Source organism: Furipterus horrens, unplaced genomic scaffold, assembly GCF_987537825.1.
Source record: "Furipterus horrens unplaced genomic scaffold, mFurHor1.1.pri manual_scaffold_2, whole genome shotgun sequence".
NCBI lineage: Eukaryota > Metazoa > Chordata > Mammalia > Chiroptera > Furipteridae > Furipterus > Furipterus horrens.
The window spans coordinates 79,192,373-79,264,461 of NW_028327172.1; positions in this window are offsets into that span (position 1 = coordinate 79,192,373).

A 72,089-nucleotide genomic window follows, 5' to 3' on the forward strand; every position below is an offset into this window, starting at 1 on the left:
CATAGGTCTAGAGAAGTTTGCCCAAGGTTACTGCAAAGTGTTAGAGAAGGGTAAAAGCATTCCTGAATGAATAACAAATTCCAAGGAGTGACCAAAAGAAGAAACCTACCCAGCAACAAAAAAAGATTGTCTGTTTACTAGAATATGGCATAAAATATCATGCCCTCTATACTTACTACACAAACATCGTAACTTAATGTTCTGATGTATAGGTATTCTGTACATATCCAAACTGTACATATCTTTAGTTGAAGCAAAATTAAATTTGCTTACACACCACTGAAGATGACAAGATGCACCTTTGCCTCAGAGAACCAGTTGAAAACTATGGCTCTTCTCTGCCAGGTTCTCTACCTTAGAACTGGCATCTGGTTCCACTTAGTCCTGGCATGCTACCAGGCTTCAAACTCAAGGAGCTTATTTCCATTCCAAGACTGCTTCGCTAGACTTAGAATTTCCTCTGAGCTGGGCACTCTTTCCCTTAAGCTCCCTAACAATTCTGTCATACCAGCCAAGAGACTTGTGTTCATGATTACTGTCTTTCTGAGCAGCTACAGCCACAAGGAACAACACAGCCATTCTTTCCAGTGATTTCCTTGGTCGGTGCATTATTCTTCCTTGTAATTAGAAAGGTTATTGCTGTTATTTCTCATGTTCTGTAAGAATATTCACTGCTATCCCTGAATTATAATTAGTTTTTGAAAAGAGCATTATAAGCAGTTTCCTGCAGACTTGCAAGGGAACTGCAATGCACCAAGTGAATGAGTTTCAGCTCTGATAGATTTCCTTTGGCTAAGTAGGGGTTCATGCCAGGTTATAGCTCAAGAATTGCAAGAATGTGTCAGAATTCCACTTCAGTCCTACCTGAGCATGGTAATAGCAGAGGTGATTGATAGTTTGACCTGTGAAGCAGCTTAGCACTGTGTCATGAAACATGTTCAAGAAGCCATCTAACAATGCTAAGTAACCTTGTGACTTTGTGTTCTCTTTGTGTTCTGAGCACCTGAATGGCCTCGTAAATCAGACGTGCTTATTTCCAATAGCTCCTAGCAAAGGAAAAAAAAAAAATAAAGAAAAGGACATTCAGAGTGTGTCTGGGTAAGGCTGTCCTACAAGTATCTTAGAAGAGTACCAGTGTCTTTCTGAAACGTATCCACTCATATGTACAGACCACCAACATATAAAATGAAGACTAGGACATTTTCTTTTATTTTTTCTGATCAAGATGGGCTTTCTATTTCAGTGTGATCCATCGCCTCCATTCTGTTGTGATTAAATGCAGCAAAATATAAAGATTTCTTCTTTTTCTCCTCCACCTCCTCCTCCCTCTCCTCCCTCTCCTCGCCCTCCTCCCCCTCCTCCTCTCCACCTCCTTCTCCTCCTCTCCCTTCCCTTCTCTCCCCTCCTCCTCTTCTTCTTCTTCTTCTTCTTCTTTCTTCTTCTTCTCTTCTTTCTTCAGTTACCCCTGCTATCTCAGCAGTGTGGCCTGTGTGTGCTGGGTACTCAAGCCAGTGAGGCAACACCCTTGACAATAACCCAAAAAGGCACATGGTGTAATCACCCTAGCATGAGGCTAGGCCACAGCTGGATGATTCTGCCATGGTTGACATGTGTATGAAATGTCAGCCAGCCATCATTTAAATGGAGTTTGACTGACTGACAAGCTAAAAATCCTTTAGGACAAAGTGCAGTTTACAATAAGGTTAGTATCTGATTATAGTTATACTTTATTGGCCCATCAAATGCAATGCCACTAATGCAGATGTTTAACTCAGGAAAACCTTGAAGAGCCTCTCTCCTCTCTATTGATGTCAATTTAAATCTATTAAAGTAATGGAACCTGACCGAGCCTTCTACCTGGGATACCCCTCATTTGTTCTCCTTTGAGCATGCAAATGACCACACCCATGGATCCCTTAGGGACCTATTTTCAAACTTTTAAATCTTAATTTATCTGCTATACTTTCCTGAATATGTAACATCTTAAGAAGTTCAAATTTTCTTTCTTTGTAGCTTGTTTTTACTTGTATCAATGTACATAGTATTTTCAAGAGAAATTGTATAGCAATGTTGTTTTAATAAGGTCATGTATAGGAAAAACATATATATAAATATATGCATGTATGTTATATATGTTATACACGTGCACTTACAAAAAAACATTTAACTTAAAAAGATATTACAGCTTACTGATTCTGTTCATTTGGCCACTGTAATTTAAGAATGGTAATAGCATGTTGAATTAGCTGCTTGGAAAGTGCTTGTACTATGTCTATGTTATAAGAAAAGTCAGTCAGCTCTGGCTGCTCTGGCTCAGTGGATTGAGCATCAGCCTATGAGCCAAGTGTCGCTGGTTCAATTCCCAGTCAGGGCACATGACTAGGTTGCATGTCAGTTCCCCAGTTGGGGGCGCGAGTGAAAAGCAACCACACAGTGATGTTTCTCTCCCTCTCTTTCTCTTTTCCCCTCTCTCTAAATATAAAATAAGCAAACAAACAAATAAATAATTAAATTAATTTTTTTTAAAAAAGAAAAGTTAGTCAATTTAGAAACAAAACATATATATTACAGCTAGTTATTTTTACTGTGTAGAACAAAAGATGTTTGATTACATTTTTCACATTTCAATTAAAAATGCAATATCTTAAAGTAACAAAATAAAATTAGGTCTGGGGCTCAATAAACCTAGCTAAGGAAAATACAAGTCCCCTGTAGGCCCACACAAAAAGACAGGTGATATGCCATGTAATTGTTCCCCAGCTTGTTAACATATCCCTCTGAAAAATTTGTATCCCAGAAAGACTGAAAAAAAGACAAAGGATTAATTTTTTAAGGACAATTAGGACAGATATGTTTCTTTATATGGAGGGAGAAAGTGAGGTTGGAGGATATTTTTTAATTGCCTTATTATATCTATTTGTTTTTTCATTTACTTCATAATTATTTGTTGAGCCATATGCTAGGCACTATGGAATGCAGAAATAGACAAGAAAGTGTCTCTGATGTCAAGGAATCACAAGCACATTGTGTACACAACTAGCAGTGAACTAGATGGAAATATACAGAAGAGTGCCACCGCACAAGGAACTCACTGTCAGAGGGCACTGGCGTGAACCATAGGAAATATAGAAGGCCAGAGAAAGCCCAGATTGATGGGGAATGGAGCAGTGAAAAGATTTGATTGGGAGATGCGTCTTGATCTGGAGTTTGAAAAGCAGGCATCATTTAAACAGAGAAGAGAGGGAAGGTCATTTGAAGCAGAGAGAAGGCAACAGTAAGGACACAGCTGAGGATGAACGTTGTTTGGAGAACAAGAAGGAGATTAATGTGGTTGGAATATCAGGTGGAATATCATACAAGGTTAAATAAGCAAAATGGTACAAAAAAGATGTGCTTAGGCATTGAAACTTGGTCATAGGCAATAGGGAACTACTTAGCTTTAATCCAAATGGAAACTTTATAAATGCTTGATATTTTTTACTATTTTGTGAAAATGACATTTTTTAAAATTTCTAAGTAATGGCTTCAAACTAAAATAGAGAAAGCATTAAAAATTAAATTAATGATATTTACTTTGCTATGAAAAATGTGAGGAGTAAAATGTCTGACAACAATGGCTAAAGAAACGTAGATCTTAAAGAAAGTCCCTCTCTTTCATGTTCATTCATTCCTGTCTTTATAAATAGGTGAGCACAATACAACCAGAGAATAATTATATATAATTATATGCTTCTGTAGAAATACTGTAGAGTGTCATTTGATTAAATTCCCGCCCACCACAACCCCCCCCTCTTATAATGACTTCAGGGATCCTCTGTACTGGTGCTTTTCAGTACAAAAAGAAACCACTCCCCACTTTTCTAATAATGACTTCAGGGAACCTCTGTACTGGTGCTTTTCAGTTCAAAAAAGAAAGAGAAATGAAAAATCAGGGGTTGAACAAAAAAGATTTGAACTTCTTAGGTACTCCAGGCAAGTCCAAGAAAGTGAGTTTGAGCACTTTATTACAAAGACTGACAATGCAATTTTTTTGGAGTGAGGTATCTTGGGATTGAGGAAGGGCAGCTTTCTGATGGCTAGAAAAATATTCAATTTTTACTAATTTATTGTGTTTATGATTTAATCCTGATAGTTTGCACAAGCTATTTGGCTTAATCAATAAAAGTTTCATTAAGCTCAACTTGTAGAATTTTGCCTTGTTTGTTTGTTGATAGTAATGATATTATCAGTAATAATTGTAGTAATAATAATTATTGTTTTAGTATTCATATTAATAATATTTAATAACAATACTAGTATGAGAATTTTTTTTCTTGAAAGCTTAGCACATTCCATCTACTACAAGCACTTTATACGCATTATCTCATTTAACCCTCACAACCACCTGAGTTACTGTTTCATTTCACAAATAGAGTAACTGAAGTTTAGAGAATATGCAAGTCAACACTGTGCACACTAGATTAGGGCTGTAAATATAACCATATAAAATAATTGTAATTCTCAATGGAAAACTTACTATTATTCTGTGACCTTAAAAAATTTTTCCTCAAAACATGAAGAACTCTATTTTAAATACAATATATAAAAATTAATAACTGTCATAAATACATAAGAAAATGAAAAAGAGTAAAACTAAAATTTATTTAATACACTGCAATTTAAGAAAATTAAAGTGTTTTGTTTTATTTTATTTTTTATTGTTTTTCTATTATAGTTGTTGCATTTTCTCCCCCATTGCTCTACCCAACCCCACACACCCCTTCTCCCACATTCATCCCCACCCTGTTGTCCATGTCCATGGGTCATTCATACTACTTCCTTGACTAAACCCTTACCCTTCTTTCCCCCATTTTCCCCCTCCCCACTCCCCCTGGTCACTGTCAATCTGTTCCTTATTTACATGCCTCTGGTTCTATTTTGCTCACTTGTTTGTGTTGTTCATTAGTTGCCTGTATTAGGTGATATTATATGGTATTTGTCTTTTACTGCCTCGCTTATTTCACTAAGCATAATACTCTCCAATTCTATCCATGTTGTTGTAAATGGTAGGAGTTCCTTCTTTCTTTCTGCTGCATAGTATTCTATTGTATAAATGTACCAGAGTGTTTTGATCCACTCATGTACAGATGGGCACTTAGGCAGTTTCCAGCACTTGGCTATTGTAAATAATTCTGCTATGAACATAGGGGTGCATAGGTTCTTTTGAATTGATGTTTCAGGATTCTTTGGGTATAATCCTAACAATGGAATCACTGGGTCAAATGGTGTTGGGAGAGCTGGAGATGGACATGCAAAAATAGAAACTAGAACACAAACTTACAACATACATACACCACAATAAACTCAAGATGGGTAAAAGACTTAAATGTAAGCCATGACATCATAAAAATCATAGAGGAAAATATAGGCAGTAAAATATCAGATATCCCATGTAGCAATATTTTTGCCAATATATCTCCTAGGGCAAGAGATATAAAGAAAAGAATAAACAAATGGGACTACATCAAACTAAAGAGTTTCTGCTCAGCAGAAGAAAATGTCAGCAAGATGAAAAGGGAACCAACCGTATGGGAGAACATATTTGCCAATGATACCTCAGACAAGGTTTCGATCTCCAAAATATGTAAAGAACTCATACAACTTAACACCAAGAAAACAGACAACCTAATTAAAAAATGGGCAAAGGACCTGAACAAACACTTTTCCAAGGAGGACATACAGAGAGCCCATCGGCATATGAAAGAATGCTTAACATCACTAGTCATCAGAGAGATGCAAATTAAAAACACAATAAGATACCACTTCACACCGGTCAGAATGGCCATCATCAACAAATCAACAAAGAACAAGTGCTGTTGAGGATGTGGAGAAAAGGGAACCCTAGTGTACTGTTGGTGGGAATGCAGACTGGTGCAGACACCATGGAAAACAGTATGGAATTTTCTCAAAACTCTAAAGTGTTTTATTTTTTCAAAATAAAGTCTCAAGAGTAGTTTGAACATTGTGCTTACCTACTTCCCATCATTTAACTTATGTTCAGAGCATTTTTTATACACCTTGTAAATTGTCACACTATTTTCTATGTTTGAATGAATGTTCAACATTTCATCCTTTGTTCTTTTGTTATGAAATAGCTCTGAGAGTTATTTTAATATAAAGCTTGTTGCTGACATCACTTCCTCTGGGACACCACATTCTTTTTGTCATAACCACTTTCTTTATTTCTGTCCATACATTCACTTTCACTAAGTTCCTCAGGCTGCATGTCTGTAGTCTCTCAAATAGTGGTAGTGGCGGTATTTCCAGATCGGCTGTTTCTTCCATATCTCCATTTATGCCCACTTTTGTTTCTTGGCTGCACTTTTATCTTTGTTGGTCAGTGTTCTCTCTTGATTATTCATTTTTGTAAAAGTCATCTTAGTATATCTCTGGTACACAAAAAGGCAGCACAACAACATACTTTGCTAACTTTGTGTTAATTGAGTAATAAATGTGTCTTAGTGACCAAACACCCACCAGCTTTGAAAGAAGTGACATGATTGGTCCCTGTACATTATACCCAGCTGTTATTTACATTGTGATTTGTGGACTGAGAAGTTAGGATTGAAGTTTGTAAGTCACCCCATTACTAAAGTGAACATACTGAGGTAACTTAAATTTGAACAGTATTGTTTAAGTGACTATATTGTAGTAACTTAAATTCTTGCAATCAGAACTGTGCAAAGTAAGGACTTTCTGCAATTGCTTAAGTTGATACAGCTGGTGATGACAAGGCCAAGGCTTGAATTCAAATCTGTGGAGCCATTAAGGCCATGCATGCTTTGACTAATGCCTTGTCATTGATTTAGAAACTTATGTCTCCTCAGAGAGAGAGAGAGTCAGACTTAATTTTTCTGGAGAAGGCATGGGTGAAGGAGAAATGAAAGGAGGGAAATTAGAGGAAGAAAGAAGAGACATTGAAGAAGATGAAAGGGAAAAGAGTGAAGGGGAGGGAAAGAGAGACAGTGGGAATGAAGGAAAAGAGAGAGAAAGAGAAAGCAAGCCAAAGAGCTTGCGTGAGGAAGAGAGCAAACAGAAGAGGCAAGAGAAAATTACAGTGGCAAAAAGAAAAAAAGAAAGAATTCCCCCTGATATCAGGAACTAGACAAGGCTGTCCACTCTCTCCACTCCTATTCAATATAGTGTTGGAAGTCCTAACCACAGCAATCAGACAAGAAAAAGAAATAAAAGGCATCCAAATTGGGAAAGAAGAAGTAAAACTATCATTATATGCAGAAGACATGATAGTATACCTAGAAAACCCTATAAACTCCACTAAAAGACTACTCGATATAATAAGTGAATTTGGCAAAATAGCAGGGTACAAAATAAATATACAGAAATCTAAGGTATTTCTGTACACCAACAATAATATATCAGAGACGGAGACAAAAAAAGAAAATACCATTTGCTATAGCAACAAGAAAAATAATGTACCTAGGAATAAACTTAACCAAAGAGATAAAAGACCTGTACTCTGAAAATTATGTAACATTGAAGAAAGAAATTAAGGAAAATACAAATAAATGGAAGCAAATGCCATGTTCTTGGATGGGAAGAATCAACATCATCAAAATGGCCATACTACCCAAAGCAATTTACAGATTCAATGCAATCCCTATTAAAATACCAATGACATTTTTCACAGGCCTAGAACAAATACTCCAAAAATTCATATGGAACCAAAAAAGACCCTGAATAGCAAAAGCAATCTTGAGACAGAAGAACACAGCAGGAGGAATCACAACACCAGACATCAAACAATACTACAGATCCACTGTCATCAAAACAGTTTGGTACTGGCATAAGAACAGACATATGGATCAGTAGAACAGAATAGAGAGCCCAGAAGTAAACCCAGGCCTCTATGGTCAACTAATATTTCATAAAGGAGGAAGGAACATAAAATGGAGTGAGAAGAGCCTCTTTAACAAATGGTGCTAGGAAAACTGCACAGGGACGTGCAAAAAAATGAAACTAGACCACCAACTTACACCACACATGAGAATAAACTCAAGATGGATCAAAGACTTAAATGTAAGCCATGACACCATTAAAGTCCTAGAGGAAAACGTAGGCAGGAAAATTTCAGATATCCCACATAACAATATTTTCATGGATACATCTCCTAAGGCAAGAGAAATAAAGAAAAAAAATTATCAAATGGGGCTACATCAAACTAAAGAGTTTCTGCTCATCAAAAGAAAACATCAGCAAGATGAAAAGGAAACCAACCACATGGGAAAACATATTTGCCAATGACATCACAGACTTGGGACTGATCTCCAAAATATATAAAGAGCTTATACGACTCAACATCAAGAAAACAAACAACCCAATTAAAAAATGGGCAAAGGACCTGAACAAACACTTCTCCAAAGAGGACATACAGAGAGCCCATAGACACATGAAAAAATTCTCAACATCATTGGCCATCAGGGAGATGCAAATAAAAACCACAATGAGATACCATTTTACACCTGTCAGAATGGCCATCACCAGCAAATCAACAAACAACAAGTGCTGGAGAGGATGTGGAGAAACAGGAACCCTACTGCACTGTTGGTGGGAATGCAGACTGGTGCAGCCACTATGGAAAACAGTATGGAGTTACCTCAAAAAACTAAAAATGGAACTGCCTTTTCAACCAGTGATTCCACTGCTAGGATTATACCCCAAAATCCTAAAACCCTAATTCAAAAGAACTTATGCACCCCTATGTTCATAGCAGCACTGTTTACAATAGCTAAGTGCTGGAAACAGCCTAAATGACCATGTTTAGATGAGTGCATCAAAAAACTGTGGTACATTTCAACAATGGAATACTATGCAGCAGAGAGAAAGAAGGAACTCCTGCCATTTGCAACAACATGGATGGAACTAGAGGGAATTATGCTTAGTGAAATAAGCCAGGCAAAGAAAGAAAAATACCATATGATATCATCTAATACAGGAAATTAAAGAACACCATAAACAAATGAACTAAATAGGACAAGGAGCAGAATAGCAGTCAATGGGGGGGGGGAGAAGGGGGATATGTAAGGGAAGGGTTTCGTCAAGGAACATGTATAAATGACTCATGGACATGGACAACAGGGAGGGATATGATTGTGGGAGAAGGGGTGGGTGGGGTGGGGGAGAGCAATGGGGGAAAAATGGGAAAACTGTAATTGAAACACAAAAAAATAAAAGACAAAAAAAAATCAAAAGAAAGAAAGAAAGAAAGAAATAGGTATGAGGAGAGAACAGAGTTCAGTTTCCTAGCATATTGACTCAGTGATCAGTGTGAAATACCAGAAATTTGTTAATTTATAAACTCTTCCCTGCCCTCTTTTCTTGCCTAAACTCAGAGTTCTTAATGATTAAAATAGTGCTATTTTTATTTTTCATTTCCTTGTGGCTAGAAACCTGCCTGACTCAGCAATGCATAGTATTGAATAAGTTTCAAAATTACAATACTGCTAACAAGTCATCTGATATTAATCTTGTGGTATTTAATAATTGATGTAAGAATAAAAGTACATAATATAAAATAACATCTCTTTTATCAAAATAAATTTTACATTATTAAAGAGGCAAATATAAAATTCTAATCAAAGAAAACTAGCAGACTATAGGATTAAGAAAATTATATCTAGCTTTAGAGAAATGACAGTTATAAATGAGAAATAGTCAACAGATTCAATTGCATAAATATTTAAAGTTCAGTACAATAAAAAAGTTAACATAACTAAAATACAGAAGAAAAAATAGACTAAGAAAATATATGCAGCAAACAGGAAGGCTCATAAAAATTGACAAGAAAATCATCCAGACCCAAAGGGTAAATAAACAAATGAAAAGGCATTTCACACAAGAAGAAACACAATTGAAAACAAACATTTAGACTTCCGGCCAAGATGGAGGCTTAGATGGACGCGCTAGGTCTCCCTCTACAACTAGAGAGGAATACAACTACTTCAAAACAAAGGATAACTAGAAATTCCAGAAAATAAAACTACACAGAAGCCCAACATATGAAGTTATAAACCAGCGGCGCCCTTTGGGCAGGTAAAAGCGAAAGGGGGCGGAGCTGTTTGCGGTCGCACCTGGGACAGCGGCGGGGAGAACAACCCCGGCTGCAGTCGAACCCCTGGCAGCTCGCGACCCCAACGCTGGGGAAAGCAGCCACCACATCGCCTTGAACGGTGAGGACCAGGGGGGCGGGGGGACGGATCCCGGTCTCCTAGCGGAATAACTGTGTGAATCCATCTTGGACCCCCGCCCCCAAAGAAAGCGCCACAGGGCTGCGAAATAGGTCGCGGACAGGCGCCGGTCGCTGGGTTGTGACGACTACACAGGCACTGCCCCCTTTAGCCGGCCCAAGAAAACAAAACGCATCTGTCAAAATGAGGCAGACAACTATAGAAATCCCGGTGGCACAGCTCACCAGGCAACAGATGGAGAACCTGACAGATGAACAGATAAGAAACCTGTCAGATGCTCAGTTCTGGGCCATTGTTATCAGGTGGCTTACAGAATTCACAAAAGATCTGGAAAAAGATGAGAAAGAAGTGAAAAACACTCATAATGAAAGGAACAAAACCACATAGGAGACAGATGGTGAGGAAAAAAAATCCAGAGTTCATTTCAACAAACTGGAATATGGAGAAGGAACAAGAAGTCAACCAATGCAGGGAGAGGAAATGGGAAGCAACGATGAGAGGATCAGAAACCTCTGGGACAGCTATAAAAGGCCCAACATAAGAATCATTGGTTTGCCAGAGAGCGAGGAAGATGAACTAGAACTTGAAAAATTGAGTGAAAATATAATAAAGGAGAACTTCCCAGACTTGGGGAAGGAAATAAACTTACAGGTCCAGGAAGCACAGAGAGTTCCAAAAAAACTGGACCCAGGGAGAACCACTCCAAGACACATTATAATCAAAATGTCAAAAATTAAAGATAAAGAGAGAATCTTAAAAGCAGCAAGAGAGGAGAAAAGAATTATGTACAAAGGGGTCCCAATTAGACTATCAGCTGACTTCTCAAGGGAGACCCTGCAGGCAAGAAGGGACTGGCAAGAAATATTCAAAGTAATGAAAATCCAAAACCTACAACCACGAATACTCTATCCAGCGAAATTGTCATTCAGAATAGAAGGGCAGAGAAAGTGTTTCCAGGACAAAATAAAACTGAAAGAGTTCATTAGATCCAAACCACTGTTATATGAGATGTTAAAGGGACTGGTTTAGAAAAAGGAGGATCAAGACAATGAAATCTAAAATGAAAACTGCATCACAAGAAACAACAGAAGCTAAGGAATTGAAACAAAGGCAAACTAAACAGGCAACGAGAGTGGAAAAAGAACTATAGGTACGGAGAACATATTGGGGGGAGGTCAACAGGGAGGGGGAATGGGGAGAGGGAGGGAGATGATATAGGAATTAAGGAGCATGGTAGGAGGGAATGGAATAGACAGAGAGAGGTTGAGAAGAACTGTATGCACAACTAATGGACATGATCTAAAAGGGGGGGACAACTGGAGGGAGGGGGGCCACCGGGTGGAGGGGAGCAGAGGGAAGGGAAATTGGCACAAATGTAATATTATAATCAATAAAACACATAAAAAATAAATAAATAAATAAATAAAATAAAATAAAATTAAAAAAAAAGAAAACAAACATTTAGAAAAATAGTCCCTGAAACTACCAAAAATACAGATAGAGAGTATTGTTTTTCATATGCTACAATAACTTAAAGTGAAAATCTATAATCTTAATCAAAATATTTTAAAATTAGTGTCTGACATATCAATAAGGGTGATTTAAATTTGTTCAAGCAACTGAAAAAGTTATTTTGAAACGTATTTTATGAGATTTTTAAAAATTCTTACAATTAGACCCAGTAAAATTACTCATAGGAGTAATGAGTAATGTTAAGAATGAAGTATATGAAAAACACATGGGCATGACTATTATGAAAATGAAAGTGGCAACTACAGAACTGCATGAAATATTATGCAGCCATTAAAATATTAATATAAAAACAAAAATGTTTGACAAAAGACAAACAAAATATAATATTTTGTGAATGCCATTCTAAATATGTATTCCAAATATATATGACATTCTAAATCCAGACAGCAATATGGCAAAATGAGAGCAGTGGATTGGAAGGTGGTCAATAGAATTTAGGTTTCTTAAATTCCCATAATTTTAATAATTATTTTTTATAATGCATTACAAAATGGTATATTTTGACATTATACATCTTAGTGAGATCAATTTCTCCAGAAGCTGAAAACCTTTTATTCAGTTACAGGGACCACAGAAATGATCAAGCAAAAAATATTTCTCAAGGTAAAAGTGTAGCCAAAGAGTACAATCCATAATAAAAGTTCTCTTTTCCTATGCCTTATCACAATAATCTGAATATAGAAGGGCAAGGACCTAAATTATACCCCAGAAAAATAAGCTTCCGAGTAGGACACAATATTAAAAATGCTCCCCAAAACATTCCTTTTAATGACCATATTTTAGCCATTTGAAACCCTTACTCCATGTCTTTCATCAGTGAGTTATCATTTCAAACAGATATTTTTCACTTTGCCTCAAATTAAACAATTGCTAACAACCAATCAAACTAGTTCCTCTAGATAATTATATAAGTACCAAGTAAAAATGGTTATATGGCTTGATGATGCAATGCCCAAATCACCCACTTGCTGGCTTAGTAATTAATGGAAATGAAATGAATGGAACTACCACATAAAAATATTTTGAGACACGTTATGCTAGTAATCAATTGTTTTATTATCCCCCGTGCCTTAGAGCTTCGTCTTATTAATACCAATATATTTTCATCAGTTGAATCAATAAGGATGTGTTATAATGAATGTTTCATGATCAGTTTTGAGGATAATAGAAAAACTGACAGACTAAAAAATGATTGCAGTTTCCTTCTGCTCTTATCTAAGTCATTATGGTAGCTGCAGGGTTGTTACCCAGGCAGCTCATCCCTCCTTCCACAGCTTTGTAGGCAGGCTGTCCCAGGACAGTTGCTGCAGGATGACAGACCAGACAAGCTCTTCTGGGGTTGGAAGGCTGAGCCCACTCAGGCAGTCCCTGGAAAGAAGCATCTTGGCCACAGACAAAGGAGGCTCTGAAGGCCATTCTTCCTGTCCTGTGGAGGAGAAGACAATGTCTCCTTTCTACAGCAAGAGATGGAGCTCTTCTCTCCTCTGCCAGGGGAAGTGGCTCAGAGGCAAGTACAGCCAAGCACAAGAAGGCCTGGCTTTTGAGCTGTCCAGCTGGAAAAACAGAAAACTGCTGTGCAATGTCGTGAATGCCATGATAAGAAGGATTGTAAAGGGTGTTTCATGACCCCATAAAAGCAGTACCTATCCCTGTCCTAGAGAAGGTTTTCCAAAAAATAAAAAATAAATTGAGATATTAAAAATGAAGAGTTAGCCAGAAGAAAGGAGGAAGGGAAGGTACAAAAAGGTGAAACTGGGATGGGCTAGGGGAAGAGGAGAGGGTTTCAACAAAAGCACTGAAAAGGAATCTCCAGTTACATAGGATGAAAACCAAAACAGTATGTCCTAGAAACAAAATTAAAAATGTATTTCTGAAAGGAGGGAATTTATCAATTGTGTCATGTCTCTAAGATGGGGATCGAGAATTCAACATTGGATTTCACAACATGAAAGTTTTGGTGATCTTTGCAATTGTCGTAACGTAGGGGAGGTGGTAAAAGCTTGACTAGAGTAGAAAAATGAGATAAAAGTAAATAGACACAGAGAATATAGACAGCTTGATGAGAATTTTTGCAACAAAGAAGGGCAGAGAAATAAAGTGATAGCTAGAGGGGAGCGTTTGGTAAAATATGCTCTTTAAGACAAAATATAAAATATTTCATTGTTGACTAGAAAAAATAAGTAGTCAAGGGAAACTGATTGTTCAAGAGATGGGGAGATTTGAGGAAGCAAAGCATTTGAAAAGATGAGAGGGGATGGGATCTGGGGCCCAAGAAGACATGACCCCCAATGAGAGAAAGGCTTCTCCTACAGTATCTGGAGAAAAGAAGGCACAGGCTGTGGTGGTGGGTGGAGCAGCACTGTGAGTACAAGGGGAAGCAGTTTAGTTGGGCTGGAGACTGGAGGACAGTTGTCAGATGAATGAACGATGCTTTCAGTTAATCAATTCAAAATGAGTTGTGTAACATTGATCCTACAAGGATCATGACTTGGATTTGAAAGAACTTCTTAAGACGAATTTCCCAGTGTGCTTCATGCCAAAGGAGCAGACATGGAAAAACCACACAGCCTCCCCACATGCCTACTTTATTTATTTTTATTTTTTTATTGTAAAGAAACACAAGAAAAATATATATTTCTCTTTCTTCATCCAACATGTCTACTATAAATAATGATAATAACGCATAATACGTGAGATGAGTTAGGCATTACTCTACCCATTTTGCATGTATTAGTCCATTTAATCTTCTCAAGAAATCTAAGAGGTTAATAGTGTTATTCTCATTTTGTAAATGAGAAACTGAGATACAAAGAGGTGAAATAACTTGCCTAAGGGCACACAGCTAGCAAATGACAGAGCTGGTATTTCAACCAGAGGATTCTGGAGCAAGATCCCATGTTGTCAATCGTTTGCTATACAGCCTTTCTGATCAAGAACCATTTCCAAGTGTAAGTTCTGTTAAATTTCATTTTTAAAATCATGCTCCTTAGCAGTAATTCCTTCATGGCGTGACTGCACAAGTTTTGTGCTGAGAGTGTGACTGGGAGATGGGCAAGTGAGGGCTGGCCCAGGTGATTAAACTGTAAATGGCACAGTGCGGCCTCCCCAGGTCTGGTAAAGAGGTGCTGATAGAGCCAGCCTGTGGCCCAGCTCTGTGAGAGTCCATGCTCTGATCGAGGCCTCACAGACTCCCCTGGTGTCTCCTTGAACCACTACACTGTCTGAAGCATACTGCATAACCCAGAATAGGGGCTCACTCCCCAAGCTTCTCACAATCAATTGTCAAAGCATCCGACTGGCAACTGGGTGTAGAAGGCAAACATGAGTGGAACATAAACAGCTGACTCACTCAATTTTCCATGTGCCCCTTTATGCTGCCCAGACTTCCATACAGTTAAGACGAAACCACATGCTGAGTTGTGGACAATGGACTATAAGTATAAATGACAGTGGCAGATGTCACTCTCAGCCCAAGGCAATTAAGAGTCATCCTGCCTTCTCCATCACTCCCTTTTCCTGCCTCAGCCACCACAGAGATCCCCTGTTTTGGATGACATAGCTACGGGATGGAGGGAGGTGACCCAACCCACATCAGATTTTATGTGAATAAGAATTACATCTTATGATGTAAGCTACTAAGTTTGGGAGGATTGTCTGTTGAAGCAGTTATCACTAATTACCTTGATTAATAAAGTGGGCAAGTGGTTCTTTATCTACAACAATGTTCCCCGGGAGCCAAGTTGCTGCCTCTCACAGAGCATTTGATGAGAACTAAGGCCAAGCCCCAGAAGACTCTCAGGCAGACCGCCAGAGTGGCAGAAACAAGAAAGAGCATTTGTTTAAAGCTATTTTGTTCAAATAAACAGAAATTATCTCAAGGTAATTTAGTAAAAGGGGAAGTTATTTTAAAGACAATATTTTTCAGGACCCTCTAAAGACAAAATGACATGTATCTGGACTAGACAGGGACACATTGAAATTTAAAAGTCAGAGAAGCCACTGTGTTTTCAAGAATCCTGTGGGTTCCTCATTCTCTTCTTTTCCCTGGTTCTCTTTCTCCTGTCTTAGTCTGGTTTAATCTGCTTTACATGACCCCTCTTGGAGATACCAATCCTGACTTTACCTGGTTCTTCGTGAGTGTTTGCCATGATACAACTGGCTCAATCTTGGTACTGTAATTCCAGATCCCTCTAAAAGAGAATCACATTGATTTATCCAACCTACCTGTGGTTTCCCCTGAAGGTAGGTGTCAATGATCTGCACCCAGTTTAGTTAGACCTGGCCAGAAGCATGCATCTCATACCTCAGAAGTGGCTGTGGGTGGCAACACTCTGAAATAGAGACTGGACAGAGATCTTAAAAAGGGGTTTATCCCAGAAGGAAGATTCTGTGGGAGCTTAAGGTAGTATTGCTAAAATACTTAAGAGGCTAAGGAAGGCAATATGAATTATAGGGGGAAAAAAGACCAAGTACAAGTAGAAAAAATAAAGACATCAGGCCAGAAGGAGGAATGAATGCAGAAGTGAGCCCCAGGATGAAGTGAGCTGGATTTACAAGGCAAGCCCTCTGCAGATAGTGCCAACCTATCAGGGACACTAAAGCACCATTGAAATATATTGGAAATATGGGACCAGTTAATTCAGGCTCCCACACATGGCATCCCACATAACCAGAGAAATATAAATTGGTTCCTCTGCTGCTGATCTAGGCAGTGTCCTAGAATGAAGTTTAAAAAAAAAAAAAAATCTCCAGGGCATACATGTCTCTGCTGAGCCTTTTTGCAAGTTACATAGAGCAGCTATACCTCAAACCAGCCCACTGAAAGCTGCCTGCAATCGACCCTCAGAATCAGCAACATCTGAAAACTGCATCATACATGATATAGAACAATTTAGCAAAAACAAATGGTTTATTTTTGTACACATTTTAAATCCTTGAGTATGTCTTCCAAGGAAGGCACATCTGCTTCAGGAAATCACAAATAAGAGCTGAAAAAAAAACAGAACTATAGAAAAATGATTTTATATAATTGTTTTTCACAACATTTGACTCTGTTTATGCTAGGGAAAATGATTTAGTAAGTGAATTTATTTCAGGATAAAATATATGTTAATAGAAAATCAGTTTATCCTCACCTCTGTTAAATGTTTAGAGAATATTAGTTTGAAAGGGTGCCAAATTATTAGTCTGTCTGGATATGGATCTTGGCCCAGCTCTGGCTTGGGCTGTGAAAAATCAGGAAATAAGTTCTCTGTAATTATGCAGATGGTGATGCAAAACAAGACTCACCCAGGAAAACGCTAAGAAAAAGGCTAGCTTATAATTGCTAAGCTGTGTCATATAAAATGTCAACCCCTAGCTTGCCCAGAAGACCCCTGTAGAGGAAAAGGGGCACAGTTATTGAGAAATGCTTTTGCACAATGAATTTAATCCTGGAGTCACACTCAATTTAGGTTTAAAGACAATTTTTATGAATGAAAAAAAAATACCAATTGAAGACACTGTGACATACTTTATCTTTATTCTCATATCTTCCCATGGTAAACACAGACCCCAAAACTTCTACACACTATATGAATAAATTAGCTTCCACAGACATTTAAGACATGTTCCTTATCAATATAATACATTTAAAATTTCCCCTTCTTTTTCTTTCTTTTTGGAATCTTCTATACCTCCTACTTGGTGTTATCTTGATGCAGTAAATATGAACTTCAACTTGATGAATATTTGTTTAATTAAATTTAACTATTTATGAAGAAGCTACTATGTGCAAGACAGTGCATTCAGTATTATGACATTGCAACATTGAACAAGAGTTTAGCATCTAATAAAGAATATCACCTCTCAAGCATGCTTAGGAGGAGGACCAGGAGGAGCCATGACTTGAAAGTACATGAATGCACACACTGGGCGAGACCCATCTTCAGACTCTGGAGAAAATCCAGTGCAAGAAGAAGAAAACAGTACCCAAAGAAAGGCACTGGACAGCTGATGCTGGGCAGGTCAGCCCCAGGCTTAGGAAGGGCCATGGAATAACAAGTGTCCAGCAAGACAGAGGGAAAGGAACACAGAGGAATTTCAGAGCAGGTGAAGGCCATACACTGGGAAAAACCAGAGGCAGGGGCTGGGAATTGGAGCCTGACCCTCTGGGCAGAGGCCTACAATAACTACAGGCAGAGATGCTCTGGGTTGTAGGGCATCCATGTGCTAACCAGAGGGCACAGTGTCCAAAGAAATCCAGGAAGCCTGGGACAGAATTTTGGAGAATGTTTTTGTGTAGGAAGTATAAGAACAAAGAAGTTATAATGAAGAGACAGTGAGTAAGATCTCGGTATATTGCACTGTCGCAGAAACCACCACAGGAGAGAGTTTTAGGGAAGAGAGATTGGTCGCCAGAATGGACTGGGAGATCAGGCAGAGAAAGAATAAGTGGGTACCCATTAGGGAGTTGTCAGAGACCTAGAAAGCACAGGTGAGGGTTGGCTGAAACATTTGCCCAAGCAGTTCTCTCTTCCTCTGCTTGACAACCCTAGTAGGTTTACATCAAGGGCATCTTCATAGTAAATGCCACAGTCATATACAATGAATCATGTTTTCTTCTTGAGAGTCAGCTCACATGACTCCCAAATGCTATGAATGTAAGTCATTTTTAATTTCAACAGAAACTGGAGCTTGTTTTCAAACAGAATGGGATTTTTTTTTTCTAACTTTGCTATTACAAGAGCTCAAAGTCATTCACTGAATTTAATTCTTTACTATAATCAATTATTTTATGACAAGGTGCTGTCTAAATTTCCACTTGGAGCAACTATAGGAGTAAAGCTTTAAAAACTGCTACAGAGTCCATAGGGGCCTGTGAGCATGTAACAGAACCCACGGGCTGTTTACTTAGGGGCCTGATTGCTCACCACCAGAATTATAACTCCCAATACCAGAGTTTAGTGAAAAGAAAAAGAATTGTTTATTTGCACATAGTTCTGCCTCCCCCTCCCAGACCTGGCCAGTCTTAGGAAAGTCAGAAACACCATTTCCCTACTTCCTAGGCACAGTTCAGCTTTACCAGTAGCTGCCAATCACTCAGTTCTGATTGGGGAGGTCCTTTCTGTGCTGTGGTGCCCTCCAGCTCTCAATGCAGAACCGCCTGGGTTCTCAGCCTCCTTGTAAACTGCCTTCTTCCTGCAAACCACGTGATAAGAGCCTCTTCTTCTCAAACCGCATGGCAAGAGCCTCTTAAAGCAGCCTGGAGGCCCCCTCCTCCAAGTCACATGGAGGGAGCGCACAAGCTAAAATGTCTGCAGCTGCTTATATATCTCTGACCGTGTCCTCTGCCGCAGTGGATGTTGCAAACAGTTCTGACCATTCACAGAACCCTATGCAGGCTCTGTAGGCTCCTTTCTTACCATCCCACAGTCCAAGACCCTTCCCATCCTCCTGAGCCTTGGAAGTTTCAAAGGGGATCTTTGTGCAACAAAATTTCCAGCCACCAGCTCCAGGCATGCAAAGGCATCCTGAAAGCTGCTTTCTTTTCCCTATCTCTTAGCCGCAAACTCTGGGGTTTGTTTTTGGACTCCTCTGTTTCTGTAACAAGCAGTCAGAGACCGGGCAGTGGGCTGACCCACATGGTGGCACAGCTGGGTTGCTATTCAGTCTCAGTTTATAGCCCCTGTAGACAGGGCTCAGGGACCGCTTGTGGGTAAAAAATGGGGGACAGAGAGCTCAGCAAAGTCTCAGGACACATCCACATGATAGAGAGTGAACATATCCTTCCTTGGGCCTTTTGGTGTGAGATTCTAAGATATTTTTTAAAAGAGCCAATCCTTTCAAAATCACACTTTTTACCATACCTATGGGTTTGGTGTTATTGTTTTTTTTTTTTTTAAGTTAGAAATTCTGAGTTTAAAACCTAGCCCCATTACTTTCTAGCTATATGATTTTAGGCAAATCTATTAATCTCTTCTGCAAGCCTCAGTTTCCTAATCTATAAACAGGGATAAATAAATCTTATCCCAAAGGTAGGGCTTATAGCTCCTGCATATAAAATATCTGGCAAAAGCAGATTCTCAATAAATGCAAGTAGTACCATTATTATTAACAAGCAGACCTCCATCACTTCAGCCTTTGTAAATACACTATTTCAATAAAGGAAAGCATTACAGTCTGGTAGAAATGGGGGACTTAATTCTCAGCTGTTTGGTGCATTTCCTGAAAAAAAAAAGCAGTGAAGTAAGTGGAGGAAGAGACTGAGTGCTGGGCTTACAGCACCAGTTACAGAAAATGCCAAGGAAAGATCATAGTTCAGGGACCCACTATTTTCAGTTCCAGAAGTGCTAAATCTGAGTGTCGGTCTTTGGATACATCCTTTTGCACACATCCTTCCTAGGGGATTGAAAAAAGAAGGAGGAGGAGGAAGGGAGGGAGAAGAAGAAAAGAAGAAGAAGGGGAAGGGGAAGATGAAGGAGGAGGAGAAGGAGGGAAGGAGAAGGAGGAGAAGGAGGGAAGGAGAAGAAGGAGAAGGAAGGAGGAAGAACAAAGGCCTTGAACTACTAAACCATTAAAGGAAGCTGCAGAGAAAGATGAATTGTACATAAACTAAAGAAAGTTGAAATTAAAGGAGCTGAAATATGAAATTCAACCAACAGAAAGGAGAATAAAATCTCCAAACAGCTTTCAGGGTTGAACATGTGCAGTCACTAAGACATGAATTATGTTGTACATGTTCTGCTTTTCTAGGTAAAGTATGGGCTTCAGGGGCATAGCTTGCTAAAAAAGTGAGAGAAAATTATGGTTTTAAAAAGCTGATCATGCACCCAGTCTGTTAATATTTACTCCAAGATTTTATATATAACCATTTGAGAACCATTAGTATTTTTCACTATAAATGCCTGAGTGGATGCGCTGTCTCCTGGCTTTGGAGGCTAGAGAGCCAGTTTCAATTACCCCAGGCTAGCATGGGAGCCAAGGTGGAGAGCAGCAGTCAGCTGAATTTAAAAAGTCTAGTTTCAAATTTATAATCCCTTCAGTCTTAAGGGATGTTGGCTAAAATTTGCCAGTGAAGGGTGAATCTGAGAAGAGAAAAAGGGTAAGAGAAAGGGAAAGTGAGAAAGAGAATACAGATGACATTAATCAAGTGGTTTGGTTGCAAGTGAAAAAGCCTATTTGGGGTGGATTAAACCAAAAAAAAAAAAAAAAAAGCATGAGAATTACTAGGGGAATCTAAGCACAGCCCAAGGAATAACCACTCCAGAGACACAATACCTCAGGTACAGGTACACCTTTCAGCTGGACAGCACCCACTCTCAGTGCCCAGTGTCTGCATATTTTAGTTTTGACCAGGCAAGGTCAGGTCAAGTGTTGATTGGCCTTGGGAGTGGGATTAGGGAGCAGGTACACTGAGGGTAAGCAGTTTCCAGAGAACAGGGGTCAAATTGCTACCCAATATTTGTCATCCATATGTAAGAATGTAAAAAGAGATGAGTCAGAGAAAGAGAAATCCTCCATTGACACATCTTCAAAACTGATGATACTTATGGCATGAACTTTTTAATCTGAAATGGCATTCAAGAGACAAGCAAGGTGGTAAGGACCCGAATGTCATCAACACATGAGTGCATGAACAGGATGTGATATATAGAAATAATGGGATGTTATTCAGCCTTAAAAAGAAAGAAAATTCTGACACATATTACAACATGGATGAACCTTGCAAACATTATGGTTAGTGAAAGAAGACAGACACAAAAGGACAAATACTATCTGATTCCAATTTTGTGTGGTACCTAGAGTAGTCAGATTCATATAGAGAGAGCAAAATGGTACTTACCATGGGCTAAGGACAAGGGAAGAATGAGGAGTTAATATTTCATGGGTATACATTTTCAGTTGAGAAGATAAAAAGTTCTGGAGTTCGCTGGTGGTGATGGTTGCGTAACAATGTGAATATACTTTATGCCACTGAACTGCATATATATATATATATATATATATATATGTATGAAATGGTAAATTGTGTGTTATATGTATTTTGCCACAATAAGAGACAAAAAAAAAAAAAAAAAAAAAAACCAATATGTATGCTATGGCAAAGGGAGGTGTCAAATACAGAGAAAACAAATCTGCATTTGTATATCTGAAATATTTCCTAAGAACTTTTTCTGTGATGAGCAGGCAAGTGTTCTTCCTAAACCTACAGAAACCTGCTCTGTTTAAACCCAAGCACCAATTACTTAGGGTTTACATATGCCATTCATTTCCTTGTGTTCGTGTTATCTTCGGTCCCTTAAAGAGTCCAGAAGACACCCCACAAGAGCCAGCACCAGCACTTGAGTTTTTGTGACACAGAAAGTCCCAGAGCTAGATAACTAAGTAAAACCATTTCCCCTTTTCCTTCTTCTCCCTGTCACAGTTCTGATGAATCAGAAGTCACAGAGCATTGAGAATGGGGGCAGGACAGGTTTCTAAAGACTGGTCAGGTCTGATCCAGAAGGACAAGGCTTCGGATTGTATAGGGACTGATGTTTTGTTGTAAGATTGGACTGGACTTCTTAAAATAAGACTGTTTAAATGCAAGACAAGAATAGCTAAAAAATTTGCCTGAATCATTGAGGAGTGAAAAAGGGTGTGTCAGCAGACCAGATTCGAATGGCAATGTTGACAAAGAATAAAGTTACCTCCTACTTGCACCCTACTAAATTCAGCTTGCTTAATAGATGACTTTAGTTTACATTTCATCTTTACAGAAATCCTAAAGACATACATTTTTCATATGAGAAAACCAAGGTTCAAAGAAGTAAATTAATTTACCTAAGGTCCCTGTAGCAAGTTAAAGGGCCAGTGTCTAAATACTATATATTTCCCATTATGCTATGCTATCTATATTAAGATACTCATGTGTAAAATACTCCTTAGAAGCCAGTATATGAGCCTGCAATGGACAAGAAAGCCATGCTATTTTCTTTTGGTCTGGGAAGGAAGGCTGGCAGTGACTCTGGGCAACCTAGTACTTGCTACAAAGGCGATGTTTGGTCTTCAAAATAAGGCATCCTTTTTTTTCTGGAATGGGGGCTCTGAGAGGCTATCGGTATTAAGCAGAGGTTCCAGTTGCACTACAAGTGTTTATGAGGTTTATCTGTGATTTCTTTCCTCATTTAATGGGTGAGTCGAATAATGGTTGGTGCTTTGCAAGCTTGTATGGCTAGAGTGATGGATGGCCTAAAAAACTGGAGGTCTGCTCCATCCATTTATTAACTCTGAACTACATATTTTTCAGGCTCAACTCCAAACTTAGGTATTTTAAATAGATAACAGATTCCCCTTGTTCTCTACACTGCCATATTTATAGTTCTCACCTCCGAAATCTTCACTTTTCCCTCTTTTGGTGTCAATGATAGCTCTATCCTTCCCAGATAATTATTATGGAAGGGAGGGGATGGTAAATAAGGCCATTATGACTTTTTTGTCCTTCAACTGCTTTCTCTGCCATGCAATGAAGTAGAATCCCATCCACCAAATCTCTTGTTAAATTTAGAGCTCTTAAAGCCTATGTTTCCAAACAGCCTATAGGTGTTTCTTCCCTCCATGCATTGTTACCTAACTTGGGTCAGTTCTATTTCCTTTCCCTAAATGGCTAGTAAAAGATCCAAGAAGCAAGAAGTTTTCAAAAGACAAGCTCCTTCCTTGCTTTGTGTGAGCTATACTTAGCTCTCAGTACTTTGCCAAAGGTCAACCTCAGGAATTCATGTCTTCCAGTCCTGTTACAACTGAGACCAGTGGTTCTTGATCTTGACTGCACACTAGAATCACCTGGGGAAATGCTAAAGCATAGTGGATGTCACCCCAAATTTACTGAAACAAAATCTCTGGATAAGTTACTAGTGCATTAGCATAGTGTAAGCCTCCCCAGTGCTTCTAATATACTGCAAACCACTTTTCAAGGATGTGGCTGCTCAAAGTGCACTTAGAGACCAGTGCTGGTCAGTGAACTTGTTACCCATTTGAGATAAGGTAAGATTATACCAGCATCAAGCATGACAATTCACACTTTGGTTCAGATAACATTTTCTTTGTAGCAAGACTACCTCAATCAAAGAAGCAGTTCATTGACATCTCCTGGCGAAAGCTTCTCATCTTGTCACTCATCTGAACAAAGAATTTGAAGGCTGGTTTCTTTTAGTAGGGCAATATTAGGCCTTTTATAGTATATCCAAAAGTCTTTGGAATTTTTCCTCTTCTGTAGTTTCTTTGAGCCTATAACACTTATTGTTATAGTTCTGAGTACTATATATCAAGTAGGTTATCAATGTCCACTGAACTGTCTAGCATCAGTTTAGTAGGTTTTAACTTCTGCCATTTAATACATATGGCTGTCAGATTATTACAATGTACATCTTACCAGAATGCTGGGCTTCTGGAGGCACTGTGAGTGGTGAAAGGCTTTAAAGTGGTGAAGACCCCAGAGATTCCAGTTCAAAGGCTTAGGTGGGTCTGTCCTCTCCTCCCCTCTCTCAGCCTCTCTAGTTCTCTCACTTCTTTTCTCTTCTAATCATGGATGGTTTAGGAGTATACAAGAAAATCACTGACAAATACAGAAAAATATGGGGAATTTCAAGCCAAGTCCTTCTTCTAAACCCCAAAACTAGAACCACTATTCTAAAAGATGTTCTTTCTGCTGGATCTTTAAAGCATTGTTGTGATGAAGGGGGTGTGTTTCAGATGTTCCAGGTAAGGCTACAAATATTCCTAGAACATTTTAAACCTAGTACTGTAAAACACCAGTTTAAGTTAAAAAGAGAGAGTAAAGTACTCTAGGAATTGAATTCAAGATAAGCATTTTGTAGGGAAAGGAGAGAGTGCTTAGAGTCATTTAAGAGGCCTCTAGAAGGCATCTTGAGAAAAGGAACTTTGCATTTGGAACAAAACCTCATTTTATGTCCTGGATCTCTATCTTTATATTCATTAAACAGTGTTTCTTAACATATCCATACCTTAGTGTCCACATTTGCAAAAAGATCACAGTAGTTGCCACCAGATTTTAAGTTTAAATGTGATAATGTATGTAAAAGCACTTAGCACAGCATTTGACACCAAGTTATTATTCATTCATTCACTCATTCATTCATTCAACAAATATTTATTGTTAGGCACTATGCAAGGCACCAAGCAGTATGCCCTCATTGAGTTTAGAGCGAGATGGCAGAGACAGAGAAGAATCATAGGCATAAATGTATAAATAAATATGTACTTACAAATGGAAACAAATAGTATGAGCAAGCATAACAAATACCTTATCTTGTTCGGGATGTTAAAAGGAACATTCCTAAAGATGTAATGTTTGAGCCAAGCTGGGAAGAAATCAACTTGGTGAGAGGTGAAGGAGGGGATATGGTTATAGAACAAAGGATAAGATAAGAATAAGATTCCCTCTTATAAGAGAATCTTTTACTTATGGTGGTAACTCGATTTAAATTAGCCTAAATGAAAAAATAATATACCGACTCATGTAAACAGGTAGCCCAAGATCTGACAGTGATTTCTAGCACCGTCTCGAATAAATGTTTCCATTCATCTGTCTCTTTGTCTCATCTCTTGACTCGCTTTTCCCCCTCATTAGCTTTATTCCCAGCACACTTTCTTTACATAGTAGAAAAGACCAAGCCTAGAGGGAAATTTCAGAGCTCTTATTTCAGAAGATGAGAGGTCCTTTATCTCCTAGGAGTCATATTAATTGCCAAAATAGGGCTCTCACTGACTCATACTTAGAATATAATGCCCAACACTGAACTAATCACTGGAGTACTCTGATGAGTCAGGTTGGGTCACATGTTCCACATGAGTAGGGATGGAGCTAAGTTACAGATAACCCACCAGCTTGTAAAGAGGGTTTTCTGACAGTAAAGAGGGGATGCAGGAGGGTGTAACAGATATCCACTGCAGGTAGATTTATGGCATGCTTAATGTTTTGGTCTTTACCATAAGAGCAATGGGAAAAAATTTAAGGATTTTAAACAGTAAGATGAAATGATCAGATCACACAAATCTAGTTAAGCTCTAGACTAGAGATGATGCTAGCTTGGACTAGGGTGGTGAAAACATAGCTATAACTAAGGCAATAGGATAAAAATAGTTAGAGGGTAAAACCAATGGTAGTTGAAGATCAATTGGGAGTAGGAAAGTAAAAGAGAAGGAAAAGAGAACCAGCTTCTGAGGAAGACCATGACTGTGATCTTGACTATGTTGATTTTGGGGTACCTTGGAGGCATCCAAGTGGAAATGATGAATAAGAAGTAGTATATATATGTGTAGAGTTCTTAGAAGCTATATAGGATGAAGATATAATTTTTGAAGACAGTGATAAGTTGCTGCTATTGAAATCCATGAGTATAGATGAGATTGATTAGCATGATAAGAGGCCTATACTGAGTCTAGAGGAAATGCAGTGCAATAAATAAATGTTTACATGGCTTGGGATAGGGTTAGACTGATTCTACTCATTTACTCAGATTCCCATTTTCTACTTCTTTTTTTTAAAGTATATTTTATTGATTATACTGTTAAAGTTGTCCCAATTTTTTCCCTTTTGCTCCCTCCTGCCCAGTACCCCGCCTTCCCTCCAGCAATATCACTCCCTTTAGTTCATGTTCATGGGTCATGCATATAAGTTCTTTGGTTTCACCCTTTCCTATATTATTCTTAACTTCCCCATGTCTATTTTGTACCAACAGATTATGCTTCTTAGTCCACGCACCATTTCCTTATCTCTCCCCCTTCCCTCTCCCAGCTGATAACCCTCCAAATGATCCCCCTACCTATGATTCTGTTCCTATTCTGGTTTGCTTAGTTGGATTTTGTTCTTAATTTTTAGATTCAGTTGTTGATAGTTGTGAGTTTGTTGTCATTTTAATGTTCATAATTTGATCTTTTTCTTAGGTAAGTCTCTTTGACATTTCATATAATAATAGCTTGGTGATGATGAGCTCCTTTAGCTTTATCTTGTCTGGGAAGTATTTTATCTGCCCTTCCATTCCAAATGATAGCTTTGCTGGATAGAGTAATCTTGGTTGTAAGTCCTTGCTTTTCATCACCTTGAATACTTCTTGCCAGTTCCTTCTTGCCTGCAAAGCCTCCCCTGAGAAATCAGCTGATAATCCCATAGGCACCCTCCTGCAGGCAACTCTCTCCTTTTCTCCTGCTACCTTTAAGATTCTCTCTTTATCATTCACCATTGGCATTTAAATTATGATATGTCTTAGTGTGGTCCTTTTGAGTCTAGCTTGTTTGGGACTCTCTGTGCTTCCTGAACTTGTATGTCTATTTCTCTCACCAAACTTGGGGAGTTTTCCTTCATTATTTTCTCACATAAATTATCAATTTCTTGCTCTTCCTCTTCTCCTTCTGGCACCCTTATGGTTGGATGTTGGCACGTTTAAAGCTGTCCCAGAGGTTCCCAAGCCTCTCCTCATTTTTTTCAATTCTTGTTTCCTCATTCTGTACTGCTTGATTGTTGTTTTCTTCTTTATATTCTAATTCACTTATTTGAACCCCGGTTTCCTTCCTTTCACCATTGGTTTTGTGTAGATTTTCCTGTTTAATTTAGCATAGCCTTAATTTCTTCCCTTATGCATTTGCCATACTTAAGCATATCTGTAAGGCCTGTGAGCATCTTTATTACCAGTGTTTTGAACTCTACATCTGTTAGGTTGGCTATCTCCTCATCTGTTAGGTTGGCTATCTCCTCATTGCTTAGTTCTCCCACTGGAACCTTGATCGATTCCCTCTTTTGGGCCATACTTCTCTGTCTCCTCATTCTGACAGGCTCGTGTGTTTCTTTGCCTCCATGTCTTAGGAAGAGCTGTTGTACCTGTTCCATTGTAAGTGGTGGAGCCTTAAGTATTCATCATAGAGGGCAACTTGGTTCACCACATTGTGGAGCTATGTGTGGGGGAGGGGTCTGAGAGGGAACAATGCCACTTGCTCAGCATTTGCCCCTTTTCCGGGCACTTTTCCCACTTCCATATGGTCCTGGCACCTCTCTAGCTATTACCCTGGCTGTCGTTCCCAGGGTGGGTGGGTCCGTGAACGTTCTTGTATTGTGGGGGCCCTTCAAACAAGCGGACTCTGCTGAGAGATCAGCTGTTTCTTCCTCTGCCCTAACCTCCACTTGTTTCCACAGTCAGAAGCAATGAGGCTTTATTTTCCCTGGTGCTGGGACCGTGAGCTGCGTGATCTGGTCCGGTGCTGGGAGCACTCCCCAGGTGTCCTTCCTGACTTTTTAAAAGGTATGACTGTGCTTTCCAAGAGCTTGCTACTGCCACCGCTGCTGCCACCACCACACCACATCCTCTCTACCCCGGCTCCGCCCCTCCTACCTGTCTGGATGAGTATTTCTCCTTTATTTCTTTGTTTGTTGGACTTCCATGCAGCTTGATTTTCTGTAACTTCTGGTTTTCTCCAGTTTTGAGATAGTTATATTCCTTCTTAGTTGTGGAGGGAGACACAGCGTGTCTGTCTAGGCCTCCATCTTGGCCAGGAATACCCAAGATCCATTTCCTACTTCTTAGAGTCACAACTCCATTTAGTTCTATAGACTCACCCATAGCATGTTTCCTAATTTGATCCTTTTAATGGAAATACTTTCACTGGTTATTTTAAATTGCTACATGAACAACAAATTACAAACACAATATACACATATAGAGGTTATTATTGTAATCAAACAAAGCCAGCAAAAGAGTTAATCAGGTACAAATTTTAATCTATGCAAAAGTTTTATTATGCTGCATGTAAATTAGTCTCCAATGGTAAGTAGTTCACAAAAATGATAGTGATCGGTATTACTGTTATAGACAAGCCAAATAAAATTCTTAGTTTTTCTATTTTTACTTGATTATTTTTCCAGTATTTTTTTCTGTGCATTGTTCTAGATCACATGTATATACACACAGAGATACATACCTTAAATATTATTCATCAATGGCTAGAATAACCTTGTTTCTGGAACTCTCTATTATAGTAAAATAGTTCAGGCTGGATTGAGGTAAATAACAACTCAAAATCATAATGGTGTACAACAACGGATGTCAATAAATAATGATAGATAGATAGATGATAGATAGGTGATTGATAGATGATGGATAGATTGATAGATGATAGATAAATAGACAGATGATTGATACATGATAGATAGATGGATAGATAGATAGATAAATGATAAATGATAGATAGGTAGAACTACTGGGTAGTTCAACTCCCTGTTGTCTCCTCTGGGACCCAGGCCAATTAGGTAGTGTCTGTCTATTCTGGATCAGTACTGGTTATTGTCGCAGATGAAATACAAAGAAAACATGGATTGCCACATGTTAGCCCCTAGAGTTTCTTCTCAGAAATGACACCAACCACTGCAACTCATTTCCTCAGCCAATGAAAGTTGCACAACCAGGCAAAGGAGCAGGGAAGATAATGCTTTCTCAAGGAGAAAAGCAAATATTTTGGAAAACAGTACATTCTATCATCTGTAATTATTTCTTTGAGTCCCAGCTCTGAGAGCATTTTGCTCTTTCACTTACTGTCATTTTATCAGTTCTCTCCATAATCCTCATACCTCAAAGCAATTCTGCTCCCTAACTCTGCTGGATGTCCTGGCCACCAGGTGGTTCATGACAGCAGAAATTCTGGGCCATTAAGATATGGGTTGGCTGTCAAGCAATTACCACGGTGTGGAGGTGGAGGCAGTAGTGGTGGTGGTGGTGGTGGTGGTGGCAGTGATGCCAGTGGTGAATCAGAGGGAAGAATAAAGAACAGTGAAGACATAGGTAAGGAGAGAGAATACATTGAGAGGAAGTTAACATTTGAAGTCAGTGCTAAGTGATAACATATAGAATAATTCTTTGAATAGCTTAAAATAACTAAAATATTTATTATTAGAACGCTTCTAGGTACAAGATAAACGTAGTGGCAAACACAATACTTCACATATTTCATATATTCTAGAAAGTATTGGAGGCATTATTCAAACCCATATTAGTCTATACCGCCTAATCATGAGTTCCCTATCATTCTCTCCTACTCACTTACTCAACCTCCTCACTCACTACTATGCCTATTGGGTTCCATACCCCACTTGGAAGACTTATTTTATTTGCACTGCACCTCTTTTTCATATACCCACCTTTCCCAGGAGGAAGATCCATTTTTTTAGGTCATGGCCCTCCTAGGTTGCTGTGATGGTTTATAGGAAACCACCCATGGGATAATCCATCCTTCCCAAAGCAAGGTGTGTTGGATATGGAGAGGGGCATGGTTCACATCTCTTCTTATATCAGTGAGTGAAAATCTGTCAAAGGATAATATTGATATAGACCAATGCTTGATTTTCTTGAGGGAAGGCTCAGAAAGCAATGAGGTCTTGGAACCCAATAGTGGAAAAAAATATTCATGAATGTAAAAAAAGTCAGAAAGGGAGGTCAAGTAAACAATCATCTTGCTAACACGACCATTTCCCTGGCTGAGGCTGATTATTCATTCTCTCTCTCATCTCTCTCTCCCTCTCTCCTTCTCTCTCTCTTTCTCTGTCTGTCTGTGTGTGCATGTGTGGGGTGTGTTCTCTGAGTGTGCGGGAGCCAGTGTAGCATGTGATAGACTAAGGTGCAAATCAAGAGCTTTGAGCCTCACAGATGGGAATTAGCAGGATCTTGAACACTTGACTGGCCATAAAGCATCAGACATTCTGTTCTTAGGTCAGTTCTTTGTGGGGTTGTCCAGTCCAGTTTTTGACTGACCTTAATTCTAAAATCCCTCAGCAGTTCTGTTCATGCCAGTGCAGCTTACTTAGAGTCCTTGCCTGACCCTGTTAGGATTTTCTCCAGGGCCTCTGTTTCCTGCAGATACTGGTGTGTTTGGTATATACAGGATGATTATGAAGGTGAACTGGCTTTTGACAGTCCAATCTCTGGTTTCTGTATGATTCTGAAAATTCTCAGATTTGTCTGGTATTTTTGTCTGAAGCTGTTAGACCCCAACCAATTAATTGTCTTTTTCATGAACATAGTTAGATGATTTAAATTTTCATGTAATTGGATCCCTGAGACAGTAAAATGTGATAGATCCATTTTAGACATGTGTTGGATATGTCTCCTCTAGGAATTAGTTTGTAAAAATACTATTTAGTTTAGAAATTACAACTCAGTCACCTTCAAATTAGGAAACCTTGGAATCACTCTGTCAAAATACTCCCATCTATTAGAGCAATTTTTATCAATATCAAGTCCTATTTATCATTGTTTCTGTAATACTGTCCAATTAAGAACAATGTGAAACTAGAACTGCCCAGAGATGCTGACTCTCATTTTTATCAGAAGCAAAGGTCAGTATTCATTTCATCTAATTCTTTTTCTCTGGATCTGAAACTTAATGTTGCTATGCAATTGAGCAATTGAGTTATACAAATGAGGTTCCTTGGCCATAAAAATCTAAAATGATCAATGGTGAATTTCAAATTAATTTTTAAAGTGCTTTGGTTACTTTAAGTTATTAAGACAGTCATTGTATTAAGTCATCTTTTTTGAAACAGACATTATTTTTCTAATTTCCCACTGATTTTCTCATACTGGTCTGTAGGTCAGCTGATCTGTTGATTTATTTCAAAAAATCACTAAGTACAGCACAAACATTTTGCAATTAAGTATCTGTCAGCTACACTTCATATTGCTATTCAAATGGTCAAACCTGTTTCTCTTTCTGAATCTGACTGGATACAGTTCTATTTTTAGTGGAGCTAGTAAAGTCCCCTGAGTAGCCAGAGGGTGGAATGATGAGAAAGGGACCTTCAAAAGCATACAGGTGTCATCCTGGAAAAAAAAATTTACTCAAACAATTAGAATACAAAGATCTATATTGTCAAAAAATTGAGCACAAAACAGCAGGGATCTGGTTAGAGTGTAAATAACTATTTCTTACTTAAATATACCAGAATTCAGAGAAATCCTAAGGAACAACATCCAAATATTAGCCATGGATAATATGGGAGTTATGGCAGGGAAGCCACTGAGATTTCACTGGAAGTGTTCTCAGGAGGCTCAGTCCAATCTCACTATTTTCCAACTGTTGAAGCTGAAGCCAGCAAGGTCAAGGTCATGCAGCTAGGTAATTTCAAATCCAGACTGAAGCTTCTGTATGATAAAGAATTTAAAAATCAGTCCCAGCATCACAAAGGGCTTGATTCAAATCCCAACTAAACACTTATTAGTCATATAATATTTGGTTAACTAACCAACCATCTTACATGCTGTCTCAATTTTGGGTTAACATGAAAAACTACATAAAACATCTGGCACACAAAAGGAACTTAATAAATATTATTTCTCTTCATTTTTCTCTTTCTTCTAAGTGTCACAGGAAAGATGTTTTAAAATCCCTATTCTCTTCGAGTTTGAAATCTTGTATTTCTGTTTCAACTTTCTATCTCTGCCCTATTTCATATGCTCAAGTTTCAAGAGACTGTATCAAGCATAAGGAGTAGTAATAAGAAAATCTAAATAAGATTAATTAATTGTGGTTCAAACAATTATTTTCCCAGGAACTGCTCTATTACATTGCAAACCTACCAGAAGAGGAAGCAAATAATATGTTTGCCCAAAACACATATTACAGTATCTTCCCACAATAAATTTGGTCGGACAATTGACCAATCTATGTTCTGGGCTTCAGGGAACAAGGTTACCATTTCCACTCTGAGAAGTCAAATTTATCCCCAGCCCTTGAGAAGCCTAGAAATTTTGCTTCATTTCTGACACTCTCATTATACCAATAACAGCATTTTATGGGATATGGAGAGAACTCCAAACTAGATCTGATTTTTCCAGGGTTCATCTGGTTGTTTATTTCATCCTGCATGACCACCCTCCCTGTCCACCTTTCCAATGCATCTGGTACACCTATGAAAAATGCATCAAGACTTAAGAAAATGTAACCATGGTACCAGCCTTTGGCTCAGGAACTGCTCTATATTCTCCCATCTTCTTATTTCTTACTCTGTTAGTCTGTATCAACACTGACTCATGGGCTTCACTCTACCTCTGGCTTCTTAAATCAGCTCCCTCTTTGCCACTGGATTTGTGAAATTTGGCAGCCAACTTTGGGACTGCCTGACCAGCTCAGACTTTGACTCCCTCAGACCCCTGTTTCTGAAATCTCCTTGTTTGTTTCAGCACTAAAATCTTGCCTTCTTTCCCACTCTTATTCCTCTACTCCCAGCCTGAATAATAATTTAGCTAGCTCCTCTGAGCTCATGACAATGAAAAAAATAAACTAATAACAGTACCCCAAGACAAATACATGTCTATGACAGGACTTTACACTTGTATTCTCTCAGCCCCAAATATTTATGTAGATTACATCTTTTCAAAGTCATATAGATTTAGATACTTTACATAATGATATAGATTGTGTCATTTCAAGTTGTTACTCAAAGGTCACCTCCTCAGAGAGACCTCCCTTGGCAGTCTTTTAAAAATATCACACCCTTTCCTTATACTCCATCCTCTTACACTGTTTCATTTTCTTCATAGTATTTATCTTGACCTGGACATGTATGACATATATATATATATATATATATATATATATATATATATATATATTTCCTTGTTTCTTGTTTATCATAAGGACTGGAAAGTAAGTCCATGATAGCAACAACTTTGTCCATTTGGATCATCATATTCCTAGCACCTAAAATAGCCTGTTATATAATAAGCATCAAGTAACTATTTGTTTAATAAATGAATGAAAAACCCTCAAGCCCATAGAGGTGACCCATTGCTACTCAATTCAAAAAGTCAGATAATGACTTAACTGACTTAATTTGATGATGGCCAGCGTAGATGAAGTGGCAGATAATCAACATCAACTGTAAATAAGACACAGCAGACAATTTTTATTTATTTTTATAAATAAATATAGGAAATATACTAGTTCCACTTTACCCTTCCTCAGTGGAGAAATCCTGGTGGCAAAATTAATTAAATAAGCTTTTTCTATTACTTTTGTATTACCTGACATAAATCATCATTTGCTATAAGCAAGTAAAAATCTGGCTACTATCCAAGAGGCATTAAATGTAACTCTGGCTCATTTGTTTGAATGAGTATAATAAACATATATACTAGTTGTATGAAATATCAAGATTTATAGTTTCTTTGGAGTTGATATGATTTCTACTTCCCTTGACTCAAATTCTTTTTCTTTGGTCAGTGTATTTTGAGACTTTCCTTATCACTGCTCAATATCTGTTTGCATTGGGCATGGCAATTAAGAATTATAATCTGCCTTCCCATGACTTCTAGACATTATAAGGGAAGGCATTCCATCAGGTGGACATTCCTGCCATGGAGGAAAGCTTATATACACACGCAGAAATCCTTCCTCTTTGTGGGCAGTTATGTCTTTATATAAACTGTCTTTATTTGCTCAAAAAAATGTGTAATCAAACTAATCATTGCAATTGGAAAACAGTAGCCAATGACATATATAATATAAATTGTAAATGCCACAGCTAAAGGCCCAATATTGGGTAAGTTTTCCAACATGGTGAAACAACCAGCAAATCTATAAATTGGGGCTCTGGATGCATAACTTTTGTGAAAAAAGGTTATGATTGATCAAAGTAAGGTATATAAAATGGAGGTGTCAGCATGCCCACAAAGGCTAAATAAAATTTGTTTTGGTTATACATTCTCATCTACTTACCATCATCATTTCTATCTAGATAAGAACTTCTGAGTTGAAGCAACCAAATGGTTATAGCCATCAAAAATACAATGTGAAGTTAATTAGACATTACTCCATGAAAAAATGGGGGGAGAGGAGATCATTCAGTGAAGTATGACATTTTTAATGATTATTCCACACATTAACCACAGAACCAACACATCTAGGATTCTGGAATATACATATGCCAAGGGGAAACTAGCAGCAATCTTTCAGAAGGGAACTTAGCATTAGTTTTCTGGCAAAGACACAGTATAGGCTGCAAGGACTTGGAAGGCAGCTTCCAGCATTTTTTTTTTTTTTTTTCTGACACCCCTTTCAACTCTTGGTGGAAAAATCTCCTTCAAATGGATCATTTTCTCTGGGGAAGGGACTTTACAAAATTTTACAATCCAATCAATTTAGTAAGTCATTCTGGGAAGGTTGATATTCATAAACAAATTATTAAATTATTTATTTAAATTGTATATCAACAGGAATTAAGTATCCAAGTACAGAAAAGTTATTGCGGGAGAGGGGGTGGGTTGGGTGAGGGAGAGAAATTTGGAGAAAAGGGGACAACTGTAATTGAAAAACCAAAAATAAAAATAAAAAATAAATAATTTACAACCAAAAGAAAAAAAGAAAAGTTAATGAATTATGAGTTGCCTCTATTGTAACATTTGCTGTTTGAAGTCTACAGAGGCAGGAAGAATCTTAATTCTATTGGTTGTGAGAGTAAATTTAAAATGTGTAAAAGTTGTTGCCTCTTTCTGTAGCTCATGTGGATACTTGTCACTAAGGAACAGAATGTCACTTAACGCCTTAGAGACTCCATACAACAATATGTCTGTTCAGAAGGGACCCTTTAAATCAGCTCTGCATTCCAGGTATGGCCGTAATGGGGGGTGCCACTAGCTGGATCACCTTCTGTCTTTGAAAGCAGGAAAATCAGGACCTGGAGAACCCTCTGCTGGTTGGTGCCTGAGTTCCCCATGCTTCACCTGCTGGCCTATCAGAGAGGAATGTTATGTTGTGTTTTGTACCAAAACCCTTCACAATCCTCTTGAAAGACTGGAACTCTGGGGTGTAGGGAGTGTTCCCTATTGTGAATCTGTAGCAGGCACTGCCTTCGGATCTCTGTGCCATTGTACCCATGCCTCGCTGACTTCTGGAGAGCCCTAGAAGGTTAGCTCACCTCAAGGTGAGGGGGATGATGTAGCAACATAAGAGTCTGGCCCTGTCCTGACTGGCATGGTTCAGTGGGTTGGGTGTCATTGTGCAGACACAGGGTTTGCCGGTTTGATTTCCGGTCAGGGTACATGCCTAGGTTTCAGGCCAGGTCCACAGTTGGGGGCATGCGAGAGAAGGCTGATTGATGTTTCTCTCTCACGTCAATGTCTCTGCCCCTCTCTTTCTCTCTCCCTTCCCCTCTCACTAAAACTAAATAAACAAAACTCTTAAAAAAAAAAAAAAAAAAAAGCGCCTGGCCCCTCACCGCCAGATGAGACACCTCTGAGTGTGATTTAGACTCCAGAACCCTCAGGGACCAGGCTGGAGACCACATCCTTGCCGGGCCTCCAACCTTTCTGATTCTGTTTGCCTGTTTGCCAAAGAGCACATAGTCTCAGGGCCTGTTGCTAGAGAACCTGACATAAGACAACCCTTCCTCCCAGCACCAGGACAGACAAGAGCAGAATGACAGGGTTCAGCTGTCAGGATCAAAGTGTCCCTTTAGAGGAATCTCTAAAACGAACCAGGAGAGGAAGAACCCACCAAATTGACTGCACAGTTTCCAGGTGCAAGTGCAGCCACTGAGACTCAGCCTCCCTGAAACCCAAATGAGCAACAGCCCAGATCTGCATACTACATTCTGCCTCTCAATTAGTCTGGAGAAAAAACCTGGGAATCAGAATTTTAGATGTGCCACTCTTCACTTACCACAACTAAGAAGCTCAAAATGGTATAGGTATCAAGTATATAAATCAGTTTTAAAAGGTTACTTTTTTATACTGTAGCCTCAGAGTCAGCATCTTTCTCTTAGTTCCCAAAGGCAGCTAAAGATGATAATATGTACAGTGATACCATATTTTCATCTTCCAGAACAGAGAATCAGTATAAACTCTAAAATCAGATTTGAAATGGGAGGGATAAACCTGAATTTCCTGACTAACTACAGGTATAACTATGCAGGTGTCATTACGCTGGTCCTTATAGCTATGGACAGAGGCAGAGTGATGGAGGTGCAGAGGAGAGCCTCCGGAGTACCCTGCATCGCCCCTTTCCAGCTCTACACACCCATATAAACATCTAATGAACTAAACTTGAAATACTTTTGTCTATTTTCCATTCCTAAGCATAAGCTCCATAATGACAAGAAATATGTGTCCTGTTCTTTAAAATCCATTTACTCCCTCAATCCAAAGAGTGTGACTCATTATCAGTAAAGTTTTGTGATTAAGAGTTCCATCATTGGAGTTAGAAGACCATTCTCTGCTGCCAGCTAGCTGTGTGACCTTGAATGAGTTACCCAATCTCTCTGAGCCTCAGTTTTCTAATAAATAAAATTAATATTATAATAGAGCCTATTTATAGTGAAAATTAAATTAAATAAAACCCATGAGGCCCTTAACACAGTGCATGGATCATTATAAGTACTCAATAAATGGCTGCTATTATTATAGTATTACTGCATCAAGACTGTTACAACACTGAACTGGAAGTACTGAGTTTGAATTTCTGCTTACAATCAGAGTCACACATATACGAGAATGTTCTTTCCCACACCCCCTATATCACTTCTTCCTTCCCCTTCAGTAATGTTTTTACTGCATTAGACCAGAATCTTCCTTCTTAATTTGCATGATTAATTTTTCTTTCCAAATAACAGCACTTATTTTTCTAGCACACTTACCTCCAAGTAAGATTTGTGAAGGTCATCTGAGTGGGCAGCTCTCAGTGCAATATATGAGAGTGCATTAGCAGACCCAGTGGCCCCAAGGTTGCCCTGGCTTGTGATTTACAAGGTACATGTGGAAGGCAGGGACTTCAGCTCCGAGCCCAGACACTGCCCAGTGGAATGGTAAATGCAGCAGAGCCTGGGGCAGAATGTGGATCTCAGCTCCTTGTCCCTCAAACCAGATCACGCCTGTGTAGCATTCCCTCTCTCTGCCTGCCTCTCCACCGATCACGCACCTTCATTCATCCCCAAACTTAGCCACTGCAGCTCTGCTCAGTGCAGAAGATGCAACTATGTAAGGCCTGAGACTGGTGTAGGATTGGCAGATTCAGAAGCGCTCTGCTCATCCACAGAACAGGAGTCTGAGAGCAAGCATCTTCCTCTTAGTTCCTGCTCACCAAACCCAGTTGCAGTATTTTTGGTTGTAAATTTGCTGCACTGTAGGTTTCATTGTCCTTTTCATTATCAGTGAAGATTTCCTGAGAAGATTCATTAAGTATTGAACTAGAGGTCTGCTATCAATTTGGTGCCAAAAGAATACAAACAAAACAGAAACATTTCTAGGCTGATTTGATTATTAGTGGTCTGAAAACATGTAATTGAGTGTACTTACCTAGTATACATGGGGGAAATGATACAGCCAGGAATCTTACATTATTCAGGATATGCCTTTTGAGGTAGAGCTTCTTTCTTATGGCTCTGATTGGGAATGTGCTATATTATCACTGCAAAGATTACTGGCAGAAGAATATATTAACCCTTTAATTGAACAGAGCATAGACCTTATTTCTTAGAGTATGGTCCTTTTCAACAAAGTTTTTGAGAATATCAAGGCATTTGAAATTTAAGCCTCTGAAATACAAAGTAAATATAATATGTCAATCATTCGATGTTTTGTTTTCATTAGTAGCTCCTACTTGGAAAACTCTTCCATGATTCAGCTTCTATTTTATTCTCATGATTTGAAGGACTACATAGAAACACTAAGGAATCCAGAATAATATTGGCTACATGCATGGAGGAGTTTATGAAAAATTTGAAATTGAGATATTAGCCTCATTTTACACATGGAGAAAATGCAAGTAATGGCCTTCATGGTCTTAAATTGAGCCCAACCTTTTTTACAGTGTTAATTTGTGTGATTCTTTTTCACCAGCTTCCAATCTTAACTATTCCTAAAATACTCCAAAGTAGCCTTTTCCAAAGGGATTTCTGCAAAACACTAGTTTAAAATATACCCTTGTTCCCTCTTCAGCAAAACATACCAGATAAAAAGTACTACTTGGTTAAACAAGCTTTGGGAATACCATATTATATATGCTGTGATTGGATATCCATAATTCATGTCATAAATTAAGGACTGTAAGGTTCTTTCATGAAGAGACCTTTTAATGTTGGATCGCCCAAATTTATTTGACAAGGAACATTTTATTGAGTTCCACTTACAATGTACTGCAAAACCAAATTTAGGAAAAGCTCCTTTAGGACATATGCTCATCATTTACTTAAATGTGAAATAATCATAGATTAGCATTAATGGGAAACACTTATAGCTTCACTGAATGAGTGAGCACTTAATTTTTCTTTAACAAATGGATTAAAAAATGAAGTTTTTTTTAAAATTTAATCTTTTGTGATGAAGGTAAAATGTCCATATCCATATTGTCTGCACAGGCTTCAGGAATCATCTGCTGGGCTTGGTGGTAGCTGTTTCAACCCTCACACTTCCTTTCCCAAATGATGTGTGGTCCAGAGCATGTCTATAGGTACCATGGCTACTCCTGAGCAGGTAGTGGATGAATGCACCTGGTGCCGCTCTTTGGCTCCACAGCCAGACCTGCAGATCTCTAATATCTTAGATGGCTTTTCTCTTCCGCTGATATAATTGGATCCCTTTCTCATCTGTCATGCCCAAAGTAGAAACAGACAACAGGCCATCTGTTCCACCTCTCCAAGCTCTTCTTTCTCAGCATGAGGCACCGTCTCTGCTGTTAATTGTTACCATGGTAAGGTGCACCCATGGTAACAATGAACTATATGGCCTCTGAGGTACCCACTCAGAGCCTGAATGACATTCAGCATCAACTCCTCCATGTTGGAGGGGCTGTACTTACCCAGATCTGAGAATGAAGAGCTAATGCAAATGCTTTGTATTTCCTGGAGGCACTTTCCCTGGACTCATTTAATGCATTTTATGGCCCATGTGTCTTCTGCAAATGGCTGGATCTGTTTGGCTCAAGCAATCTTAAGTAATTAAGATCATTCTAAGTCAAATGAAGTGTTGGAATATTGTCAGTGGACCTCAAGCACTGTAAATGTCTCGTTACCTCTGACACTGTGTAATGGAGTGTGTACCACTCCATTCAGTTCCACTGAAATGCCCATGCTGGGGTCTTTCCTTCCATACCACTTCTACCTCTCTGTATGCCAAGGAACTGCCACCCACTACACACACCTCTGTGGTCCAGGCTGATGATAAAGGGCCTGGTGCTTGGATGGTGCTGAAAGCCTTGAAGCACTATCTGCTGACTCATCCATGGGCAAGGTGAGGTGGAGCAGCTGTTGAGAGAAGACTCACCTCCCAGAGCAATAAGACCAATATCAAGTGTGTCTGTGCTACCCAGACTCTGTGAATCCTCTTTCACATAACAGGTGGTCTGCAGGTCTGAATCAGCTACCTTCCTCTTTCTCTTCCTCCTCCCTTTGAGGATGTACCTAGTCCTAATCAGAAGCAAGCTTCACCACACAGCTGAAACCAATTGATTCTGACTTAAAAATTATCATCCTAAATATATATAAGCTAACAGTCAATGAGCCCTTACTATTTGTCAGGCACTACATTCGCCGTCGTCGGCATCCGTCCGTCTCAAGAGACGATGGTGTCGCTTCTTAAGAGTCTATCTGCACCGCCGAGAATGGTTGTCCAGTCCGACTCGGGAGTGACACGGTATCTGTCTCCTCCCGTGTTGAATCGACATCTTGCGATGATGCTGGAGTGTCCTCTCCAGTGAAGCTGAAGCTACAGAGCCTGGGCAGGGTAATATGGAAGGTCTGCTGTTGCCCATGCCCGTCCGTCTCGAGAGACAATGGTGTAGCTTCTTAAGAGTCTATCTGCACCGCCGAGAATGGCTGTGCAGTCCGACTCAGGAGTGACACGGTATCTGTCTCCTCCCGTGTTGAATCGACATCTTGCGATGACGCTGGAGTGTCCTCTCCAGTGAAGCTGAAGCTACAGAGCCTGGGCAGGGTGATATGGAGGGTCTGCTGTTGCCCATGCAGCAGACCCCCCTCTCTTCACAGCTGAAGGGTCCAAGGGAAAGACGGAGTCAATACAGCTTGGCTTCAGGTGCGCCGCAGGAGTTGCCGGTGTTGACTACAACGTCAAACCGCCTTAGGGACTCCGGCTCCGGATTTTCTGTCGGGGTTTACTCCCTTAGCCTTTCCCCTGAAGAGGTATGCCGCAAGGCAGTGGAGGTTTTTTGGAGTCAGAGTTTTCCTTCTCTGATGTGCCCTGACTGGAAGATCGAACCAGCGACACTTAGCTCGCAGGCCGACGCTCAATCCACTGAGCCAAACCAGCCAGGGGTTGGGCACTACATTAATGCCTTACATATATTCTCTAAATTTATCTTAACAATAACTCCTTCAGGAAGTTGTTTTTGTTGGGGTTCAGAAAGAGCTACCCCAAGACATGCCTGAGTGGTATTTGGATTATTCTGAGCTAAAAGCAACTGACACCCTGTGAACTCAAGATAAACTTTTGTCCCCACCCCTCCCCCCTTAATTATCTAAAGGAATTTGAATTAGGGACCATGCCCATAGTAAGAGATTATAAGAGATAATCTTTTTTTATTTTTTTACTTATCTATAGGGCAGAGCAAACTAGTAATTACTGAAAATGTGCTCTCCCTGCAATGACTTTCTAAAGTCCCAAGGTGTCTCACCTCATTCTTAGCTCAGAATGTCCTTTATACCTTAATTTCCCTTTCTGTCTTTGAACCTATCATGTATATGAGATCTATGACTCTCTCATTGTGCAAAAGAAATTAAGTGGGATTTTCTCCTGTCTATCTACCTCTGATTGATTTGATTATTCAACCATTCAGAAGAACCAGAGGTATGAAAGGATAATATTATTCCCTTTCCTACACTGTTATCCCACTTCATGTTTGAGAAAATTTAGATTAGAGACTTTTAATTAATAAAACTGAAATGCAAATCTATGTCTTTGTAACCCTACAGGCCATGTATATAATCTCTACTATGCTGCATGATCCTATACTGCCTGTCCCTGGATCTACATATTTCCAGATATCCCATCATTGAATTGCTACACCCATGGGTTATATGTTCTATCTGCCAAAATATTTCCCTGTCTTGTTATTTTTTTCACTTCTGTGGCTTCCCATCCTTATGGACAGAACTTTTTCCAGGCCTTAGCCCTTCCTGTCTGTCCCAGTTTGCTCTTGTCAACCAGACAAGATCATGTAGTGAAGCTCAAACTTATGAAACTCCCATTTACCAAAAAGATGCTTCAGCTGGAAAAACCATGATGCACACGAAGCTATTCACAGAAGAATGCCCATTAGAATGACTAATAATGCTTACTTTTGTGTAACACTTTACAGTTGGCAAAGCAATTGAACATATTACCCCATTTCATGTAAATTAATAATTCATGGTTCAAATTACAAAATGATTCTGCAAGAGAACCAGTCCATATACAAACAGGCACTTGGGATGTTCTCCAATCAAGAAGGAAAATGTTCCCACCAAAAATAAAGCATATATACATTTTTTAAATCTATAAACTTTAATTTAAAAACTTTTAAAATTGAAGTAAAAATAAAATAAAACAATTTAAAAATCTTTAAAGTAGTGGGCTTTTCCTTATTTTAATTAAAATTTTTTTAATTTACCTATTGATTATATAGATACTTAATACAAATTTAAATATGCAGTTGGAAAATTCATTAAACCTAATGATGTTTCCACTTTCCTTTCCCAAAGGTAACCAATTGTTTGAGAAACTAACAACCTTAATTACTTCTAATTGTTAATTGCAAATACATTTGCACCTTTATAAATATGGAATGTTTGCATTTCACAGGTCTTCTATTTTATAACCTGGAGCTAATCTCCATTAACATTTTTTAACAGAATAATTAGAAAAGGCAATGATTTAGAAAATAACCAAGAAGTTAAAATTACTCTTAGTCCCAGTTTGGAGATGTGCTGTTATTCTTTCCTATAGTGATCATTAACCTCCAAATAACCTCCTACAACATCATTAGTAAATTAAGTATACTAATTGTTTATCTCTGTCTACATTAATGTACATCTAAGTGTCCTCAGTCAAATACCAGACCATCCTGGTCTGGCCCTCTGCAGTTGTATCAGGTTAGTACTCACTTGGTTACCCTCACTCACAGCATCTCTTCTCCATCCTTTCTGTTTTCCTAATGTCTAGTTTTAAGAAATGCATCTATAGAATTGTGAATACCTCTTCTTACTACTTGGAAGCTTTGTTGGAGGTCCCCAAGACCACTCACAAGTTCGATGAATTTATAGGAAGATCACAGACCTCAGGAAAGCTGTTATACTCATGATTATGTCTTTCAGAACTACTAAGATTTGGGGGCTATTTGTTATCACAATATAACATATCAGTAAATGAAACCTATTTTAATAAATTTATCAATTCAGTTCCCATCCCAACCTCCATTGTCATAATGGGCAAATAGCCATCAGAAGCTGGCTCTGTTATTTGTTCTCACCCCAACCCTCTGAAGTCCAATAGGATCCTGACAAAAATTTATATGTAATTGGTTCTTATCCCTCCTCCATCCTGAAAAGTTAAGGTCCTCAAGGGCTGCCCTGTGCATCCATCTACTAGACTCTCATTTTCACATTCTTTTAAGATATCTTGGCCTTTAAAAAAATTTTTTTTGTTTTTATTGTTCTATTACAGTTGTCCCAATTTTTCCCCTTTTGCTCTCCACTGTCTGCCCCCTTACTCCCATAGTCAATCCCACCCCATTGACCATGTCCATGGTCATTTATACTACTTCCTTGACTGCACCCTTTCCCTTCTTTCCCCTCTTTTCCCCATCTCCTCTCCCCTCTGGTCATTGTCAGTCTGTTTCTTGTTTACATGCCTCTGTTTCTGTTTTGCTTGCTTGTTTGTTTTATTCAATAGGTTGCTGTATTAGCTGAGGGCATGTCTTGCCCCTTGGCTTGTTTCACTAAGCATAATACTCTCCAGTTCCATCCATGCTGTTGCAAAAGGTAGGAGTTCCTTCTTTCTTTATGCTGTGTGGTATTCCACTGTGTAAGGGTACCAGAGTTTTTTGATTCATTCATCCACTGATGGGCACTTAGGCTGTTTCCAGCATTGCCTATTATAAATAGTGCAGCTATGAACATAGGGTTGCATAGGTTCACCACAGCACTATTGACAACCAATGAGCAAATATCGATATAGGTTAAATGGGAATATGAAGGATAAGATAAATAAGAAAAAGCTTAAGAAATATCTAGAGGAAAGGGAAGTGATTTGGGGATGATAGAGGGAGAAGGAATACTAAGAGTGAGGAATGAAAACCAGACTAAGACAGGGAAAACTTAAAATTTAAAATTAAACAATGAAAGGGTGGAGGAAGGAACAAGTGGAGTAGCAGAGGGGAATAATAAGATTTAAGATTTGAAATACCAAAATAGCGAAGATCTATTAATCAAATTACAGAAATGCCAAAACAACCACCATATCCATGAAAAATGAGCAAAGATGGAGAGAGGATAAGTGTGCTTTAAGAATGGGAAAAAGAATATGAGATGATTAATGTTAAGAAAAGTGTTTTGAGAGGCTGGAGAGGGGAGAAATTATAAGAGTGCAGAATGAAAACAGGTTATAGCAAGAGAGAAGATAAAATTTAAAATAAAAGTATGAACAGGAAATAAGATAGTAAAATGGAGGAAGATAAGAGAGGAGCAAAATATGAGATATGAAATAAACTATGATATAAAAACTAGTGACTTAAAATGCACAAACTGAGAAGACAGGAAATGAACGTTAAAAAACTATGCAAGAGAGAAAATAACTCAAATTATAAAGACTGCAGTGAAATTAGTCTCAGTAGTACCTGGTTGTTACTACTTTCTTCTCTTTCTGGATATGCCCTTGGTGACATCAGGTCATGTCCCAATCTGGGCCTGGGCAGTCTGTTCGAGACTACCAGCAATCCACAGTCTCCTCCAGTTTTCAATCTAGACAATCAGTAATCAGCAACCAGGCTTAAGCACCACAGGGTGAGCCAGGGCAATTTTTTCAGGTGGGGCTATTACTCACCTTCAAGCTGATGCCACTAGAAGGGGAGTGGTCTGCCTGGGCAAGAATACTCCAGTCGTGTTGTGATGAAGCAGTTTCTTCTGTCTGTCCATGGTTATAAGGCTTCTCTCCAGATAGTGCTCAGGTGGTTATTCTGGATGATTTCTCCACAATTAAGTTGTAATTTCAGATTGGTCCTGGGAGGAGGTTAGTGTAACTTCCACTTACTCCTCTGCCATCTCGGATCTTATCTTGTAGTCTTGCCGTCACTGGAAGGCTCATTTGGTTGGAGTATCATCCTGTAAATGAGAAGGTTGAAGGTTTGATTCCCAGCAGGGCAAATCTCTATGTTGGGGGCTTATCCCTTTAATCCCTGACAGGGGCACATACAGGAGGGAACCAGTTGATGTTTCTCTCTCACATAAATGCCTCTCTCTCTCTCTCTCTCTCTCTCCCTCCCTCCCTCTCTCTAAAAATCATTAAACATATCTTTAGGTGAGGGTTTAAGTTTTTTAAAAAATATTTTGGTCTCTATCTCTTACCCCCAGACCAAGATTCTCAGGATGGGAGACTCTCAACTTCTATTTAATCCAGTAGGTCCTCACTTCTGCCAGCCCTACTTTATGAGTTTTCTAGGGCTGCCTCACAAAGCACCACAAACTAAGTGGCTAAAGACAGAGATTTATTGCTTTAGTTCTGGAAGCCCAGGTCCAAGATAAAGGTGTCAGCCAGGTTTCTTCTGGAGGCTGTGAGGGAAAATTTGTTCTCTTAGCTTAATTATTTGCTGGAAATCTTTTGCATTCCTTGGCTTATAGAAGCATCACTCTTATTTATTTCTTCATGTTCACGTACTTCTCTCCCAGTATGCTTGTCTCTGTGTCCAAATTTTTCTTTTTTTATACGGATACCAGTCATGTGAATGGGGGGCTTACCCTACTCCAGGATAATTTCATCTTAACTAATTATGTCTGCGGTGACCCTATTTTTAAATATTCACATTCTGAGGTACTAGAGCTTAGGACTTCAATGCATGAATTTGGATGGGGCAATAAAATTTAACCCATAATACCCACTCTTTACTAGGTCTACTGGGAACATATTTTCCTAAATGAGCTAGCTCTGTATCTGTCATTACAACCCTCTACTTCCAAAGTCATACCTTTGGTATGCTCCTAGATTTATATTCCTCCTTGAATTTTGCATCTTCCTGAAACCAGATTATGTTATAATTTATAATAAAATATAACACATTCTACAATAGAATTGATATTTTATCCAACAAAGATTTATTTTTGTGATTAATTTTACCTACTGAGAATTCAAAGTATTCCTTCTTCCCTAAGATCTCACAATTTAAGTAGAGATAAAATATTTATACAGTAAAAAAATAGACTCTTTCCCACAGTTATTTCATGTAACCCTCAGACAACCTTGTGAGAATGTCATTATCATCACCCTTTTACAAGTGAAATAAGGGAAGTTCAGAATAAGAAAAACAAAACAAAACCATGAGCATGTCATTGTAATCAAAAAGCAAAAAAGAAAGAGTTTAAAAGTAAGAAAGGCATCTGGACCTTACAGTGGATGTAGAAAATTAAGGGAAAACTTAGTACCAAAAATATTATTTCAGAAAAGATATCTCCAGACTTCTGGCCAAGATTGAGGCATAGACAGATACTCTGCGTCTCCCTCCACAACTAAGAAGGAATATAACTACCTCAAAACTAGAAACAACCAGAAGTTCCAGAAAATCAAAGTGCATGGAAGTCCAGCAAACAAAGATATAAAGAAGAAATACTCATCCAGACAGGTAGGAGGGGCGGAGCCAGGGCAGAGAGGATGCGGTGTAGTAGCAGCAGCAGTGGCAGCAGTGGCAGGCCGGCGGAAAGCAGTCACATATTTTAAAAAGTCAGAAGAGACACCTGGGGAGCGTTCCCAGCTGCTCACTGGACCTCACAGCCCATGGTCCCAGCACCGGGGAAAATCAAGCCTCATTGCTTCTTACTGTGCAGACCAGTGGGGGTTTGGGTGGAGGCAGAGACTGCTTAAGGGGCCCCCAGGGCCCTAGAACATCCTCAGACCCATCCACTCTGGGAACGATGGCCAGGGCAGCAGCTAGAGGGGGCGCCAGTTTTGTGCGGAAGTGGGAGAGGTACCTGGAAAAGGGACGAGTGCTGGGCAGGTGGCATTGTTCCCTCTCAGAACCCTCCCTCACATACAGTGCCACAACATGGTGAAACAGATCTCCCTGTACTGATGAATCCCTAAGGCTCCTCCCCTTATAATGTAACAGGAGCGACAGCTCTACTTGGAACATGGAGGCAAACAAACACAGGAGCCTGTCAGAATGAGAAGACAAAGAAGTATGGCCCAAAAGAGGGAATGGATCAAGGTTCCAGTGAGAGAACTAGGCGATGAGGAGATAGCCAACCTAACAGGTGAGGAGATAGACAACCTAACCGATGCAGAATTCAAAACACTGGTGATAAAGATGCTCACAGGCTTGACAGATATGCTTGAGTATGGCAAACACATAAGAGAAGAAGTGAAGGCTATGCTGAGTGAAAGGAAGGAAAATCCACATAAAACCAATGGTAAAGAGAAGGAAACTGGGATTCAAATAAATAATTTGGAACATAAGGAAGAAAAAAACAGTCAATCAGTGCAGAATGAGGCAGCAACAATTGAAAAAAATAAGGAACACTTCCCAAATTTTGCAAAAGAGATGGACATACAGGTCCGGGAAGCACGGAGGGTCCCAAGCAAGCTGGACCCAGAGGGGACCACACCAGGATGCATCATGATTGAGATGCCAAAGGTGAAAGATAAAAAGAGAGTCCTGGGGGCAGCAAGAGGGAGGCAGAGAGTTTCCTACAGGGCGGTGCCTGTAGGACTATCAGCTGATTTCTCAGAGGACACTTTGCAGGCAGGAAGGGACTGTTAAGCAGTATCCAATGTGATGAAAGGCAACCTGCAAACAGGATTACTCTATCCAGCAAAGCTATCATTTGGAATGGAAGGGCAAATGAAGTGCTTCCCAGACAAGGGAAAGCTAAAGGAGCTCATCACCACCAAGCCATAATTATATGAAATGTCAAAGGGACTTACTTAAGAAAAAGAAGATCAAAACTATGAACACCAAAATGACAACAAATTCACAACTATCAACAACTAAATCTAAAAAATAAAAACCAAATTTAATTAAGAAAACCAGAATAGGGACAGAATCAGAGGTATGGGATCATTTGGAGGGTTACAAGCTGGGAGAGGGGAGGGGGAGAAATGGGGATATGGTGCAGGGATTAAGAAGCACAATTATTTGGTACAAAATAGACATATGAATAATGTAGGAAAGGGTGAAGCCAAAGAACTTATTTGCATGACCCACGGACATGAACTAAGGGGGATGGGATTGCTGGTGGGAAGGGGGTTATTGTGGGGAAGGGAGCAAAAGGGAAAATAATTGGAACTACTGTAACAACATAATCAATACAAATATACTTAAAAATAAAAATAAAATAAAAAAGAGAACAATTTAAAAAAAGAGAGAAATGATATCTCCAGTTATAGCACTGTCTTTATTGAAAAAAAAAGTCCCCCTCAAGACACTTGGTGACATTGTGATGATTTCTAGACACACAGCATGGTCTGTGCTTGTAATCATTTCTTCAGCCAGTGCCAGTCCCAGTAGGAATTCTTACTTTTAGGATAGATGTAAATCAACTAGTAGACAATCTTTATTTTCATGGTGTTAAAGACTTAATTATGTCCCCCTTGCAAAAAAACAAACAAACAAACAGTAAAAAACTTTATATATTGAGGTCCTAACCCCCTGTTCCTGGAGGCAGGGTCTTTAAAGAGGTAATTAAGTCAAGATGAGGTCATTAGGGTAAGCCCTAACCCAGTGTAGCTGGGGATCTTATAAGAAGAAGAGGTTGGACACAGACACACACAGAGGGAAATGATGTGGAGACAGAGGGAGAATATGGCCTTCTACAAATGGAGGAGAGAGGCCTGCAACAGATCTTCTCTTCATGACTCTCAGAAGGAACCAATCCTGGTAACACCTTCATCTCTGACTTCTAAAGGCCTCCAGAGGTATGAGGAAATAAATTTCTGTTGTTTAAGCCACCCAATCTGTGATAGTTTGTTATGGCAGCCGCAGAAAACAAATATTTGTGGCTGATTTTTTCAATTAAAAAAAACAAAAATAGATAAAGATTTTAAGTCAATGCAAAAATCTTCTGCTCTATTTTTATTATAAGAAAATTCTACTAATAATTTTACTAATTTGTATGAAACTATGACAGAAAAATAGATGTGTGATATTATGATTTATAATAACTATATATTTCATCTTCATCCCAGTTCCTGGCACCCTTGGGAAGGGTGTCTTATGTTAATGAGGTGACTTATGTTAATGAGGTGACTTTTGGAAGGCCCTTAGATAATCAAAAGATGGGAATTGGTTACCAGGAGAACCATCTTTGTAATTAGAGGAGCGAAGAGGGGCTAGAGATTGAGTTCAATCACCAATGGCCAATGATTTAATCAATCAGGTCTATGTAATGAAACCTCCATAAGAACCCCAAAGGACTGGATTTAGAGAGCTTCCAGTTTGGTGAACCAGGATGCATCCACGTGCCTCCATGCAGAGCTCTGAACTCACCAGGGACAGAAGCACCTGTGTTCTGGACCTCACTCAACCCATGTATCTCTTCATCCAACTGTTGATTCATATCCTTTAACATTCTTTGTAATAAACAGTAATCTAATGAGTAAACTGGTTTCCTGAGTTCTGTAAGTGTCTCTAGCCAATTAAGCAAATCCTAGGAGGGAGTTGTGGAAACCTGATTTGATAGCCAGTCAGTTAGAAGCACCGGTAACAACCTGGGTTTGCGATTGGCATATGAAGTAGAGGATAGTCTTTTGGGACCAAGCCCTGGCCCTGTGGGACTGGACACTATCTCCAGGTAAATAGTGTCAGAATTGAGTTAAAATGTAGGATACCTGGCTGGTGTAGGAGAATTGCTTGGCGAAGAGAAAGAACCCATACATAGGAATTGATGTCAGAATCAATATAAATATTTTTTATATACTTGACACACACTATGAAGTGTAGAAGAATGATTCCTACAGAGGCAAATTTGTTGCTTCTTTTCTAGGAAGAAAGTTAATTTGTGCTACCACACAATAGCAATAAGAAGACAGGTTGAGTGGGAGAACAAAAGAAGAAATAGATGAGAAAATACAAAGAAAGAAATTTAAGGAACCGTGATGAAAGGAAGAAATTACCTAGTAGCTAAAGGAATATAGAAGGCTAGGAACCCAAAGATGGCATCCATCATCGTAATAAAGCTTCTTAGCCTCTCCTGACATGGACTAATGTAGTTTTAGAGACTAGTAATACTCTGCAGTGTTTATATGACATGTAGTTTGTCTTCCTATCTTGTCAAATTTTAACAAAACTACTCATTAATCTTAATTTAGTTGATAAACTAACAGGCTAGCAACATAAAATCATAAAAATACAAATGAGTTTGGTTATCATAAAACTATGGTTAAACATATATACAATTGTCAGATTATTTTTGAATCCTAACTCCCTATCTTCCAAACTGTGTGACCTTGACCAAACTGTTTAACTCCTCTGTGCCTCATGTGCAAAAGAGAGTAACAATATTACCTTATCCAAATGAGTTGTTAAAATCAAATGACATAAAACATAAAATTCTGAGAATAATCCCCGGAATATAGTGAGTACCATATTAATATTTAGTAGATTCATCACCAACATGAATTGCAAAGAAATTAGTAACTACTAAACAATTGCCATGTCTTGATTTGGGGGGGAAATGTGACCCTGTCTTTTTATGTCCAAAGAATTTGAGGGTAGCAGATGATGTGGGGAGAGCTTTTTACTAATTTCAATGATAAACCTGAAAGAAAAGTACAATCAAAGGAAAGCTTTCCTCAGATCAATAGAATAAAGTTACAAATGATAGAATGAATAAACTGGCCATATATACCTATACCATGCTCTGAAATACCTCCTTTAATATGTGTTTGTTTTTTGTTTCTAATTATTCATTACTGTTCTCAAATGAGAGTCAACCATTAAAAGCTTAGATTTCAAGAAGAAATGAATACTCATTTTTTAGCTTACAACTCATTTTCCACTTGAAATGCTTTTTTCCCTATCTTGGAATTACGTTGTAAATGTGACAGAGGTTTTGCTCATTTTAAAAAACAAGTGCAAGTATTTAGCCTTTGTTCAGGGAGAGGACTGATTGCCACTCAGATCATGTGCTCAACAGGAAACACTGATGTGATAATAGCCACTTCTGAGTCATATTTGTAGACAAGCTTGGGTGCTCATTTGAGGTAGGCCTGCTGACATACAAAGAACAACAAATGCTAAGGGGGCTACTGTGAAGTGGGGAAAGATTCTGAAAGAAAGGGACATAAATTAGCCAGGGTCTTGTCTCTAGACCCTAAGTTGCTAGATGCATTTGTCTGGGGACTGTTTACTGGACAACCTCTACCCACCACATTTGAGAGGAAGGAGGGTGGGAGACCAGCATAGTCAGCCTCAGAAGAAATGTCTCTTCACAGTTCTCCAATATTATAATGATAACTAAAAATGGAATGTTTTGCTGTGTGCCAGATAAAAAAAATTGACTCTTTAATGTGCATTATTTCACTTGTGCCTTATAATAATCCCATAAGGTAAGTACTATTTTCACCATCATTTTAAAGAATAAGTCTTGGAGAATTTGGGTAAATTTTTCAAAGTGATGTAAGAAGTAAGGGACAGAATGCAAAATTAAAAACAGGTCTGTCCAACTACAAAGCCTAAGTTCTTAACCATGGGGCAGTCATGCTCTTACCCTACTGTGTCACTCACTGTATCTCTCCTGGGCTGCCCTTCCTTCACACTGCAGTGAGTTTTCATGTTACCCCTCTGCATAGAACATTTTGATGGCCTCTGGTTGCCTCCAAAACTCCTGAACCTGGCCTCCTCAACATTCCAATTTGACTATCCAAAGTCACCTAACGAACTCTTGATTGCAAGCAAACCACATTTGTTCTTCTCAATCATAGTACACAATCCCCTGTCTCTCTGCCTTTGTCCTCACTGCGATCTCAGCCTGAAGTCTGCTCATCATTTCTCCTTATTGAACCACCACCACCACAAATGTCGTAGCCAGCTCCCACACTATGAGGTAAATACAATTATTATTTCAATTTTATCAATAGGTACATTCAGGTTCAGCAATGTCAAATCCAAGCTCCCACAGCTGTAAACCACTTTGCTCAGCCTACCTGGTTCTGTAACAAGAATTGGTCATCAGCTCCTTCTTCCCACTGGGAGCCCACACTTGGTGCCTTTGTTACAAAAACTACTCCACTCTGTTTCACTTTAGCTGTGTCTCCTACCCTTAAGATGAGCTCTGATTGAGGCTGTGCCATCCATCTGTGTCCCTCATGAATCTAGTGCCATATATGAGACTCAGTTGGTATCAATTGATGTGTGCTGAATTCATTCAATAGCTGTTCATTGAGTTCCTGCAGAACTGATCTCACCCCTGCATGCAAGCTTCCGGGTGCAATTGCTCTTATTCTTTTTTGGTTTACACCCCCCTTGGAGAAGCTGATGAAAGCCATGCATCTTTACCACAGAAAAATGCAACAACCGATACAATGTCATATCCTTCTCTAAGTGGTTCATGGATTGTGGGGTTAGGGTCTAATTGATTTGAATTCCATTAATAGTGAATTGAATTGTTCTTGCTATTTCCTTTATTCAAGTTATAGAAATCCAAAAGGAGATTTTCTTTTTGTAGCCTAGAGAGTCCAAGAAATGGTTGCATTTAAAAAAAAGTAGACATGTGGGCTTGGCTTCTGGAATAACTGAAATCAGAGACTTCAATATTACCAGATTATACAGATCAGTTCTAGTCTCTTAAACTCATTTCCCCCGCACGTTTGAAGAATCATCATGTTGACAGGTCCTGTGCCTCACATCCCACTATCAGAGGGGAGTTGCCCCTTCTCCCTTCTAGTCATAATTGAAAAAATAAAAATTCCAAGAAAGTATTTTGATTGACCAACTTAAGTAACATGTCTAGTCCTAGAAATTGGTCATTGGAGAGAGAAAAGCCCCACAAAAATAAACAAACAAAAAACAAAGAAAGAAAGAGAAAAATAAAAAATGGTGTTCTTCCTGGAAGTGAAGAGAGTTAGCTCAGCTGTTCTCACCTCCAAACCCTGGGTGCTTGTATCTCACCTGCAGCCCTGTCACCCTGTGCAGCCCCTTTCAGCAGCTCTCTAAGCTCCCAGACCACATCCTTTCAGGACCCAGCTCTTTGCCTTTTAAGGAAACAGCTAACCTAGTGGATTGATCTGGGCCAGACTAGTAAGGAGAAAAAAAATGGAACAAAATACAACAATCACCAGGCTCCCTCTCCTCCCTAGATATGCTGTTTTATCAGTGGCATTTATAATAATCATCTTAACCAACAGCAGTTCTAATACAGGGAACTTTACCTAATGTACACCTCCCAAACTTAAACAGCACTGACTTTTAGAGCCAGGAGAGTCTCTAGAGATTGTCTTGTCCAATCCCCCATTTTTTAGATGGAGAAAGTGAGGATGGGAGAATCACTTATTTAGTTCACACCACAAACTGGTGTCAGGCCTTCAGCCAGACCTTATGCCCCCTAATTCTCAGTCCAAGATAGGCTGAGGAAAAGATTTGGTCTGTTACTAGCCCAATGGGGCTCACCAATTAGGGTTGTTTGCACCTGGGTTATTTCCTCACTGGGACAAGTCTTGATTTCACTGTGTCCATAAAAACATATAGAATTAGTTGGATTTATGAGAGGCATGTCCTAGAAGTGTTGGGAATATAAATCCGAGAGCCAGGCTGCTTATGATCATTCATTAGCCTTACCACTTGCCTGCTTGGGCAGGTTAGTAAATATTTCTGTGCCTCAGTGCCGTCCTCTGTAATATGTGTCTTACTTACACAGAAGAATCTGATTAAAATCACTGGGGAGAAGTAGGAGGGGCCATAGGAGGAGTTTGCTGAAGCAATGGAAAGTAGTCTATGACTGGATTGGCTGAGAAGCTGAATGCCTCCAGAGCCAATGGAAATGAAAAGAGGGCTGGCTTTTTGGCTCAGGAACTTTTCTGGCTCCTGGGCTGGCTCTCTCTGGCTCTCACACTCTTCTTCCTCCAGGATGCCTGGATGATCATGCTGCAGCTGTCTGCATTTCCCGACAGTATTCTAAATGAGAAGGAAATCTGGACACAGCCTAGGATCAGACTGGCTTGGAAGAGGGTGGCAGGTTTATTCTTTGGGTGTTGTAGAGGGAATAGGCTCTGAGGCAGAAGCCTACCATTCTTTCAAAATTGTGTAGCATTTGTGTATTATGTTGTTTTAGTTTGTAAATTAACCCTACAGAAACTAACAGGGGAATGAGAGGAGAACTCAGGTCTTACAGTTTAGCCTATCAAGACTTAAGTAATTAAAGTTATGACTTGATAGGCTTAAGTGACTGCTTTTGAATAAAGACTCTTTTCCTCTATCACCAAACCTTTGCCTCTGGAATTTTTCCCTAGAAGGTGGCAGCAGGCAGTGGGATCCTGACTGCTGTTCTGTAACAGGACTAGAGCTCTTCCGAAGCAATAGCTCCACTCAGTGATTTTTGGTTTTTAATCCTCACCCAAATATATGTTTATTGATATTAGAGAAAGAAAGGGGGGGAGAAGGAGACAGACAGAGAGAGAAATGCTGATGTGAGAGAAAAAACATCAGTCAGTTGCCTCCCATACACATCCCAACCAGGGGACAGAACCTGCCACCTAGGTATCTGCCCTGACCAGGAATCAAACCCGCAGCCTTTTGGTGTACGGGCCAGTGCTCCAATCAACTGGGCCACCCGGCCAGGGCATGTGTGTTGTTCTTTTGGTTTATATTACTCTGGGTATTAGCAGCCCCACACCAAATAGATGACCAATAGTGGTACCTATTACATTAGGTTTTAGAAGACTAAATTAATTCATGAAAGTCACTTAGAATAATATATGATGCATTTTAAGCATTCCATGAATGTAATAACTATAATTAAAGTCAAATTGTCAGAAAAAAAGGGATTCTTTTAAGGGCAAAAACAATAAAAATACAATTTTTCAGAAGTTAGGTAATTCAAACCCTTAATTAGCTAGAACTTTCTTTCTGCCATATCTTATGAGAACAATACCACACATAAAAAACAACTGTTACCAAGAAATTAGGTAAAAATAATAAAATAAAAAATTCAATATAAACAAGCTGAAAATTATCCTAGATTTAGCCCAATCTACTAAATAGGCTCTCTGGACCAGCTGTCCTTTGCCATTAAAACTGTCATTCAGAATAATGATCTGTGTCTCTTTAAAGCCTGAGCCCTCAAAGACAAAATAACTATAAAAATTCCTGTCATTTGAGAACTGCTTGCTAAACAACAGACATTGTGCTAAGTGCTTAATGTGCATTACACACCACGTACACATACACACACAAGACTAATTCATTTTATCTTAACAACTTGGAGGTGAGGGGTTATTCCAAGTCTACAACTCAAATCACATTTTAGAGATAAAGTATACAATTAGTAACAGTAGCTGAGACTTGAACACAGAGCATTTCTGACTCCACAGCTATTATTCTTAACAATTCTATTTATAGTCTTAATACTCCAGTTACCAAAGAGAATATGGTGATTTATTTTTGATTTTAAAAATAAAAAAATACAACAAAGATTTCTGCTTGACTCTTTTTAATTTATTGATTGATTTTAAAGAGAGAAAGAGGAAGGGGGGGAGAGAGAGAGAGAAAAAAACATCAGTTTGTTTTTCTACTTATTTATACATTCATTGGTCTATTCTTGTGTGTGCCCTGAATTGGGATCAAACCTATAACTTTGATGTATTGGGACGATGCTGCTGTTTCACATTTTTTAAGCATATTTTATTGATTATGTTAGTGCAGTAGTCCCAATTTTTCTCCCTTTCCTCCCCTCTACCCAGTACCCCCTTTTCCCTCCAGCAATCTAACACCCCCTAGTTCATGTCCATGGGTTGTGCATATATGTTCTTTGGCTTCACCCTTTCCTATATCATTCTTAATTTACCCCTGTCTATTTTGTGCCACTGATTATGCTTCTTAATCCCTGCACCATTTCCCCACTTCTCCCCCTTCCCTCTCCCAGCTGATAACCCTCCAAATGATCCCCATACCTATGATTCTGTTCCTATTCTGGTTTGCTTAGTTGGATTTTGTTTTTACTTTTTAGATTCAGTTGTTGATAGTTGTGAGTTTGTTGTCATTTTAATGTTCATAATTTTGATCTTCTTTTTCTTAAGTAAGTCCCTTTGACAGTTCATGTAATAATGGTTTGGTGATGATGAATTCCTTTAGCTTTACCTTGTCTGGGAAGCACTTCATCTGCCATTCCATTCAAATGCTAGCTTTGCTAGATAGAGTAATCTTGGTTTTAGGTCCTTGCTTTTCATCACCTTGAATACTCCTTGCCAGTCTCTTCTTGCCTGAAAAATTTCTTTTGAAAAATCAGCTGATAGTCTATAGGCATCCCTTTGTAGTTAACCCTCTGCTTTTCTCTTGCTGCTTTTAAGATTCTCTCTTTATCTTGAATCTTTGGCATTTTAATTATGATGTTTCTTTGTGTGGTCCTCTTTGGGTCTAGCTTGTTTGGGACTCTCTGGACTTGTATGTCTATTTCATTTGTCAAATTAGGGAAGTTTTTCTTTATTATTTTTTCACATAATTTTTCCATTTCTTTTTCTTCCTCTTCTCCTTCTGGCACCCCTATGATTCAGATGTTGGTATGTTTAAAGTTTTCTGAGAGGTTTCTAAGCTTCTCCTCATTTTTTTTCAATTCTTGTTTCCTCATTCTGTACTGGTTGACTGTTTCTTTCTTCCTTATGTTCCAAATCATTGATTTGAACCCTGGTTTCCTTCCCTTCACCATTGGTTTTGTGTGGATTTTTCTTCATTTCACTCAGCATAGCCTTCACTTCTTCCCTTATGCGTTTGCCATACTCAAGCATATCTATCAAGCCTGTGGACATCTTTATTACCAGTGTTTTGAACTCTACATCTGTTACGTTGGCTATCTCCTCATCGCTTAGTTCTCCCACTGGAACCTTGATCCATTCCCTCTTTTGGGCCATACTTCTCTGTCTCCTCATCTTGACAGGCTCCGGTGTTTGTTTGCCTCTGTGTCATAGGTAGAGCTGTCACTCCTGTTATGTTGTAAGGGGCGGAGCCTTAGGTATTGTCAGTACAGGGCGACCTGTTTCACCACGTTGTGTTACTATGTGTGGGAGAGGGTTCTGAGAGGGAACAATGCCACTTGTTCAGCACTCACCCCTTTTCCAGGCACTTCTCCCACTTTTCTATGGTATGGGCTCCTCTCTAGCTGTCACCCTGGCCATGGTTCCCAGAGTGAGTGTGTTTGCAGATATTCTAGAACCATGGGGACCCCTTAAACAAGCAGACTCTGCTGAGAGACTGGCAGTTTCTGCCTCTGCCACAACCCCCTCTGGTTTGCACAGTCAGAAGCAAAGAGGCCTTATTTTCCCCAGTGCTGAAACCGTGAGCTGTGTGATCTGGTCTTGTGCTGGGAGCACTCCCCCGGTGTCCCTCCCGACTTTTGAAAATGTGTCACTGTGCTTTCCACTGGCCTGCCACTGCCACCACCACAATGCATTCTCTCTACCCCGCTTCCGCCCCTCCTACCTGTCTAGATGAGTATTTCTTTTTTATATCTTTGTTTGTTGCACTTCCATGCAGCTCAATTTTTTGGAACTTCTGGTTGGCTCTAGTTGTGAAGTAGTTGTACAGTAGTCCTTCTCTATATCGCGGTTCACTTATCATGGCATTCCTGTATCACGGGATTTAAAAAAATTAATTATTTATCATGAATTTTTTGCTATATCACGGGATTTTGCAGTACTGTATATGTATATTGTTAAAGTTACATGGGTTTAAGAGTGTAGAATATGTTTAAGAACATAAGTAGTGTTTATAAAAGTGTGGAAAAGGTTAATAAGGGACTGTGAATGGTTTATAAGTGTGTGGGAAGGGTTTATAAAACCTTAAAATATATATAAATACTAAAATAAGTATAAGGTTACTACTTCACAGATTTTCACTTATCACGGAGGGGTCTAGAATGTAATACCCAGGATAAGTGAGGGAAAACTGTATTCCTTACTAGTTGTGAAGGGTGACACAGTGTGTCTACCTATGCCTCATCTTGGCTGGTCTTCTTGGCTCTTAATGAGAAACTGAAGAAAATTAGAGAACTTTATCTTTGATTTGAGAATTTACTTATGGAGCATCTCTTTTTCAGTGTTTTAAATTATTCTTCATTCTATCAACAAAGCCAAGAATTGACTGTGGCAGCAGATTTTAATTTCACAAATATAAGAGTTGTGTTTTATTCATTTCTGTTTACTAAACAGAACCAAGAACAGTGACTTATTAGTGTTGAAGAATAAATATTTATTGAACAAACAAGTGAGTAAATAAGTGTATGCTTCAGCCTCTCCAGCATGGAACTGTGTTTGAAAGAAGAAAAATCTGCTATGCAGAAAGATGAGTGATATAATGAAAGAAACACTAACTCCAGTGCTTCCTAGCTGTGTGATCTTAAGCAAGTTTCTTAAACTCTCTGACCTTTGGTTTTTTTCATTTGGAAATTGAGGGATTGCTAAAAAAATTCTAAAATACCTGTAACATAGTGACCACTCAAAAATTATTTGTTTTCCCTCTGACCTTATTCTTTAATTTCCACAGTAAGTCTACCATTTCCTTATATTATACTTATACCATTGATAAATAGAATCTTTAATTTCCCAAAGTTCTTTGCAATTTACAAAGAATATTACATCATCTTTTTAAAACATCACAATAATCCTGAAAGATAAGAATAATATAATAAACTCATTTTATCTCAATTTACAGACAACAAAACCTATTCTGTTATCATTTATATAGTGAGTAAATCATAGTGCCAATACTCTATTATAGATCCCCTCACATGAATTCTGAGATTTCCTCAATACTGCAAGCTGTTTTGGAGAGAGTGAGAAAACCAAATCTTAAATCTTTCAGATTAACTAGTATATATGTTCTAAATGTAGAATTACAAGATATTAGAATAATCACAAAGCCGTATGTATCCTTCAGGTTTAACATATAATAATCTTCCTTGTAGAAGTACCTTCAATTGGTTCAAATAACCAGTTACAGCAGTTTTTTATCAGGTGTCACTTTAATGTTAATGCCTAGTAATGGCAACTTATAATAATAATTGTGAGTAAAATTCAGAGCTCATAAGCTCTAGGTAAAGCCTCCAGCTTTTGTTTTGTTGAGTAAACTGGTCAAATATATACAGTCAATTAGGACTGTTTTTTAATAAAACCCTGGTTTTTACACATTGGTCAAAAGAATGTTACTTTTCTTTCTTACCTTTAAAAGTGTAAGAACAAATGGGAAAATGGTTATAAAATAAAGTTTATTTTAAATTAAAAGGTTATTCCATTTTTGTGTTTTCAGTGCAGAATATTTTGTCCAACTATTAAATTATTCACCACTCCATATCCTTCTGGGGTGCCATTGTACAGCCAAATAGATTTCTCTGTACAGAAAGAAAAACAATTCAGCTTCACTTCAGGAAATTAACATTTTTAATAACAGCATATTACCATTATTTGACATCTATTAAACATCAAGAGCTCCAGGGTCTCTATTATTTAGTGATACTTTCAAAGAACACTAAATTATGCTAATCCCAGTTTAAAGACAACTCAGTATTTAAATGTGACTGAAAAAGAAACTGGAAAAGAATGAAGAGAACTTGTAGTTAAAGCTAACAAAGATGTTTGACATGTTCTTGGCTCTCGTGCCCAGTGTGCTGACCCTTCACACTCATAGAATACTTCTCTTTTAACTTAATAAGAGAAAGTCTCCTTTTAAGATAAGAAAACTGAGGCACAGAGTGACTAGGCATCAGACTCTGGTTCACATGGCTGGTGAGAACTAGTTGGTTGAGGGACCAGCTCAGAGGAAAAGTTAATCCCCCCAAGGCACTTCCATAATACCCATCTTTATTTTATCCCCTTCTGTGCTCCCTTCCCTGGAATAATTCATCTGGAGTAAAGCCCTGTGACTTATTCATTCCAAGCCTGATTTTTTATCCACTTGAAAACTACAGGGTGTCCTCATTTCCCCCTGCACTTTTCAATTGTTATGTGACTAAATGTTCAGGCATATGCAAATAGAAAGAAAAATTGATAGACGGCTTCTCATTAATTTTTGCCACTGGTTCCTGGTGGGAGAAGAATTACACCAATTTTGTGTATCAGAACAGTTATTTTTCAAATAAACTGAGTCAGACTTCCCTCACACATCTCTCTCTGTGGGCCATGGCGTCCTATAGCTATTATCCGGGGAACTTACCTAACGTTATTAAAAAAAATAATAATAATAACAGACTGCAAAATCGTCAGTCCAAGCTGCTGAGAATTAAAATGAGAGCCTATGGAGAAAATTCACAGTCATATTTCCAGACAAAAAGTATCAGATCTCATTCGTTAGGGGATGGATCTACAAAGTGCAAGTTATAGTCAACCACCTGCTGAGATTTATAATATCATCCTAATTTACTCTGGAATTCAGCTCATAGAAATAATAAAGTTAATGGAAAAGACTGTACCATGTGTACAGTGCAAGATGCCTCAGTGAAAAGCAGAATAAACAGTCATCTAAGTGATGTGACTTAGAGGCTTCTTCTACCCTCACACATCTCCCCAAATAATCCAGGTAGCATTATGCCTGAAGTTTCATGATTTGAGACCTATCTCTATAATTTAAGCATTGTCCCCACAAACAGCATTCTCTTTTCAAATGTGTGAAGTCAATAAAATAATAGTGTGAATGAACATGGGAAATGGTTTTGTTTGTTGGTAGAGGAACTCAAGCCCTCCTCTGAAGCACTGGGTGTCCTGAAGGTGAGAGGGCCTGAGAGAAGTGAGGGACAAAAAACAGACATATGGGAGGCAATTTTTCACATGGAATGTTGAGACCACATCAGCAGACACCCACCCATTTTTTTAACTCCTTGACAAAATACAAAAGATGAAGTTAGTAATAAACAGTGTAAGTACTCATATACAAGTAGCAAGACACTTCATGTACTAAAAATGTTACACCAATGTTAAAGTGCTCTCTCCTATGCTATTTTGTTGCAGAAGAAATATATACTTTTTTCCATGTAGGTGGAGATGATTATATGACACTCATTTTCTCTGTAAGCATATAGTGGCATTGTTATAAAATTCTATTTTTTTTTTGTCTTCTATAAAACAGTTCCAATCTCACTTGTATAATTCCATTTAAAAGTGAGGTATCTCTGGAATAATCCATTTCCATTTGTTCTTGTTTTGGGGGCTTTTGTTGCTAGTGCTTCAGTGCCTGCAGTTTTGCAGCAAAGTGAAGCTCCTGTCACTCCCAACCCATCACTCAGACTTCCCCATCTCAGACGCTGCTGCTCTTCCTGCCAGCTTCAGGCACTGTGCCTGGTTCACAAGGCAGCCGGTCAGAGGGGAGCCCAGGCAGAGTCATCCTCAAGGGATCTGTGTCAGCCTCTTAGTAATCAGTTTCTCAGATGGAAGAGATCAAATTGCCCAGCTGCCTTTTTAGGTTTGAATGCTGAGCATCTGGTGTTTGATTGCATATTGCTATGTAAGAACACACAAATCCTCAAACATTTTGATCACAAGTAAATCTGTGTGTGCGGAAAAATTGCTGGTAAATGTCCCTTTAGCTTTGATAAAAGGTATGGAAGACATCACACAGCTCCTCAAATTGCTAAGGAAAGCAGAAGCTCATAGACTCTTTGGAGTTTGGGGAAACCTGCAATATAATATAATTCAATTCCCTGTCCAATTTACCTCTTTCAATTTGCAAGTGAAAAAGCTGATACATGCCCAGAGGAGAAGTGAATGTCCCTTATCACCTCCTTAGTTAATGGTGGGTGGCATTGAGGCCACAGTCAAAATTCTGACTCCAGTTGATGACTATAAGATCAGGTGGTCTTGCCTCTAGCTGCCCCTTTGGACAAAAAAACTTTCAAAACCCCTACAAGTCACTGTGCAGGTGAGAAGCAGGGCATAGTAAAGGAAGATCAAGATTGGTTTTGCCTGAGGGCACTGTCACTTAGTCTGATTCCAACATTTCCCTAGACTAGTGAGTTGGCATTTCAGTATCAAGCGTTACTCTTTGTTTTTTGTTTAAATCAGCCCGAATGTTCTGAAATAATAAGAAAGAAAATAAGATGTGAATTTGAAAACTATTCAAGTAGGAGAAACAATACTAATTAAAAATTTAAAGTGGAGAGACTTCAGAAGGATGATATATATTCACTGAGTCAATGACTAGTTTTCCCCTAGAGACCCAGCACTTATTAAGTAGGACTAACATCTGCCAGTCCAACCAAAAAGGTGAAGCTGAAGGCTTAACTTCTGAGCACCTGAGTTCCTCTTCCTAAAAGCATATGTCCCAGATTTGGTGTGCTTGGTCTAGATTATCCATTAATCCATGAGTACCTAATGTTCACCATTGAAATATCTGAGGGAACTGAATAAAGAAAAAGTAAGATACAGTGATTTGGGGTATATGAGGAAAAAGGAGGAAGAAAAAGAATTGCACAGTATGTAGCTAATTGTTCATCAAAAATGCTCTCCCAATACAAAAAAAAAAGTAACCATTATGGAAAACAGTATGAAAATTCTCCAAAAATTTTAAAAATAGAATTATCATATGATCCACTGATTCCATTTCTGGGTATATACCCAAAAGAATTGAAAAAAAGTACTCTAAACAATATTTGTATACCCATGTTCATAGTATCATTATTCACAATAGCAAAAGCTAAAAGCAACCCAAGTGTCCATTGACAGATGAATGGATGAACCAAATGTGTATATATACAATGGAATATTATTCAGCCTTTAAAAAAAAATGAAATTCTGACACATGTTACAACATGAATGAACCTTGAAAACATTAAGCTAAGTGAAATAAACCAGACACAAAAAGACAAATATTGCATGATTCCACTTGTATAAGGCACCTAGCATATTAAAATTCATAGACACAGAAAGTAAAATGTAGTTTCCAGGGTCTGGAGGAGGGAGGAATGGTACAGTGTTTCAGTTTAGAAAGATGAAAAAAATTCTGAAGCAATATGGTGATGTTTATACCACAATGTGAATGTGTAAGAGAGTAGACAGAAGCCTTCACGTTAGGGGATGGGACTCAGCGGAGCATGGCCATTTTCCTGAGTGTTGTCTTTGCATATCTAAGGCTGGTAGCTAGTGTCTTAGTTATGGAAATGGCTGTGGCCACTCCACTATGCCAAGGAGATGGGAGGGCTTTGACCATAGAATGGTGACAAAAAGGCTTATGGAGCCTGCGCAAGATTCTGCAAGTTGGCAGGACCAATCACCACACTGACTGTGTCACAGGCTGCCGTCAGTGTTTAAAAATAAGACAGAAGCCATGTGAGGAGAAGAGCGACGTGATTTGAAAGATTGCAGAGAGACCCCACCAGTCCACCATGAAGTCTGATGGGAAGAAGGGCTCCTGTCCACCATGAGAAGAAGCACAATGGAAGAAGTATGTTAGAAGGGCATGATGGAGCAGCAAGTTGTAGCAGCCATGTGAGAAGCAGCTATGTGCTTTGCAGTCAGGATCTGGTCATGTGGTCTACGCTAGTAAGAGAGTGGGCACGCTGCTGCTTTGCCCATGCCTTAGGACCTGTGCCTTTGCTGGACTTCACCATAATCCAGTGGAACACAGCACATGCCTTTCTGGACTATTATATGCAGGCTGATGACATCATACCCAACATCCTGAAGGATAGAGCTGACAGATAAGGAACGGGAAACTATTGGGCTTGGTTTTGGTTTATAGCCTTTTGGGGAACAAGGGAAATGCTGGGTCTCATGAGAGAACAGGGCTCTGAGCAGGAGTGCTCCCAGTGACCCCCGCCCCCTCAGGTTGGAATATTGTTAATAAAGACCTGTTTTTCTCAACATAATTGTTGAGTCTTACACCAAGGTGCCATGTGAATGAGCCCCACTTTGCTCGGTAACAAATATACTTAATGCCACTGCACTATACACTTAAAACTGGTTAAAATAGTAACTTTTATGTTATGTATATTTTACCAAAATAAAAAAAATTGTTACCCCTTCCATATTGTAGAGAACTACTGAAGAATAGTGCTCAGCCAGATGCCCTTGCATCCTAGTGGGCCATATGAATAGTGCTTCCCCACGGAATGTGTGTGGAAGTAGTGTATATCACCTCTGAACTAAGAGAGTCAAGAAGTAGATGTGCCATCTCCAGCCTCTCTTTAACCATGTACTGGGGATAGACAGAGAATGCTAAGACCATAAAGGAGGAAGGAGCCACAATATAAAAGGAGCCTGGATCCCTGAGTCACCATATGCTAGAGAATTTCCCAGGATTTATGAAAGTGAGAAATATAATTTCATTGTAAGTTAGTGTAATTTTGGAAGTTATTGTTACAGTGGCTAGCATTTCTTTAAACACATAGGGATTTGGTCTATATCATGTCTAACCTGAGAAAATGGAAGGTATTCCTAAAGATTGAGCAGCACTCATAAAGAGAAGGCCAAAAATCACTGCATGAAAGGCCTAGAATCAGAATGAGGTTAGATTTTCAACTGAAGTCAGGGGCAGTCTAATCCATTTGTGATAGGACAGACCTTGTACAGGAAAGATAGAATCAAAATAAAAACTAAAGAACTCATCACCTAGGGAAAATGCTAGGAATTAACTTCTGAATTACAGCAAGAAAGAAGGTCATGATGACCACACCAAGGAAGACAGTCTAAAAAGGAATTTTATAATTGTTAATGCTATTTTATGACTATGATTCTCATTAATAATAAAGAGTTTTAGCTTGTTTATAAGATGCCTGCTGACTCAAATAAATGCCCTTGAGTTAGGCCACAAGAAATTTGGGAATACAAAAGAATTGGTGAACACTAAATTTCACACAAAGTACATGTTGCAATTCTTCTCACAGAATATTATATATGACCTTGAAGCTGGGGAACAAGGCCACTATATTTACTGACCCCAAAGCTCCTACCAATAGGCGACATAATTATTTTTGAGCCACATACAATAAGTATCTTTCTCTGAAAAAGCTATGTTTTTAGCTTTGAAATAACTAGAGCATTTAAGTAAAACAGAATCAGAGAAAGGAGTGCCTGGATTGCAAAATAGAAAATAAAGCATAACTGGGTGATGATGCCTGGTTCCTGTCTCCACTGGTCCTTGGGGAGAAAGTTAATGAAGCAAAAAAGAAGTGTAGAGTTCCATTCAAGGCAGTGAACCAGCAGGAGCTTCCAAAGATAGAAGAGATAAAATACATGATTCCTCCAAGATTCCTTGTCGCAGAACATAATGCAGGAAGCAATCGGTCAGAGATAAAAAAGATTATAGAATCAGAGTAAGTTTTCTCTTTTCAGGCACATAGTGGAATAAGCAGGGACCCAATGCGAAACAAGGATTTGATTCCATATCAGATGCAGGGTTGCACCTGAAACAAGTTCTAGTTGACAACTCTGTTTAGTAATACTCTCCATAAAAGCACTCAATAAGATTGTGGGTGTCTAAGTAGGCCACAGCTGAGGCTCAGTTATGTCAGCAATACTGTTGGAGACACTTCTTCCATTCATGGTGGATATTCCAATCAAATCATTCAGCAAATGTCAAAGTCTCTAGCATACATGAAGGAGAAATGGGAGGCAACGTGTTCTATGTGCTCAGTGTCCTTACAGTGTTTCTTTCCCACTGGCCCATCACAAGACCTAGCATTTTCACCATTTATACCTTTTCCTGCTTTAAAGAAATGTGTTTCAGGAAGTGCCTTATTAAAACATGCATGGAAAGGATGATGTATAAACTTTCACTTTTAGTTACCTCAATGCCTAACTTAATAAATGATGGTCTAATGAATTCAGTGACATCCAGAATTCAGATTTGAGAAGTTCTGTGGCATTTCCTAGTTGAATGACTAGAGACTTAGAAGTAAAAAGAAGGAGGAAAAGGAGGAGGAAGAGAGCAGGAAGAAACATGTAGATGTGCTATATTTATTTCTCTCTTGTCTCCCAGACTGTTTTAGCTATCATCATTTTCATTTTATATGTGAGGAAATGGAGGCTTCTGGGAGTTACATGACTTGTCCAACTTTTACAGATAATAAGTGACAAAACCAATTCAAATAAGACCTGATTCCAAAACATACTCTTTTTTATTTTCATTATTCCACAAAAATTTTATTCACATCAAACTTGAACAGTAGCAGGAAATTAAGACATAGCTAAGCCACATATCAAAGAACAATATGCAATATATTTAAATTTCTCAATGGCATTAGAAAATATTTCCATAAAAAACATTTATATTTCTAGTGTTAGGTCTTTCAAGGTATCTGAAATTTCACAGTGCTAAAATTTATTTTTATCAGAAAACATGCAAAAATGTGCAACACAATCCATGTTAATGATACAAAAAAAGTACACCAGTTATTTTTTGTTCCAGCAAAGCCATGCCACTCTATGTTCTAAAAACAAACAATCTCCAAAATCTGGGTCCCATTCATTCTTCAATTATGCCTTTAGCCATATATATACATTTCATATTTTTTTATTTTTTTCTTTATTTTTATTGTTGACCCTATTACAGGTGGCCCATCCCCTTTGCCCACCTCCACCCAACCTCCCTTCCCCATTCCCTCCGGCCATCACCACATTGTTGTTTGTGTCTATGGGTTATGCATCTATGTTCCTTGGCTAATCATAAGTCAGAGGACAAGAGGCAGAGTAAGTATTGGGGGGAGCAAAGACCTAATTAGAGCTGAAGAGATTGAAGTACATTATAGACTGAATATTTGTGTACTTCCCAAATTCATGCTGAAACCTAGGAGGTGGAGCCTTTGGGAGGTGATAAGGTAATGAGGATTAAGCCCTCATAAATGAGATTAGTGCTCTTAGGGAAGAAACCCTAGAGAATTCCCTCACTCCTCCTCCACAGAAGACACAGTGAGAAGACATTGGTCAATGAACCAGGAAGCAGACCTTCACCATCCTGATCTTAGACTTCCAAGCTTCAAAACTATGAGAAATAACTGTTTTCTTTTACAAGTGTATTGTATTCTGTTATGGCAGAGCCCAAACCAGCTTAGACAAGAGAAATAAAAATGGAAAGAATAAGGGACTTGCTGAGTACTTGCATTTAAAAAACAAAAACCAAAAAACCTAACAATAGCATTGAAATTCTGCTTTGAAATAAACAAAAACAAGATGAGATGATCAAATGCACATCCTGTGGATGTTGCTGGTTTTAGAAAATGCTTTGGTTCTGAATTTCCTATACAGCTTTATCTTCCAGTCCACCCAATCAAACTATTCTTTCTTACTTATATCAGATGAGAAGAAATGTCCTTCTTTCTTGCTACCCAGTGTCTATGCTTTCTTTCAAAGTTCAAGTGTAACCTTATCTCCTCTGTAAAACTCAAATATATTTTCTTCTTTTCTCAATTCATATTATCTATATACAATATTGCCTCATATTATTTGTTGATTGCTCTAAACTAAATTCAAATGGTTTTGGATTCACTTAAGTTCTTTTTCAAAATGTAAACTTATATTGTACAATTTGTAGTACAATTTATAAGCAAGATAGAGAATGAAGAAGTAAGTAAATTCATACAAAGTCCCATGAACTAGCAAAGCAACCATAGTAACATTTTTATTAATAACCTTGTAGACAATTCACTTTTACACTGTAAACCAAATTAATTTTAGGTCATAATAAAGAATAAAAAGCATTTATATGAGCAAAAGGAGCTTCAGGCTGGGAGACAGTCAGGTAGCAACTTAAACTGTGTTCCACTGAGACAAAGGGGAGGCCCCCTTTTATAGCAAAAGTTCCTGCCCAGGTTCTCCATTAGGTCTGTTTTATGTAAATCAAGTGTCCAAATTATGCAGTCCTGACTGGAGAGGCAGGTCTCAGTCCTTCCATAGAAAGACAAAAGCAGGGTTTCCCTTCAGCAGTTGGCTCAGACTGCATACACAGTGGGTTTAGTGCAGGAAGCCCAGAAAGTCAGTCTGAGGTTCTTCCCTGTATACCGAGCAAGCAAGGAGCCCCTGTCAGCAAATGGCTGCTAGGCTCTTATTGTTTACAAAATTGGGGCCCTCAGTTGACCATGAAGAGTCCATCTCAGCAGATAAAGCTTTTTTTTTTAAGTATATTTTATTCATTATTCTGTTACAGTAGTCCCAATTTCTTTCCCCTTTGCTCCCCTCTTCCCAGTACCCACCTTTCCTCCAGCAATCCCACTCCCCTTAGTTCATGCCCATGGGTCATGCATATAAGTTCTTTGGCTTCACCCTTTCCTATATTATTCTCCACTTTCCCCTGTCTATTTTGTACCAACCAATTATGCTTCTTAATCTCTGCACCATTTTTTCATTTCTCCCACTTCTCCCTCTGAGGCAGAGTTGCTTCCAATGCCCTAGGCTTGGTTGGAAACTACTCTGTCTAGCAGAAGTTTCACAACCACGGCGGAACAAATCTATCCAGGACACTATATTATGTCTGGGGGGTAGGGAGGTAGCTACCCTCTCTAGTGGAGAATAGCAGCCAGACCTCTATCTTTCATGCTTTTTATTGAGAAGGATGTTCATGAGAGATACAAGATCAAAATTCATAAATCATCAATAGTTTACAGTTACCTGGATTACAATTGACAATAACAGATTACAAGTTCCAGTACAACACGTACAATGACTAGTCTGTGCCAGGGTCTATTAAACATCTTGACCCCACACTGGCACTAGGTGCAAGGTTTCATATATTCCTTGCTAGAGACTGTTTATACTTAATTAAGAGATAAAGAAAAGCAGAGCAAGGTCTAAAGCATAATAAACATTCTTTAAATCCAATTCCCATGGAAACCCTCTGAATGGTTTTCTGGTATGTTTGTCTCCCACCCAGCCTTTTGTTGAGACTTAAAAACAAGCCAGGAGTGCAAGGTCTACAATTCCCTTAACCACAAGGAGCAGTTCCCCACACCCCTCCTAGCTGATAACCCTCCAAATGATCCCCATACCTATGATTCTGTTCCTATTCTGGTTTGCTTGGTTGGATTTTGTTTTTATTTTTTAGATTCAGTTGTTGATAGTTGTGTTTGTTGTCATTTTAGTGTTCATAGTTTTGATCTTCCTTTTCTTAAGTAAGTCCCTTTGACATTTCATATAATAATGGCTTGATGATGATGAACTCCTTTAGCTTAATCTTGTCTGGAAAGCATAAGATAAAGAGTCTTTCTCAGGGTTCACATCAATAAATCTTTCTTCTCAAGGTCCACAACACACACACAGACACAAACACACAAGTGTTCACATGCCTACATAAAATTTTAAGTGAATTAGTTTACATGTTAAAAACTGTTTTTAACCTTTTAGCTTAATGTTTATGAATATATTTTCATATTGAGAAATATAGAATATCATCATTTATAATAACTTCAAAATTCAGACTTGTATAGACTTTCAATGATTTAGTTAGCCAATCTTCCACTGATAGACATTTAAGTTTCTTCTAACTTATGTTATTGTAAACAATGCTGAGATGAACAACTTTGTACAAATGTCTTTTCTTACTTTTCTAATAATCTCATTAGAATATGTTCCTAGAATTATAATTACATGATGAGAATATTTGTTTTTTCATTCCTATTCCTATAACTCTTGATGTGGAACTAAGCATAAAGAAAATACAAGCCTAGGTGTAATTCAGCCTGACAGAGAGAGGAAGTCTCCACTACACTAACATTGAATACCAAATAGAAATGTAGATAAATCTCTCTGAAAAGAACATAGCCTAAAACCAAACACCATGTATCTTCCCAGGAAAATGAGGGAGTTTTTAATGTTGATGAAGAAACAGAGTGAGTTAACAACCTGCTAGTGGGAAATAAATGCTTGCACAGAGTTCCTGTCAACTAAAACTGCTGTCAAAAACCAAGGGAAGCCCTGGCTGCTGTGGCTCAGTGGATTGAGCGTTGGCCAAGAGTTGCTGGTTCGATTCCCAGCCAGGGCACATGACTAGGTTGCATGTCATGTCCCCAGTTGGGGGTGCGAGTAATAAGCAACCAATAGTGATGTTTCTCTCCTTCTCTTTCTCCTTTCCCCTCTCTCTAAAAATAAACAAACAAGTAAATACATAAATTACTTTTTTTAAAAAAAGGGAAAAATTTCTTTGCATTCTGACTCAAAGTCTGAATGCATATCCTCTAGTAGCACCAGTGACTGGGTTCAAATACCAGTTTACAAAAACCTATTTAACCTAAAATGAACCTGGTTGTGTTCATAAAACAATGTAACATTATAGACTCAAATTTATTGCAATGTCTCTATGGAAAACATATCCTGCATCACAGCCACTTAAAAAAAAACATATTAAACATAACTCAATTATAAGCTAGGGCCCACTGGTACAAGTATCTATCTTTTACAGTATTCCCTCACTTATCGCGGGTATTACGTTCTAGAAACCCCCCGCCCCCCTGCGATAGGTGAAAATCCGCAAAGTAGGAACCTTACATTTATTTTAGTGTTTATATATATTTTAAGGCTTTATAAACCCTTCCCACACTCTTATAAACCATTCCCAGTCCCTCATTAACCTTTCCCACTCCCTTATTAATCTTTTCCACACTTTTATAAACACTACTTATGTTCTTAAACATATTCTACACTCTTAAACCTACATAACTTTAACAACATATGTATACAGTACTACAAAATCCCATGATATAGCAAAAAATCTGCGATAAATAATTAAATATAATATTTTTTAAAATCCTGTGATACAGTGAGGCCATGATAAATGAACCACAATATAGAGAGGGACTACTGTACTTTGGTCAAATGTCTACCACTGTGGCTTTATGTCAAAGAATCTCTGCAGGCTGAGCTTCATTTTCCTCATCATAAAATAAGAGAGGCCAAAAATAAACAAATAAACCTTCCAGTAATACAATTCTATGATCCTATGAATCCTTAATAAGTAGATTTCCAGGAGAAAACTGCTCATTGAAGATATTATTCTGTATTGAGACCCAATTCAACTAAGTGAAAATAGTTTTTAAATGACTTGGGAGGAGCTCTGTGTAACATTCATTGCTAAGTACAGTTTTATGCTAATCATAATTATTAGAATATAAGAAGGAAAAAATCACTTATCTATAATAAAATGAAATTTTAAAAGTCAGTGTTTATAATATTTTCTAAAATAAAATTATTTGATAAGATTCCAAATCATCAACCATGATGGAGAAAAAGGGACTAGATATACCCTACCACAAGAAATACTTTAAAACATGGACAACACATATGAAAAGACAAAATATTGGACATCAAGAAACAAAGTATAGTGATCTTTGAGAGTCAGGAAACCAAAGGGAGCCATAGGATTATACCACTTACTGCCTGAAGAGAATTCACAGGAAGGAGAAAACTAAGAAGACTGCAGCAAGCAATCTGAATTGAGAAGACAGAGTTGAGACAATGGGGAAACAAAGGATGCTAGACTTAACAAAACAGAAAATGGCAGAGAAGAGAGGTGCAAGAGAGTGAGAGATAAAGAATCTCCCTTGAGTACATAGGTCACGTGTGAGAAAAGACTACACAAGACAATAAAAAATTCAAAATGATTTATTATATGAACTGGCTTACACAATTATGGAGACCAAGAAGTCTTATAATGTGCAATCTATAAGCTGGAGAACCAAAAAATCCATTGGTATAATTAAGCCCAAAAACAAAGGCTGGAGAATCAAGGGCCAATAGTGTAAGGCACAGTAAAATCTAAAGACCCATGAACCAGGAGTACTTATGTCCAAAGGCAGGAGAAAATGGATATCCCAACTCAAGCAAAAGAGCAAAGTTGCCCTTCTTCTACCTTTTTGTTTTGTTCAAACCCTCAAGAGATTAAATGAGGCCCATCTACATAAGTAAAAATGATTTCTTTCTTCAGTCTACCAACTCAAATGTTAACCTTTTTCCTTCCAAAACAGCCTCACAGACACACCCAGAAGTAACATTT